Source organism: Sturnus vulgaris, chromosome 12 (genome assembly GCF_052056855.1).
Source record: "Sturnus vulgaris isolate bStuVul1 chromosome 12, bStuVul1.hap1, whole genome shotgun sequence".
Lineage (NCBI taxonomy): Eukaryota > Metazoa > Chordata > Aves > Passeriformes > Sturnidae > Sturnus > Sturnus vulgaris.
In genome coordinates this window covers 12,246,929-12,319,017 of record NC_142254.1, presented here as the reverse complement: position 1 = coordinate 12,319,017, position 72,089 = coordinate 12,246,929, and the positions used below count along the sequence as shown (strand labels likewise).

At 39.1% G+C, this 72,089-nt stretch overlaps 1 protein-coding gene across 1 annotated transcript; it reads right to left on the bottom strand.

Moving 5' to 3' along the window:
* Nucleotides 1-13,231: 13,231 nt before the first annotated feature.
* Nucleotides 13,232-70,463, bottom strand: SLC6A2 (solute carrier family 6 member 2). Its single transcript, XM_014893855.2, has 14 exons — nucleotides 70,060-70,463; nucleotides 49,767-49,898; nucleotides 45,783-46,020; nucleotides 38,152-38,290; nucleotides 37,289-37,423; nucleotides 35,217-35,320; nucleotides 34,402-34,526; nucleotides 33,553-33,665; nucleotides 31,543-31,671; nucleotides 28,691-28,790; nucleotides 25,213-25,313; nucleotides 23,064-23,231; nucleotides 21,279-21,350; nucleotides 13,232-19,700 (listed from the first exon to the last, which is right to left on the bottom strand). Exons 1-14 carry the CDS (start codon nucleotides 70,367-70,369, stop codon nucleotides 19,677-19,679), a joined length of 1,890 nt encoding a protein of 629 aa, XP_014749341.2. The 5' UTR covers nucleotides 70,370-70,463; the 3' UTR covers nucleotides 13,232-19,676.
* Between the last annotated feature and the right edge of the window lie 1,626 nt (nucleotides 70,464-72,089).

The following is a 72,089-nucleotide window of genomic DNA, read 5'->3' as shown; positions in this document are numbered from 1 at the left end:
GGGCACCAACATCCCATCTTCTTCAGAGGAGACTGTTGGGAAGATCTGTGTGAGCATTAGATGAGAGGCAGTGACTCTGATTTGGCCAGCTGGATGTGCAGGGTAGAATATACACTGAAGGGGAGTCACCTCCCCGAGTGAAATCAGTGCAAGGCATCAGAAACAAATTGTAGCATCCATCCTTTAATTTCTGCAGAAGAGAAGGGAAGCAGGGTTTGTACCTTCCCTACCCTTCCATGCAGCTATAAACACTGTGGCCTCTGGCTCTAAAATAATCTTAAAAGTCTTTAGATACATTCTCGTGCCATGTCATAATTCTAGTTCTGTTTGAAATGGTATGTAACTGGCCATAATATCCCTGAAGGGAAAGCTGAGTAACTTTTGTGAGTCTTTCTGGCAAGCTCTATTAGTCTGCCTCTTTCTTAAAGGAAAAGAAGAGCTTGTGGCATGGCCCCTGCACGCACCTCAGGGGGAAGAGGAGCTGGCAGAGACACTCAGGGCTGAGCAAAGGGCTGTCTCTGTGTTCACAGTGTCAGGAGAGGAAGGTCATTCACAACCGTGTCCCAAGGAAAAAGCTGTAACTGAACCTATTCATTCTGTTCCTCCCTTGGTGATTCTATCCCTCACCTTTCCAAACCCCTGGGAAGCCAGTGCAGTTGTACTGTAGGTGTGAGCATATGGTTCTAAAGGGAACAGATAGAGATGGAGTTGAATAACTTCTATGGAACATGGTTTTGCACACAGTGATTAATTGTGCTGTGTCAGTGGCCTTGAAATGCTGCTGGAGACGCTGTGGTGCCTGCAGGTTTTCCCAGCAGCTTCAGTCTGTGTCACGGAAAGATTAATGCTCTGAGACTCATGACATCAGGGTATAAGCTGGCCTCAAGTGCCCTGTGATGAGTCTTGGAATTGGTAGATAAGCTTGCTCTCCAGCTTCCCTGTTTTTAATGAGCAATTATCTTCCTGCAGGATCCTGCAAATAGTGCAGTGACTTCTCAGCAATGCAGAGGGGCTAAAATGGTGTCCTTTTATGGCCATGTCTTCGATGTCAGGCAGATTTCAGTAGAGACTTAGTGTTGGAAGATTATTGCTACTGCTACAGTGGATCACACAGGCAAGGCTCCTTTTTGTCTTTGGTTATAAAATCTAGAAGGAGAGCAAAAAGGCCTTCTTGAAGCAAAGTTCCTGGTGACATTAACACCTACATGACCTACTGAAGCTGCAATGGACTCTTCTTACATTTTCAAAAAACCTGAATCAGACTAAACCCCCTAGAGCCAAAGTTCTGCTTATGAAGACTCATAGAACTGAGGAGATTTTGGTATGAGGGGACTGAATGTTGAAAGGGCATTTTAATTTTCAACACATTTCTGTCTTCTTAAAAGCCATATATTTTTGTATTATTAGTTTTTTTTTACTTCAGTTTGAATATAATCAGCCTGAAGTAGGAAGCTTCTTGCTTGGTTTTATCTGCATTTTTATAGCCATCTTATTTGTTTGGTGTAAAAATGCTTATCTCCACATTAAATTAGTCTTATTTGTTTTAAAATCTTTTCTTCATTCAGGAAAATATTACAAAACATTTGAAGGATACAGACTGTTTCCATTTAAAAACATCATGTGTCTGCAAATATTATAATATCACTTGATTAGATTTTGTCTGCCTTTATGGATATAAAGTTCTTTTCAAAACTAAATATTGTATTTTTGTGACTGGTGCTGTGGCATCTTTTCTTGATAACCATAACGTATGAGAATTTGTCTGCTGTATAAAATACATATTTAGTTGTGAAGGCTTCAAAATCTTGGGAGATGGGAGGAAATTCCTGTAGCAAGATCTCAGAAATCTAAAGAGATTTCCTTGCTTGCTGATGCCCTCTCACAACTGTCTCCTGCTGAGCACACTGCTGGGTGTCTGCTCTTTGTCTGAGCACCCTTTGTCCTGGTGGTGGGCACGTAGTTGTGTGGACGATTGTGATCTGTTTGGCAATAAGTACAACTTTGTTTTGAAGTCACGTTTGTTTAAAGAATCATTTCACCTGGAGCCTCCAGGAATACCTATGGTTCTTGCTTTTACAAAATGTACCTTTTGCTCTAATAGTTTTAAAATAGACTGAACTGGAAACTTTCCTACCTGACTGAGCTCTTGTCTTGGTTGTCAGTGCATCCCTTCCTTAAATATGAAGAACTTAACTGGTCTAAACCCAGTCATATTAAACTTTTGAGATGATGCTGAAGTGGCTTCCTGGTGCTTTGGGCTTTTATATTTTGTATTATTAGAGGTGTCAAGTTGAACCTTGAAGAGAATGATCCTGGTCTAGTCTGATTTTCCTGATTTTTCTGTTTCCAGCTTATTAAGGATGTCAGCAATGCTGGGTAGAGGAGGGTTTTGGAATAATCCACCAAGGGAAAGGCACTGATAAGATATGGGAATAATCTTGCAAAAACTGATGTATAGGTGACCATCAGGTTTGGCAGAAAAGGCATAGTGAAGAACTGGAAAGTAGGAATTAAAGCTTGTAAAAAACTTTGTATGTTCGAACACAAAATTATCTGCTGAATTGCAAGGGGTATTTAAAATGTCAGAATTCCTGGGAACTCTGACACCCACTTATTTTTTAGCAGCTCTGACAGTGAGGTTTGTGGGGATGTGTTCTGAGCCCCTGTTAAGGCCAGGAGAGTTGTTACCATAGTTTGAGTTGGGAGATAAATTCTTATTGACCCAGTCCTCCTGTTCAGCTCCACGCTGGAAGATAAGTTTTACCAGGGAGTGAGAACCTCAGTATAACTGAGAAGCAAATTCATCCATGAGGTGACTTCACTGAAGTCAGTGAGTTACAACAGCCCACAGGAACACTCAGCACAAAATTAATTTCTGTGTAACTAATGAGTTTTATTAAAGAGCTAGATTAACATGACTCTAGTTTTAAATCCAATGGTCTATTATCTTCTTGTCTTCTCAGCTCTGTTTACTTCAACAGGATCTGTCATTCTGGCCAACAGTAAGCTGTGTGTCTCTATGGCAACTTTCAAAAAAAGAATTATTTATTTGTGCACACACGCATGCACACACACACGTACACACTTTTTTAACCTAATTTATACCTTAAATGAGATATCTGAATCACTGGGGAAAACTATTTATAGTTCTATCTTTTAAATGAATTAAACTCTCCCCTGTTTCAGGCCCACCAAAGGATCATGCTAAGCAATTGTAGCTTGTGCACACAAGAGGAAGCTGTGCTGTAGAAATGTTAGGTCTGGGTGGGTGATAAACACTGATTCTGTACTAAACACCTCTAAGGTCAGAGACATCAAGTGTGTGCATCCTTTTCCTTTTCAATCTTTGGAATTTGAAGGACCTTAACAAACTTATTATAGGTTAATATATTTGCAAATGTATGGAAAATATTAAGTTTATCACCTTCAATTTTATGGGAGAGAAGAGCAGTGTTACCCAAATAGAAGGCTGCAATTGAAATGAATCAAAAATAGCAGATGTGTACAGCATATTAATCAGAAAATCTGAGAAGCTGTATTAAATTCACGGTTTTTTCTTTGGAGGTTTCATAGAACTTCTATGAGTATGCTGATTTCTGTTAGGGAATTAATACCACAGCATTTGCTTTATACGTGAAAAATAAGACATGGCAGGATTACCTAAAGCTATACTATGAGCATGAATGTTCCTTCTAGTAACATTTTGGTCTGTGCTGATGTGGACTAAAAATTGCATAACACTTACACCATGTTAAAAAAAAATAATTAAAAAATCTTTGTATTTTTAGGTATTTCAGAGTTTTATTTACCACCAAATTTTGGTATGGCTGGGATATGTTAGAAAGGAGTAGTTCCTGAGAGGAAAAGCACTTATTTTTTTATTGCTCGAGAACTCATTGCCTCTAGATATTGTTGTCTAAATCGTTTTTGTAATAAAAAGCCCCAGTAGGTCATGTCAGGCTTGTTTATTATCATTACTCCTAAAATTTCTTTGGTGTTATTTTCATGAAGGCCAGCCAGTTTCAAAAAAAGCTGTGGAGCCCTATGGTGCTTAGGAACCTTGAAAATGAGTCAGCCTTAAATAATCTGTAACAGAAAACCAATGCTCTATTTTCCAAATATGTGAAAACTATTAGCAGTTGCTGCACAAGTTGATTTGACATTTAATTGCATGGTATTTGTCTGTGAGCCAGAAAATATATAGAGCAGGCTTTGTTTGTTGTCATGTTATGCTCCAAAATCATGTGCCTAACAGCTTTTCCTGAGCATAAACACCAAATTTCCTGCAATGATTTTTCTTTTGGGAATCCTACTTGTTGCCTGGAAAGGCTGACCTGGAACAGAGAACTAGACAGAGCAAAAGGAATAAAATAGGAATTTATTGAAAGGGCACACTTTGGGCAGTGCAAGAGCCTGGTTGGGGCTACACCTCAATTAAATCTAAGATAGATTTTGGTCATGAATTTTTACACTTATAAGTTTTGGTTCATCTACACATTGGGGTCAATTCTCCAACCACAGCCCCAGGCTATGAAGTCTCAGCCCCTGCCTTGCCCCCTTTCCCTCGCTGTTGTTTTTGCTTTTTGGCTACTGGGTGTCCTTGATTCTCCAGCTGGGAAGGGATTGTTTTGTCTAACTACCCTGTGAAGAAACCTTACTAACACCTAATAAAGATTCAGGGTTACACACTAAGCAGCAGAGATTCTGAAAAATAGAAAAGCTCAAACCCAAGGCATCATACTCTGTGATGCAGCTGTAACTTTTAAAAATAAATACTGGCAAAACATGGAGAAAAAGATGGATGAGCTCAAGTGAAGGTGTCTCTGGTGTTATTTTTGCCACGTGAAAATGTTTCTTCCACAGCTGTGATGCTGTGTCTTAGGAGGCAGAAGTCACAAGGTTTGTGTACCCTGCCCATCAGCATAAAGTGATAAAGAGGTGTTGTGAGACTGGTTTTGGTAGCAGCCCTAAGTCTCTGCTTTTCTTCCTTCTTGCCATGCCAGCTGTGCCCCACAGGAGCTTGTGACAACATCTGATTTCAAGGACAGGGTTACTGCCAGTGCTGCTTTTTGGGGCAGTAAAACCATCCTGCAGCTCAGTGCAGCCCTTAGCAGTTCAGTTGCCTTTGTGTCTGCATACAAGTTTTATTTATCCAGAAGGGATTTTACAGGTTTTCGTTGTTCTGTGCTTCAGATTTGCTTGCCAGGTCAGAGGCTTGAAATTCTTTGCCCATGTATAGCAGGAGTACATTTTCCTTCTGTATTCCTAAACCCTTTAAACATTTTAATCTGTTGACTTGGTAACAATTAGTAATGTCTTGGTAATAAATTTTGATACATATTTGACAAGAAAAACACTCTTTGTAGAACATATATTGCATTGTCCATCGTAAACCTTATTTATAAATGTTTGAGGTTTTTTTCTTAGAGAATGAAGTCTAATATTACTAAGATAGGGAAAGGAAAGCTTTTAGAATTCTAATAGTGCTGTTCCAGATTAAAGAAAAAACGGAAAAAAAAAACCCACACAAAAAATCACTCTAGCAAAAACTAATAAAAAACTTTCATCTGCTTGTTACCACAATTACATGTCAATAACCTCATGCTTGTGTAGACCAGGAGACATTTTCTGGGAGTTTATACGTGCTTTTTCTTTGGTGGCCCTAAATTATCCTGCAGGGCTGTAACATATGCCATTGGTAGAAAGGAAATTTTCCCCTCAGGACCTTTTTCCAGTCTTTGAGCCAAGAACTCCCAACTTTCATGTTTGCAGAGGTTTGTAAGTCCAAAATTTCATGTTGAATTCCAATGAATATTCATGCAAGACTTTTCCCTGCATTTCCTCTGCCCTCATTTTATTTGTCTGTGTGACCACTTCAGGGGAGATTGGCTGTTTGGGGAATGGCCAAACTGAGAATTTTCTGCAGATCCTCTGAATGCCTTCACTAGACAAATCCAGGTATGCTCATACAGTTGAATCTGGGTGGATAATAACTGAAATTATTGCTGCTGTGGAGACTGTTGGAAATGATGGAAGTGCCCTCTTAGGGATTATGCAAACTATGATCAATGGATTTGAGTTTGTAGTTTATTACAGCCAGGTTTAATCCAAGAGTTTTCCCTTGGCAAAAACATACATCAATCTAGTTGGCACTGGTTTGGCAAAGAAAGTAAATAAACAAGAACTAAGATGCATGCATTACTCGACACACTTGAATCACAGTAGAGGCAGAATTGGAATAAAATGTCTTCTGAGAGCTGGAGATAGCTGGAGCAGCTGCTGAGAGTTACTCACAAAGTTATTTTTTATGGAAGTCTTCTTGTAAAAAAAAAATCCTATAAATCAGCACATCAGGCTACTCTTGGTTTTTTTTGTATGTTGTATGCATATCTAAAAGCTCTATTAAGAATTATTTATAGGAAAAACACAGTAGGAACTTTAGCATCAAGAATTACTTTTCTTGCTTGAATATTTCCCAATTGCCTTAAATTTGGTGTGGTATTTAATATTTAATGTTCATAAATCATGTAAAGGACTTGTACAAGGATCAAAATTGTACTTTTTCCTGCTGGAAGATGTTTGGCATGTTTTTATACATCTTGAAAACATTCAAACAAGAGCAGATGGAAGTTTTTGAGAATGGTAGCTTTTAGATCAGGAACCAGACAGATTAATGTTTTGTGAATTAGATTAGAGTCCAAATTGTCTGAATGAGTTTGTTACCAGACATCCAACCAAAGTGTGTTTTTTTTCTCTTGAATTGGATTAAACTGTCATAGTCACAGCAATTATGCTGTGTTTTATGGGAAGTTTACTGACTTTCATTATTGAAATAAATTTTAAGGAATTTTGTAAGTTTGCCCTTTTGTCACACCAGATAGCAGCAGGTGTTTGGAAGGAAATCAGCTGGGTAACAAACTGTTGAAAAGCCAGATTTGCTCAAGTATATGAACATTTTTGAGAATGGATTATACTAAAACACCAGAAGACCTTTGAAACCTCTTGAATAATTCTAAGGGATATTTTTCTAATTTTTAGTGTTTAGTTCACATCAGATTTTTTTAATGTCTGTGTTGGAAATGAAGTCTTGGAAATTAAGAAATACTGGGTGGTATTTGTTACCACCCTGATGCATTTATTCTTGCCAGGTAATAATGGTTTATTCTGCTTGAATACAAAAAATTAAATCTTAGAAATAAAGGAGAGAATATGCCATAAGTAAAGTAAGAAAATCCCTGGGAATGTCTGTCAATCTCTGTGACACTCTTATCTAGGATTTTGTCTCAAAATGGAAGTATAGCAGGTAGAGATTTAAATGAGGATTATGCAAACCTATATTGTGAGCACAAAGTTGTTTTAAGCCCAATATAAGTAGCAGAAAAATCAATGAAGGTAATAACTTTCTACTGATGTTGTGCATGGAACAGTGTTTTGTACGTGCAATCTAATAAACATCCTTATGGATGGGTCATAATTTTGTATTTGGTCCATAAGGGGAGTATAGCATGAGCTAAAGGAACTCAGGATGCAGTCAAAAATGTCTAACTTCCTCTATCTTCTGTATTTATTCTGTAAAATATATTTTGGTCTTAACAAATAGCTGAGCAAAAGTTAGCTATTCAACAGACATAAAAGGATTATTTTTTCTGAAATAGTAGCAAAATGTTATGAAGAACTAAGCAGTAAATTATATCTCCCCTGCTTTGTAAAAGTAAATTTTCTGAAACAAAATATTGGAAGAGTTAGCTTAGGTTTTTTGACAGAAGTTCTAACTTCTTGTCTAAAAATACAGTCTCTTACAAAATATTTATCTCATTAGCTTTCTGCTAGATTGAGATCCTCATTTGGTCAATTCTAAAATTAATCTTATGGATACTGAAGTTGCTAACAAAGTAGTCAAAAAAGTCTATTCTAGTGTAGCCATGGCACGTGTGAGGGGGATGAAGATATTCCTGGAAATCAGGCTGGTGCTGCTGATAGGTGTTAATGATGGCAAGTGAAAAATCACAGTGATCACTCGTTTGTCATGGACTAGAACATAATTCACAGGAAAATTAACTATGTCTCCTGAATAGAGGAAACTGAAATGTCTCAGAATTGTTTAGGTCAGGTCCTGCATAGTGCCTAAAAAGGTCTTTCAAGGGCTGTGACTTAGATCAAAACATCCACAAGAAGTGGTGAAGTATCCTGTTGTTGAAGTTTTGTCATACATGGGACTTCTGTGTCTGAATCAAATCCCCTAAAAAGCCCCAAATAAAAGAACGACCCAGAGCATGAAGCCCAAACTGAATTCCTCCTGGCCCGAACTTTCCTGCTGCCTTTGTTTGTGTTGTGAGGAATGTCAGAGCTGATGTGTCTCCAAGTGGGCTCTGCATGGAAAGGGTGAATGGGAGCAGAAATGGTTGATAATTTTCCTTTTTCTTCTTTTTAGTTGCTTAATTGTATCTTAGCTTTGTATACCGTGACTTTTCTGTGCTACCTCTTTCTTGATGACAACAGCCTCATGGAGGTAATGTCATGGTAATAAAGGGTAATGTCATTTTGGCTTCAGAAAGCATTGAAAAGTCAATGGAAAATGTGAACTACTGAACTGACATATTACAAGGACAAAAAACATCAAATCAGATGAGTAGAAAACAAGTCCTTTTGTTCTTGAATAACAGAGAATATTCTATATGCCTAGGAGGGAGATTAATATTTCAGGTTTAATTTTTAAATAAAACAGATTTAAAAACAAAGAACAAATTAGTTCAGGGGTTTCAGGGTCAGTTCAGTGGGTAAATGCAACATGCTTAAGAAATAGCAAAAGAGCAAAATAGTAATTTAAAAATAGATTTTGAAATTCCTAGGATGCCTAAGTAGCTCAAACCAGAGCAAGGCTGATACAGGTTTCTATCCTTTCTGGGTGGTTGCACTGGCACTCAATCAGCACCCAAGCTTTTCTTGTCATTATTTTGGATGAGACAACTATAAATTGAAAGCCAGTTTGTTCTTTTCCAAAAATGGGAAATCAAAGTTCTTACACAGTTAATTCTCAGCCTTATTTACTATCCCAATAGGAACAGGACCATTGAAGTAGAGTGAAACAGGAAGCAAAATGTAGTATTTTCAAAATAAATAATATAAAATCAGCTCTTTCTAATATTAAAATTTCATAGTCTTCAGCTGCAGACTCTTATCTATGTGTTCTTAGATTATAGAATGTTTTATGGAAAACTTGGTTCTTCATTCTGTTCTTTTAAAAGGATTGCAGGTTTCCTATTTCTTGTACAACTCCCATATTTCTATTACTTGGCCTACACCAAATGAGCAGCAGATGGTTTCAGTGCCATAGCTGACTTGAATTGTGTTGGGTGAAGAGGACCAGGAAACCCATGCACAGGTTGCATAGGTGGCAAAGCTGAGGCAAGGCAGAAAGCTGGAAAGTGGAGCATTGCAGCTTGGGGACAGCATTAGAGTCACCTGGCAGAGCTGATGCCAGTCCATGTGTGCATCAATGCTGAGGGTTCCTTTACAGGGCTCTTCTTTTACTTTGTGAAACTCCTGGTGGCCTCTGCTGTTCACCACACAGCCCTGCAATGCCCTTGTCCCCTTCAGATTCCTCATTACTGATGGTGGAAGTTCAGTCTATGTACTCTTTACAGTCAGGCTTAATTAACTCTGAAGTTTGGAAGCAGAAGCTTAAGGGAAGCTATCAGTGACCTCAGCAGAACATGGAAGACTGAATGTTGTTCAACTCAGGACCAGAGTTCTAATGGAGATAGTAGGTGGCAGAAAAATAAATCAGTTCTAGGAACTAAAACCAGGACAAGATCCATTATCTGGCAGTCAGTGTCTGTTTCACCTCAGGCTCAGAATTCTGCTCTGTGGTTCCTTTAATGTGTGTTCTGGAAAGAAGTCAGGAAATAGTTTAGATAAATGTGCATTTGGTTGCAAGCAAATCACCCATATTCACCTTAAAACGTGATTTAGGATAAACTTCCCTTCTTGGGGAGGGAGGAATTAGTTTTGGTTGTTTTAGGGGGTGACTGAGGGGAACTCCTCCATGTCTGTCAGTGCCTGCAGGAGCTGTCAGAGGATGGAGCAGCCTCTGCTCAGTGGGGCCAAGCAAGAGGACAAGAAGAAATGGGCAGAAAGTGAGGGACAGGAAATTCCACCTGAACATGACTGGATGAGCCCCTGTGGTCCCTTTCCACCAGCCATTCTGAGTCAGCAGAATGTTTCCCCTCTATGGATTTTTTTTCACTTTTTTAAATTAAAGAAATGGGTAAAACCACGGAATATCAATTATGATACTTTGAATTTTGCAATTGAATAGCTGTAACTGTGATAATTTCTGGTCATACTCAATATCAAAATATCAAATAATATCAAATTTCTTGAAAGATTTGCTTTCACAAGCACCTCTGAATGAAGCATCAAGCATCTCTTCTTTGAAAGGTGATGGAACTTTTTCTCTGCCAGAAATGACAACTTCTTTTTTTTTTTTTTTTTTTCTACCTACATGTGCTTTATTTTTGCTTTAGTGGTTTATGAAGGTTTTGTTAAAAGTGAAACCACTTGACCATTTTGTTCTCTGTTTGTGATCTGTCATGCTCACATTGGTTAATACTGTTGGAAAATGCTGCTTGCAGAAATTCATCTAGAAACAATAATGTTCATGCTGATATTTGTGGGAAGCAAGTGTTTTTTTTGATAAAATTGAATGCACAATTCTGAGCATTAATCTCTTGTATTAATCAGAAATCGTACTGTGTGTCAATTAGTTAAAACAACTTGAACTTCAAGTGTTTCCCAAGCCCGTCTTTGGAAAATTTGTGATCAGGGATTTAGAAGAACAGTATTGACCAACAGTATTCCCTGCTTGATTGTTTTCTGGCTTTGGCAGAGAGAAAGGAAATTAAAAAATGGATTTTCATTCTAAAATGTTTTGGTGGTATGTAAGTATCTTAAATTATGTTGTTTTTTTCTGAGTCTCAGTGACTGAAAGTAATAAACCCCGGACACCAGTGCCTTCTGAAAATGTATGCAGTGTCATATATTTTGGTTAAAGTCGATTTCTGTCTGTGTAAGTTGAGAACTAAATCTTTGCTGAAAGAGGAATCAATGGTTTGATCATACATTTTTGCTTGAAATGACAGTAAATTTCACAATTTGATTTTAACATGACCCTGCAGAAAAATAATTAATGGGTGGCTGAACTTTGAGTCTGCTTGTGTGCATAAGGAGGAATTAAGACCAGTAGAGGTTGAACTTTCCAGTTGGGTTCAATGTGGATTTGTGTGGTGTGGAACATCTTTCATTAAAATGTGTAAATGTTTCCACACACACTTTGTAGACATTTAGGAAGAAAATTATTGACTTATTTTAGTTCTTTTTTTGCAAACCACAGGAAGGGGAGAAGCTGTTTTAGTATGTGCTTTGAAGAGTTATAATAATTGTAAGAGTGAAGGGTTCTAAAATCTGGCTTGTGTAATGCCATTGCTCTGGCTTGTCCCAGATACTTTAAAACTGCATGAAGATTAGCAGTATTATCACTGTTTTTACAGCTGAGGAAGGAGAGGGCCTTTCTGTTCTCTAGGAATTGCTTTTGATTTATTGCTGGAATTACACATTGATGGATTATGCAAGCAGGCATTCCTGGATCTCTTTCAATTCTACCAGTTCGCTCTTAGTTTTTAAAATTGGTTTCTGGTGGAACTCTTGAAAAAGGTCATTTTTACTTCAGTTACTACTTTTAAACACTTCATATCAGTTTTCTCTTCATTCTCTTAGTTGTACAAGAATGTAATGTTTCAGCTTTTTGGCAGCATAACTGATTTGTCTTATAATGAAAAGAGAACCAGATGTTTTCTGGCTTTTCCAAGCCTCCAATTTTCTTTTTAAAGATAGTTTTTGTTGTGCTTCTGCATTTTAAATTATCTTAGGTTATAAATATTAGCTTAGGTAAGAAAGCAAATTGAAATTCCATGTTTACTTGTACGAATCTGAGATGCTGACACCGTTGTTGTTTCTACTGGTAGCATCCAGTACCTCATCTGCCTCTTCTGCCTTGGGTGTTGAAATATGGTGCTACTTAAATTCCTGCTTTTCCAGTAAATTTGGGAGATATCAGAAGAATATCCAAAAACATAGAAAACTTGGTTTCAAAAATACTTCCAGGAAAAGAGAATGATTCCCTTATTTTAAGTAATCCCTGTCTAGTTTTACTTCCATAATACTCTGTTAATGCTGAGTCTCAAAGATTTGCCAATTTGCTGAAGCTTGGTTAAGCTCTTGTTGAGGGAATGAAGAGGAGTGGTAAAATGATAATTTTGTAATCAGGCTGTTGTTGAACAGTAAAATAAATTCGGTGTTTCACAGAAATTTGTTTTGAAGCATCTGAAATTATTCAACTTTTAATTGCTTTAATACTAATTTGTGGGTGTGAGTGTTTGACATGATTAAAAACTGGCATACAAAAATTTTGTTATTCAGTCTTTCAGATGTAATAAAATAATTTAAACTATGCATCTCTTACTTGAAGGCAGTAAAGAAATATAAACAATTGAAGGCTGTACCTTCATAATATTGAGATCTGCTTAAAGAAAAAAGCACTAAGGAAGGTCATTAGGTTCTGTATGTTCCAAGTATAAAATTTGTATGGAGACAAGTGAGATAGTCTAACAAAATATACCTCTAACAAAATACACCTCTGAAAATAGTGCTTTTCATTGCTGATGTGGAAATACAGGAAAATGGTTTTAGTTATAGTAAAAAAAGTTAAATAAAATCATTGGTACCTATTCTTCATTTATGTTGGGTTAAGAGTCTCCTTTTCCTGGCTGATCTGTAAACTAAGAATAATGTGCTTATGGCTATTACTACTTATGGCACAATTAACCAGGCAAAAGGAATTTCTTGTAAAAGGGAGACCAATGTAGCCTTGGAGGATTAGGGTATCTGTGCTATGCATCTTGATTCATGTTCCTAGAAGGTCTTGATTATTTCCTTTCACTGTGTGGTTGTGAAAGCTTCGTTGCATTACTGTAATTATTTTCCTGAAAGGAATTCAAATGTAAAAATTAATCTGCTCACTGCATCCACTGGACACCAAAAGGATGTGAACAATCTCCTGAAGGTTGAGAGCTATGTAGGTTTCCAGCTTTTGGGATTTTGTTTTCAGCTGTCTGCCAAGCCAAGGACCAGCTGCTCTGCAAAGCTTTATCTCGAATAGTATTGACAAAACCCAAACATTTCATTTCAGATTTTAATTGACAGAAGTAAATTCTTGGTACATAATCCTTTTCTTTATATTCTTTTTTTATGTGCATATTTGTAGGATTTTATTTAAATAATTTTATACACAATATTGGGATAATCTGTTACATTAATGCACAGCTTAAAACAGTTCTTATTTACACTGATCACAGAAAGACAGAGGTAATGAGGACAAATACTTTACATTCACCATCTTTATCAGCATTTTAAGTATAGTTAACCAGCACACACCACACACATCCATATCCATATTTATAAGAAATGTAAATTGTTTCTAATTATACACATGGGCATGTAAGTGTCTCCCTTTGAAAAAAACAAAAATTAATGAAAAAATTTGAAATGCCATTTTCCCCAGATAACCAAAAACTTTAAAAAGAAAAACAAAACAAAAGAAAAGGCAAAATTGACCTGCAGATTGCACAATTAATGGAATCAGGCATGGAAACATGGTGGCTGTGTTTGGACACTTTTGGTCACTGGGGCACTTTGAAGAGTATTTTTACTAGTGGCAAGTTTTGAGCTCTTATGAAGATTTATTCCTGAAAACTGCAATGTGTTCTCTTGCTTTGGAAGTAGATCTACTGGACACTAACACATTTGGTTTAATGTTAAGTCATCTAACAACACAAAATTGCAGCCAAAGGATACTCTGGAGTTTTTTGGTTTTTTTCAGAATATAAATTAAAAACACATGACTTCATTCTATGAGATTAAGGCAGCAATGGAGAATATTGTGCTACAATGTGCATTAGCTGTAGGTAATGTTCTATTCTCCTGTATCACATTTTTACATTTATAATCAAAGGCCAACATATTATTGAACTAGACTGGCTGACTACAAAATCTTATAATGGAGAGATAGGTCTTGTGTGATAACCTTGTTACATTAAAGTTGAATTTCTCGCCTTACAATATACATATATTCTATGAAAATTAAAAAAACTGGTAAAAATATTAAAATATTTCCTATACAGAGGTACCCTTATCTAAGTTAAATTCTAGTCACTGCTATAAAAAGGCATTAAAAATTAAGTAAAACACTGGTGTAAACCAAGTAAATGCTCACTGTAAAGCTTTTATTTGTAAGGCAAATCTTCATCAGACCTATTAGGATTTATTTTCAAAATGTACTGTTTGGAGTTTCTCCCTTTGTAACTGATATTGCCCATAGCAAAGGAGAGCTAAGTCTTGCAGAAAGGTTCACAGAGAGTGCAAGGTAAATTACAAATGCAGGTCACCTGCAAGCTTGATGCCTCTTGGCAGTGACCAAGAAACAACAGGACACCTTCAACAGAAAGCCAGCTTAAGGCTTAGTAATTCTCTTAATTCACTGAATTTATTCTGTTTCCTGGTAATGAAATTAGGCAACTCATGTTTATTACAGCAGCTAAAGAAACACCTTAAGAAAGGAGGAAAGCAAAGCCCACGGGTGATTCAATCTGGCTGTCAGTGCTAGGGCAGGAGAGGCCCCTGCTCTAATGGGAATTGATGCAGCCATGGTTCCTGCACACGAGGGTTGCACGGCTGGGCTGAGGCTTAAACCTCTCCACTCATCCCCTGCTCTTCCCAGCCACTCAGATCTAGAGAGCTCCACGTCCTTCTGAGAGCACATTTTCACTGAGCACAATCATCTCTGTGTCATTTCTGTTCTTCTGGTGTCTTCAGGTCCTTGGCCTGCCTCTGCTCCTCAGTCACACAGTGACTGCAATCTGTCTGAGCACATTCTGCTTTTTCATGGTGGAGGAAAGCCAGTCAAAAGCTGTACTTAAAAGTGACTGTACTACCCTGTTATGTTCTTTTACTGATTGAATGTTTTTATTGCCCATGTAGCTCTCCCTAGTAGTCTCTGATGAATTTAGATGCACCTAAATTTGGTCTAAATTTGACCACTGTACAAATTAATCACTTTCCACTGATTAGCTAGGCAAGCCCACAGTCACCAACAGGAACATGGATGTGAGTCAGAGGAAGGTAGCTGAGAAAGTCTCCCAAGTTGTTCAGGGTCTCATCTGAAACTTCATGTTAGCCTCTACATTATGAAAATCAGGTTCTTATGTGATCTGTGGACCCAATTATTCCTAGTACTGAGAAAATGAAGTATCTTAGAGCAAAAAGGTCCTAGTTGACTGCTCCAAGAGGCTCAGAGTTCACACAATTTCTGCAGGTAGGGCTATATATTGTCATTTGTTGAACTGTGATAGCTTTCTAATATCTGAGTCCTTCAGGCTCATTTTAAAATGTTTAACATGGCACTGCAAATAAAATATTTTGAAGTCTCACCTTTTTTGAAATTGTTGAGCTACAGTTTTAATTTCGTTCTTAAGAGAGAAAGAAATTCTTAAACATTTGCCAATTCCTCATGAAATTTAGTGAAGCAGTCCAGGATATGAATGAAAGCTATCTACTCCCATAAAAGCAAGTGTCTGCTAATTAATGCTGTATGAATTGGAAGAACTGCAAAAGAGACATTAACAGCAAAAGAACTTTGATGTGGCCTCCTACAACCTAACAGTACAAAATAAACTTAATTCATGTCAAAACAATAGCATAAGAAGTAAATGTATATACAAAAATTTTGGGCTTGACCCTTTTAAATAATAACACTTAAATGGTATTTTGTTGAGAAGAAATGACCAAGTACAGGAAATTTCCTCTGGGAAAAGTACATACAACACACATTGCACGTGCAGTTAGGGAACATGCACAGTAGTGACAGCCAAGTAATTCTCCTACATTCTAAATTTAAAATATCACGTTTGATCCTGGATATCCTGCAGAATGCCTAACTATGGTAAGATGTCTTTCAAGTGTTGCCAGGGTGTATGCCTCAGGACATGATTGAACACAAGAAGGACTGATAAAAAAGATGGAGGTCAAACAGGGGCCCAATAATAAATAGCACTAGTGCTTTTTGGACTATTGCCTTGAAAGGCCCACTGTTTCTTCCTGAAATCTAAATCTGTGGAGTTTTAGTAATGTAGCTGTAGAATAATTCCAAGGTTGTGAAGAATTATCTGGCTGAGTGATGGCAGAGGGGGTTCAAAGAGAGAATGGAGGCTTTCTTTCCTTAGTGCTAGCTAACTTTGTGTGGATTGATGAAACGTTATGGATCACAGGCCAGTCTTTTTCACTGGTTAAAAGAAAGGTCAGAAAAGAGATACTGATATATGACAGCTGCTTCCTAAATCAGATTAAGAAAAGGCTTTCAAGGAAATATTTTCTAGAACTGTCAAATGAGCTCTTTAATTGCTTCACTGAACTCTTCCCACGGGCTTGTTACCCAAACAGCCAACATAATTAGCAAGCAGATGATTCTGCAGCTTGTATCAAAAAATTTCATCTTTAAAAAGTGGCCTGCCTACTCAGTCAGCATTTATATGCAATTCCACAGGGATATCTGGGAGAGTGGCATTCCCAGAGAGGGTCTGCTCTCAAAACAGGTGCAGCTGAGGGAAAGGGTGAGCTGCTATGCTAAAAGTCAGGAGAGTTGGGGGAAGACTTGCAGTTAAGTGACATGGATGATAAAGACCTGACTGGAAGCTTTGGTCTTTTGTTTTTTAACTACAAGTATTTTAACTGAAGGGAGATGAGCATCTTTGTGGCATTTGATATTTTCCATATTGAAAATGTATTTGGGAACCCAGAGCAGGTGTGTCAGAGGAGTTGGGTGCCCATGCTATGGCTTCTTATTGGACTGTCTGTACCACATCTGAATGGAGGAAATGAACATAACCTGGCCTTCACAGAAGTATTTGTCATTTGTATAGATGCTAGTTTGTCTAATGGCATCTTTCATCATCCAAGAGGCATGAGGTAGTTCATCATCTTATTCTGTGAAGTATTGAAGACATTTGTCTCTAGGACAGAAGTCATATTATTTGGGTGGAGATGTTCTTTGGGCAACATCTTGAATTTAAACTCTATGCACTGTGTACTGTCTTTTTCATTCAGGCTAATTCTGGTACTAAGATCTCTACTTTCTTTGATAAGACTTTCATCTTCTGTATAGATTGCAAGTTCTTCACCTAGAAAACCTCAGAACAAGGTGGCAATAGTGCAATGTAATCCTGAGCTATAAATACTGCACTAAACCCAAGAAGTTATACAGTAACAGAAATAAAAATAATGCAGTAGGTAATTGGGAGTTGGTGTTAAAAATGCAATCAAACCCGAACACACTGGCTAAAGCTGATTTCACTCCCATGTCTGGTAGCTTTGCTCCTGTGTCAGAGCAGAGTGGTGAGGAAATGTAACTTTTCCTGTGTGGGTTGTGCTGCAGGGATGGTGCTGATGGACTGAGTCAAGAGTGAATGTTGGTGGAGGTTTTTAGCATTTCCATTCATGAGCCAACCAAGCAGTGTGTAAAGTGACAACCTATTAAAGCTCCACCTTAAACAGCCCCTAGAACTTTCAAAACTTGGTAATTACATCTATGCTAAGAAGCTTTTGAGCCATGCCAAGACAGTGACTGAAGCAGCTGTATTGTTGAAAAGTAGGTTTTAAAACAATGGAAAGATTCTCATGTAGTTTGGCAAACAATAAAAATGAGATTAACTGGGAAGTTGGTGGGATGACTTTTTTGAAGCCTTCAACTTATTTTCACTATTTAGCCTCTTGTGTAATTACAGCATTAGAACTGCAACATTTGGAATTCCTTTATTATTGAAATATATTTAATAACAGGGTTTAAGCAGCTGTTGGCCATCAGCTGGGCCAGAAAATAAGACTTCCTTTATAATTAGAAGAAAGTATTCTTTGGGTTTAAATCCCTGTTTAAATAAAACTACTGTTTGTCACAGAGACTGTTCAAGAGAAGGACAACACTTGATTCGTTCTGAAGTATTGAATATGTTGGAGGAAAAGAAAGAATAAGGAGAGAAATTTCCCTTTCATTATTTGAACAGAAATCAATGTTAAATAGAAAAAGCTCAAAAGCACTTGGCACTTTAAAACTTGGCTATTTAAAAAAAGAGAACAACTCAACAAAAATTGTTTTATAAATAAAAAAGGCCCATCCATTTAAAGGTCTTTTTTTAAAAAAAGAGGAAGCACTACATACATTTAAAAGACAAGCTCAGTTGAATGTATAGAGACAAAAAAACATCAGAGGTAATGTCTAGAGGTAAACTCTGGGTTGGATCCAGCTGAGAAGCTACTGCCTCTGAAAATTACTGTAGACCTAGTGCCAAATAATTACAAGAACTAACTCAAAGCTACTGAATGTAGTGATCACTTGAAAGCTCCTACAGTGACAAGTGACCACAGAATAAGAAGAGCACCCAAATGCAGAGTTTGTTCTGTATTTTCTACTTTGCATAATACTACTAGAGAACAGAGCTGGAATACATTTAGAGAGCTGGCATTGCCTAAAATATACTTAAATTATTCAGCAAAATCTTACTACGTTTTGGTAGATGAATCCTGGTTAAATTTTAATAATAACATGTTCACAGCAAGGGAATAAAGTCAGTTTGGTTTTTTTGTGCCACTTGGTAATTTTATAATTCTAAAAATTATCTCCTCTTATGTATTTTACATTCTTTATTTGGAACAAAATTCAAGAAAAGGATGGGAGTCTGTCTATTTGGATGTAACTGTTATGCCTAGCTGGAGAAGTCTGCAGAGTGTGGATCATATGATAAAGCCATTTCAATTGTTGATATAAGGGGATTTCTCTTTCATGAAGTACACTGTGATATTAAGCTGTGTTCTGCACTAGTAACTGTAACAGGAATTTGTTCCTGCTGCTCTTCAGCTTCAGTGTAATGGAACTGGTGAGAAAATGGCACAGACGTGTACAGCAAAGACAATGTTCTTCACCAAGTGAAGGAACTAATAAAAACCACTGAAAATGAAGCACTGAGTCTTCATTTCAGAAGGATGCAAACTCACATTCCAAAGGACAGTATGGCAAGGAAGCTAATGAATGACATGAGTAGTTAAAATTGCTCTTTTGTCATAACTGAGGTGTACTCTTTCCTTAGCTCTAAGAGCGCTCAGGTGGTGTTGGTTTAAAATAGGTTGTGGCATGAATATCTGAAGAAGTTATTACTGTCAGAAAAGTTTAATTCACTTCTTCACAGTAAAAAAAGCACTTAACTTATCCTGATTGCTCTTTTCCTCTGCTCCCCCCTCCTCCACTTCTGGCTATAGCAAAACTCACAAGTTTTGGTCATGTAGGGATCTCATGGCACCAAAGGATGCAAGAAAAATTAAATGGAGTCTTTAAAGATCATTTGAAGCCAAGTAATAGAAGGGAGGCATTGACAACAGAGAGCAGATTTTTCCCTCAAAGAGTCAGTAGATAAGCTCTGGGCCAGCCTGGTCCAAGCATAAGTGAGGGAGCTTTGAACTTGACTTTTCTGTATTCTCAGTTTAGCTGAACGTGGGCTTTTTCCTTGATCTGTTGGTTGTCATATTGTTAGCCAGTGTTGGAGCTGTAAGGAAACAGAAGTGGTTGTTAAATTACATCTTTGATTCAAATGATGATGCTGACAGATACGTTTTTTGACAAATCTAGAGTTACAAAGAAATTTCAAAAAAATGGCTAGATTATCCACTCAGTAACTAAGCTTCTGTAGTCCAGTTTGCAGTGAGAAATGCACTGAAAGTAAAGGCTACTTAGTCAGATCTCAATTCAGTTTTAAAATTCAGAACTTCCAGACATATATGGGAATAAAATATTTGTGTTTGTTTGGTTACAATAGGCAGTGTTTTGTTTACAATCTTAAACATTGTGAACAAAAACACTAAATATGCTTTAGCACTAACAAAGCCATTCCTTGCTGTTCATTGAAGATGGCAGCAAATTAAAATGCTCTCATGTTTTGAGGTCACTTTGTCGTTTACTTCTGAGGACAAGGTTTTCTAATTTATGTGAAATTAATTTGCTAACTTTTTGTCATAGATTTGTGTTCAGAAGACCAGCTCTGTGGAATGGCTGTTGTTAGCTCTTTCACACAGGAACATCTGCCCCTGGAAATCCTGAGTTACAGCAGGAACAGTGAATTGTCTGACAACTGAGGGCAGAAACAGAAGAAAGAGAAGGCAGGAGGAGGTGCTGTGCTATTTCATATTCTTGGCCACATCAAATAAATTGTGGTCATGAAACAGGAAGCCTATTTGTTCTTTCATTCTGCATCTCATAAATCTACACAGATTATTTCCTTTAAAAGCCAAAATTTACTTCAAACAATATCTTTCAGAATAAGCAAAAGCCAGATTTATTTTTTCAGTATCAACATACAAACCACCACTATAAAATCTGGGTCACGTTTTGTGGAGGTGTGCATAATTCTAGTTGCTTTCAACTTTGAAGACAGAAAGTGGTCCAGAATGAATGCTGATAAGTGTAACAAGCTTCACATTTGCATCCTTTTTATCTTCTACATAAAGGAGTTTATTTCAATAAGCTCATTTTATTTGCTAAAAGGAAAGCAGTATTTGGAAACCTATAGCATATTTTTCATGGCTTATGAAGTCTCCAGCAGTGTTTTCAATCAACTCTAGTCCTGTGGGGAAAGCCAATTCCACATAACCTGGTCCATCATTTCATGACATTATAGGTAAGCTCTGACGCTGGATATTTTTTTACTGTTTGTCATGTGTTGTGGGACATAATTGCGGTTTTGGAGACAGGACTTGAGGTTGCTGTGCAGTAACTCAGTGAGAGGCCATGACCTCTTCAAATGCACAAGATAGTTTGGAAATACCTTTGTTTCTTGGTGAGATATCACTGTATTCAAACATAACCTAAAATACCAGATTCGGGTGATCTGTAAATCTGAGAAAATTGAGAAAATCTGCCTCTTCTTAGTCAGAGAAGGAAGGTCCCAAAAGCCTTCCAAATGGGTTGATGAGTGTGGCACTGAGCCTCCTGTGTCTGTCATGCTGGCAGAAATGAAGAACTACAGACCTGCAGAGGCATTCACCAAGTTTGGTGCAAACCTGTAGTTATTGCTAAAGACAGGAAAGGGTTGGTATCAGGAGAAGAAGCAGGTGAAAGGTGTACAAACCTTAAACTGCCTGACATTTCCTTGGGCCACGAGTTGGTGCTCATTTTCAGGTGTGATGCAGTAAGCTAGCCTCTAAACCAGACAGGAAGAAGAGGAAAAAGTCAGCCATATGAAGTGGGATTATGTATATAATCCCCAATCTATAGTGGGGAAGTAGCATGAACTTTATTTAAAATGGTAACTTAAATCTTTAATATCACTGTATCATGTGCCTTTACTCAGTCACTGAGAGAATAAGCCTATTATAAGCCCTTGGGTGTTAGCCTTTAATATAAGAAACAACAGTAGAAAGTTTATGCAAATACTAAGTCCAAATATTTAACAAGTGCATATAGAAAAGAACATCAGGAACAAGTTGATATCACAGGCCTCAGATCCCCTAAATTCATGTTTTTCTGTTAGTGCTGTAAGAGGGTTGGCCAGCCCCAGAGTGGGAGAGGAAGGGGGTTCTGGTATTTCCTAGCTCATCTCCCTCATCTACCCTGTGCTGTGCCCTTTGAGATGACATGTAGGTTTTGGTTTATTAGGAACTTTCAACCAACTTAAGGAGTTTCCATTAGATTAGGTTCATACCTTTCCCCATCCTTTTAAGAGCCTCAATTTGGGGCATCATATCTTGAGCCAGTTACTTGGATGTCATATATCAGCCTTTTGCCATGATGCTCGTGGGGAAATTGGGGAGTTGCTCTTTGCAGGAGCAGTAACAGACAACCCAGAATTTGCTAAAAATACAGATGAATGAGAGAATGTGGTTTTGGTCAAAGGCTTCTGCCTTTTGTAAAACTGAGCAAGAGGGCGAAAGCCTGATGGGCCAATTATTCTTTGATACTTAAATGCTCCTAGAAAATGTATTTGTAACCCACCCAGGATGGAACAAAACAAAAGGCTTACACAACTGCTGCAAATGAGATCTAGAAACTGTGCACAACATGGAGATGTGGAAGCTGATGAAAGCAGGGCAGCTGAGGAGGTCCAACTCTGGGGTGCCTTTCTGAGGTTAACATTATGTGAGATCACTGTAATGTTTCAGAAACAAGACCTTTGTTCCTGTGGATTTGCTGGGCAGTGTGAGGAGGATGTGATCAATCTATGTAAAGGTTGAGATCCTATTTTCTGCTTAGTTCTGTGTGTGTTGTTGGTTCAGTGATTTGCCTAAGAGCATCAAAATCTTGTTACACCATTGTGTAAGTGTAGCTGTGGGAGAGCAGTAGAACTAAGTGCAAGTCAGTGGGTTTAAATAAGGTTATAAAATTATGATGTGATGGCAAAAAAAATGGTGCTGTATAATGGTGAGGAGGCTTCTGAGAAACCTTAGAAGTTTTAAGACTAGAGATAATAGTGAGGGTATATAGACAGTGAAGATAAAGTTAATAAGATGGTAAAAATGATCTGGTTAGTGAACCTTAATCATGTGCCATTTTGAACTGATAATTAAAGAAAAGTACAGAACAGTTAGAAGACCATACCTCATAGCTGAATATGAAGATACCATCATTTGTACATTCTTTGTTAATAACAAAAATCTAATCTCACCAATTGGATCAATTACATGCATAAAAAATAATTTTTCACAATTATTATGGTGCTGTCTGGAAAGCTAATTTCTGTCTAGAAACTCGAACAGAATGCAGTAATCCTACCTCAAACCACTGATCCACCTGACAGATGAATTCAAAAGGTCACTCATAAGTAATAAGTTTTGGGAGAGAAATAAACTGCCAACTTAGACCCAGCCATTTCATTTCACAGCAACATTTCATGACATTTGATTAGTGTTCCACTTACTTCCTTAAAGGTCCCACGCACATTCATAAATTTATAGATGATGTAGGCAGGCACAAGGATCATTGAGGATAATGCTATTCCCCAGCCAATGCGGTTTGCCCACAGAGGGAAGGTGTAGTCATCATAGGTCAGAGGCTTGAAATTTATTATGCTGACTATCACAACAAACTAGAGAAGAAAGGATAAAATGAACCACAGTTTTTAGATAAAGGATCTTACTGGAACTGATTCCAGGTGTTCTATTAGGCAGCCACCCTAAAGTATATTTGAAGCCAGCTTTCTGATTTACTTTCAGCCTGTTTACTTTGGGCCTTACTCCTTAAGCTGTTGGAGTTCTTGATGTGTTTACTAGTATTGACTAGTAAACTAGTATTTTAGCTACTGTGGACACAGATTATCTGAAATTTTGATAGGAAGATCAGGTGATTGTCCACCACTGCCTTATTTAAACTAGTGTTTCAGATGTAGAAAAGGGATTCTGTAGTCAAGAAAAAACTCTGCAAGATCTATTGTTTTTACTTTCTTTGTTTTCCAGGAATATTAGACTTCCTTTAGAAGCTTGGAACACACTTTTCAATGAGAGACATAATGCAAACTCCAGCATGATATATGTACTGAGGAAAGGTAGAGCAGCCTTATGGCCTGGAAAACAAAGTTGTTTTTTTCTTACTGTGCTTTCCTGTCCAGTGCTAGATGCAAGAAGGAAAAGAGTGGGGTACCACCCTGCTTCTGTCCTGTTGAGTCCATATGGGTTGTATAACAGGCAGGTGTCCTTGATTTGGTTCTTTGGGGCTATATGTTCTGCTCCATATTTCAATTTCCAATTAAAATATTTTGAGCCTAGGGTTTCAAAGACTACACCAGGATAGTGTAGAATCTGGTTAGAAAAATACTAATTCTGTTTCGTGATTTTTCTTGGGATTAAGTACATAGCTGCAGTCAATATGGAGAAAGAGCTTCCAGATGGAAAAAAAGAAGTGTGCATTCTGATGGCTGAGTGATGCATTATCTACAGATTTATTCTGACCCTTATGTTTTCATGCTCTTCTAGGAAGGATTGAGGCTCTTTCACCAAGACTTAAACTACCTGAAGGTTAAACTGACGGGCTCTCCACCTTTAGCTAGATTGTCACAATGCTCATGATAAAATGTAGATTTTCAACTGTCTCCTTGTATGCAAAACTTGAGGATGCTTGTTCCAGCATTTTCCCATTCTGCTTGAGTCAGCCTTCTGGAAGTGCTGCAGGATAGAGTTCCATGCAAGTTCCTTTATAGAACTGTGCTTAAAAGGATAATTAATGCAGGTTTGGTAGGTGCTTATGGATGAATTGGGGTCATAGCTTTTGTATTTAAAAAAATGTGGGCCTCTCCTAAAAGCCTATCCAGTGTGTATTTGCAATACCAGTACTGCTTTAAGACTGCACAGCTTTAATGCAAATTATTGTCTCCTAAAATCATAGCGAGGTCAAATTTCTGTATTGTTATCCTGACCTTTTGATTTACAAATATGCATAGGAAGAGATTCCCATATAAACTCTAGGCTAGTACTGAACCTAATCTTTACACAAAGCAAACAAATCCAAACTTTGGGATTTTTTTTTTTCCCTAATGCAATGGAATTCTTGTTTTTTCCAACAGGCAGCTTGCAAGGTATATTTTATACAATTCTCCAGTGTTGCACACAGCTAGTTACAGGTTTAGTTGTATATTAATTTTTCTAAGGTGTGATTCCACAATTTGGGGATCTTGGTATCCTCCAATTAAAAATACATTCTTGCTAACACAATCTCTTATCCCTGGCTACCTTATTTTTCCAAGGTTTGTTTGATATGCAGAGGTGCTGCAGAGGCAGGGAGGACACTGCCTGAGTGCTCCCTGAGAAAATCTGCCTTCTTAAAATCATGCTAGAATGAAGGAACAGAAGAAGACCACAGCCACCATTAGCTTGTCTTTCACAACTGAAATGTATTATACAAAATATAACCAGCATATATTTTCAAGGAGAAAAAAGAATTAAATTGGAGTGTCTTCTATTCATCCCAAAAATATCTGGCACAGCAATAGGTATCTTGCTCTTGGTATCTATTTTATATTCTGGGAAGCAATGCACTAATATTCTTTCCATGATGGAATAATTATCAACACTTACCAATAAAAAAGCAGGACTAACAAATTTCCAGCACAGTCTCCAGTAGAGGCCTGGTTTGAAGCCCATCATTTGTTGGATGTCTTCACTGAATCTGTCCACACCTAGAATGGATGTAAGCATGACACTGATAAACTGATCAGATGCTGGCATACCCAAAATATCTTTTTCAGAAACCAGACACGAATTACTTCCAAATCAGAAGACATAAGAAATAACCCCATTAATCTCCTTTCACTGTCTAGATGTCTTTGACATCACTGTATCTGACAAATGCCTGAGAGCACTCATGGCCTGTTGCAGACAGCAGCATTGCCACTGAAAAGAGGCATGTCACAAATATCTAGAATTTAAGTTGTAAATAGGATGCAGTTTTAAAAATAGTTATGGATTATTGTAACCTAATTCCTCCATGTTATTATGAGTACACTGCAGGAAAATGTAAACCCTTATTCACACAAACTGCTTGCTAACAATGAGGTAGATTCATATAATTCTTAATTTATCAAAGGAGAGTTCTTTGTTCCACTTAGAGGCATATTTACCTTTCAGTGTTTCATTGAACACCATAGAATGTTCTTTATATCTATTACAAATATAATTTCATATTTATTACTTTTCCAAAAAACTTGGGCAATTCTTCTGTTTATTGTAAATAAATACAAAACTACATCACTTTAGAATAAGATGAATAACACTGATATAAAAAGGGGAAAAAAGTATCCTCTGTTTTCTGCAAAAAGGAAAAACTTTTGACTTTACACCTTAGAGACATGGGCTCTGTGCATTCTGTCATGTCAGACTATTTGTTTATAATTTATTTTGCTTTATGTGTTCAGGAAGTTTACTTTTAATCATGAACTCATTAGGTAACCAGCAGAAATGCAGCTTTTTACCATGAATATAGGTTTATTAGAGAGAATGTATAGTTTTCCATAAAGATTATTTTTCTTTATGTGAATCAATTTAGTACAATTTATTTAATTTATTTAATGTAAGTAATTGGGACAGCTTGAGTTAATCCATTGTATGTAATAGGATGCAAAATATTTTCAGGGTGTGGATATAGGAGTATAAATGTCTCAAAAAAAATTCCGGGCCCCAATATTATGTCCAGGTGAAGAGAAATAGCCAAGAAGGATCTGCAAATGCTCTTTAAACTTAATCTGATTCTATTTGCAGTGCTTTCTGTGAACTTTAAAGTGACTGAATTTTAACTGCTATGAACACTGACTGAAATTTATCATTGTGTAGAAGGTCAAAGACAAGGTCTAGTTATATCAGAATTTTATTCATATGTTTCCAGACAGATGCACTTGGAGCTCAGACAGTGCTTGGTGGTCAATTTCTGCTGTAAATGGGGGATGAGCAGGCCATGCTCTCAGACTGCACTTTTCCACAATGTGGTTTTTCAGTACTGCATGTCTTCAAATAAATGTTCTAAGAATCAACTTTTAAGCAGAACACAGCTATAGCTATAGATGATGGCACCTGTAGGGCTTGGTTTCAGAGATATTTAAAATTTATTATCAGGAGCTGGTTAAATACCCCAAAATAGGATATTAATCAGAAAGATGATATCAGGGTTGCACAAGAGGAAAATTGGTAACAACTTAGCAGTCATGACTAAGGTGCATCTGCACAGTAAAGCAAACTAGCCCTCCCTTACATATACAGTTGGCCTTTGCAAGAAGAAACTTCACAGTAAATTGTCATAGGTATAATTTGAACAAAATTTCCATGCTTTTAGTCTGTGCCAAAATGTCAATGCTTGCCTTCAGGCTGGCTTAATATTCAGCTAGGTCATTAAGGCAAGAGGGGTCTATCAGAAAAAAGAGGCAGACAAGATCATGCCAGATTTAATAAGATTAAATAGCACCTGGGGCTGTAATAAGTTCTTTATAAAGCAACAGGTCATGGTGTGTCAGTAGAAACATCTGTCAGCTGCTCCAGAAAAATGAATAGACATTTTCCCAATTATTGGGGGGGGGCTGCAGAAAGAAAAGAAAAAATTATAAAAGACAGAGGGTGTAAAATAAAATTTTGCTAAATTTGGCCTGGTTTGTGAACCACACACAAAGCTTAGCTACTGTAAAGTGCAGTAAATCCTGTTTTAATAGGACCAGAAAGTAACTTGCCCTTAGAAACTGAAGAAGCCTCTGCTTCCAAGCTAAGCTGTGATCACTCATCCACATTCAGCTCTCTTACAGGGATTAAAGACATCTGTGTATGAAATAAAGTGCCTCCATTATTTTGAGAGAAAGCAGCCTATGTGCTGCTTGCTCCATGCTGATGTTGGGTGACAGAATTAGTGCATTAAAGCTACAAGCTATTCCTTTAGTAGATTGATCAGCTTTGTGCATGAATGGCATTCTTTCACTTCACTCACCCTTCAACAGTTTTTTTAACTTCAAGATAAAGTTTGTTTGATTAGAAGAACATGGTAAGGCAGAATGGATAGATAAATAAGTGACTGAGGCAAATAGCAATAAGAATCATAATGTCGAAGAACCCTCTGAATCCTACATTAACTATAAACACCACGTCTGAATAAAAATGAAGATACTTTAGAGGGGAAGAACAATTTTATTGGGAATCAGGGCAACTAATTCAATACAGACTTAAAGGGAAGAGGATTTTCAGGCTGCTATGACATTGAAACCTGGTAATAGTGAAAATAGTTGTGATCAGCCAGGAACTAAAGCATGAGAATGCAGAGGAGATTAGGAAGAAAAAGAAGAGGTCATATTTTTTAGGTGGCTGTAGCACATCACTACACTCTGATTGGCATAAAGTGATTCCAGTCTAGTGCCAGAGATAACTAAATACTCCTAAAGCTTGCCATATTTGTGATAAAGTAAATCACTACTTCCTTTTTGTGGCATAAATTAGTATCAAATACTAGAAATAGAATTTCTGGTATCTAGTATGTTGGGTATTTTATACCATTCTATGAAATAAAATAAATAAATCGCTAGTGTTTTACAATGAAGTAGATTATTGTCTCAAACAAGAGGGATTAATGTAGGAATTATTATAACTCTCTAAACACTACCTTTATTTGTATTGTGTGGGGTGTGCTTGAGACTGGCCCTGAGGCAATAATGAAAAGTGGGAACAAGTGAGTCTATGTATAATCTTCTTGCTTTGAAAGTACCAAGTCTAACCCTGCTACTGCAAGTCATCAGCAATACTGAGAGCTGTAAAATACTGGCAAAAGTAGAAACTTTTCCATCCCATCACAGTCCCTTTCACAAGGCTGTTTGCTTTGGCTTTGTGCAGGGTTTCAAAGCTTGGCCCAATGAATGTCTGCATTCCTGTCACTGCTCATAAATCAGGTGAAAATCACTCTATGAAACCTGACTTGTCATGGTTTCGTGTATACAAGGCTATGCTGTTTTCCCTTAAAATGATGTGTAAGCCTATCATGAGCACATGGAATTTCAGAAAAGCTTTTGCTCATGCACAAGGAAGTGCTTACCATAAAACCAGGAAACTCCAATTGCCTCCATTAGAACAGCAAACAATATTGAAGTCCCAGCTGCAAATGTGTCCAGAAGTGTGAGCACATAAATTCCACCCTGCAACAGGGAGTTAAAAGATGCAAGAGAGTGAAGTTACAAATAGAATAATCTCAGTAGTTTAGTAGCCACTTAGCAAGAATCTGCTTTACTTGAAGCATTATCTTAACCCAAGTATTTTAATATTTATCTGATGCTGCAGACACAGGTTCATATTTGCAATACAAAATATTGGAATCAGACTTGCAACTCTCCTTTTCACCCATGTCCTCACTTCACTGGGAATCAGAAACCTCAGATTAATGACTTCTCTTGGCACTCCTGTTCAGTGGAAGTTTGGGGAAATGATCAGCAGCTTGTAGGGCATGGCCTGTCTGCAGCAGTTAATGAAGAACTTCCTAAATTAAAGGCGGGAATGGAGCACTCCAAGAGATTCCATAGGCCATGATCAGTCAGTTTGTTCTGCAGGCCAGTGGATCTGCACTGTTGGTCTGATTTCCCTTTTCCCTGACTGCCTGCATCTCTTGCCCCCAGTTCCTCCTTAGGCAGAAGATGATGTTAATTCTATCCCCAGCACAGCAAGAAGCTGCTGTGCCCTGTTCAGTCTCTGGGCTGTGGTATTTGCAAACCTTTGCACAGTGGAGACAGCAAACCTTGTCTTCCTTCCAACAGCACATTTTGTGCTTGAGTGGCTCACGACTGAGAACTGGAAATGCATTTACTCAAGTCTTGTTTCACTGATTTTTTTTTTTTTTTTAGCTGCAATTTGACTACTTTCTGTCTTGTTTTACAATGTGGTGTGTATTTGTGTAAATTACTGCTCATTTTATTGAGTTTGGGCTAAAGAGGAATGGAAAACCATTAGATCCAGATTTGTTTCAAAATGAATAAAGTGTGTCAGGAGACTGTCACATGTAAACTACTGAAATGTTTGCAGTTGCAGTAGATTTTTGTTAAAATATCTTTTTACAACCAAACTTAATCTGATTATGCCTGTTCAGAAGGGGAGGAACAAAGGAATTATTTTCTGTGTTTTTACCACCAGTGGTATAAATAGCACTTGTATTGTTTAAATCTGTAGGTGATTTCAGTCTCTGTAATCAGCTTCCCTTTTTTTATTTTTTTTAAGATGTTTTTTCTGAAACAGCTGTGCATATTTACAAAAATAGGGAGACCAGTACTTAGGCCTCGTGTAGGTTTTTTATTCTGTGGGGACTTGTCCGGAAATGAGATGAACTTTGGTTGTTGTGTTAGAAAATGTTGCTTATTGAATGACATTTGAGTTTGACCTCTTGTTTTTGCTCTACACCTGCTCCAAATATGAATGCCTTTGCAATCAAGCTTAGCAAAGTGAATTACTAATATGATTTTGTAAGAAACATGTTTGTTTCAGAAACAGCTACTTTTGAAAATACAGCCTTAAAATTCAAGAGGCAAAATCAAACAATCATGTGATGTTCTCACAAGGGTTTTAGTTTTTATTTTTCATACATCAGAAATGTTGTTCTTTAGTTACATGAATACATACATACAATCCAATACATTTGGACTATTCTGAACAGTTTTGTGATTTCCAGCTGGAGGGGTGAGCTTAAGTCTAAGCAGGTGCCACTACTTAAAAGCTAGAGTTAGGTCATTATCTTGAATCTTTAGCTCACTAGGAGGCAGTGGAATTGCACTGGCAGCTGTTCAGGTTCTTAACACTGAGTTTCTTCTGCTATTGTACTTCAGGAAGTTTTATTCCAGTTGAAACTTTGAATAAAGAGGAGCATGTTCAGTTTTTAGTAGCCATAGAAATAGTATGTTATTAAAAGTATAGGTATTTTAAATGATATATCTATTTTTAGAGTCGCAAATGTTTCTCACCTTGAGGAAACTGGAGCAAAAATGTTGAGATATTTTAATGTAAAAAGGATTTAGTTATTTATAAAGTTATGCCATTTGAGTAATCTTAATAATAGATGTGGAAACCATTTCTAGGGATGGAGAGAGATTCAGCACATATGCTTTCATGGTGGTTTCCTCAAGTTTCAGTTGTTTTCTTACAGTTTTGGCATCTTTGTTAACAGGTGTCTCTGCTTTTTTTATGGTCAAAAAAGGAGAATATTCTCTCCAGCCTAGAACACTGTGATTCTCATTCCTTAATTAGTTGTAAAAAGCCAGATGAAGCAAAACATTCAGTCTGATAGTAGTGAGAAATATGGGTTACTAAATGTTCGGGATAAGTTTTCTGTGCGCTTTTTATGATGCAAAAAGTAAAAGATGTCAAGATCTAGGTACAGGAAGGACCATTAGGAAACAAGGTGGGGAGAGAAGATCATTATTCTACACTCCTTCCATGAGAAGGAGCCTCTTGATTTCTTCAAGAAGAGAACAGCCAGACGGTCACTTGAAATTCTTAGTTCCTCACAGAGGAATAAGCACTCCACACAGTTCCATTTAATGTGACAAAAACAATCCAAAACCAAATGAAAAACAAAACAAAAAACGCACAAACCCAAAATAACAAACAAAAAACAACAAAAACCAAAACCCAAACAAACACAGAAGAAAGCTCACAGAAGCCAATAAATCCAGCACTAGTGCAGACACTTCTTTGGACCAAAGACTCATAGGCTTGGTTGATAGCAAATGATCTTGTACCAAAACCCAGAGAAACTTCATATAGGTAAGATTAAAAGTGATGTTCTGAACAGAAGTTCTTTAAGAACTAAAATTTATAATAAAAATAGTCATCTGGACCTTTCCATATCTGACAAGGCTAATGGCATTTTTAAGGTAACATTATGATGGAAGCTTTTGTTGTACTTACATTGGTAATGCAAAAAAGGGCAAGCAGGAAAGTGCCAAAAGAAACACCAAAGGTGAAAAGTTTTCTGTGCTGTTTCAGAAGGTGGAAATCATCTGCCAAGCCAGTGATGACAGCCTCCATCCCACCCATCTGAGGAAGGGAAGGCAAAAACTCTGGTTAAACGCCACTGACAGCTGGAAATACAGGCTGAAGAATGCAAAGCAGTTTGTGTAATTAATACCCAACCACGCTGTGATTTCTGACATTTCAGCTGTAAGTCACTGGTGGCATGAGGCTTTGTTTTCTTCTGGTAAAGGACTGGGTCAGGAAACTGGACATCAAGAAGGGTGGTTGTTGCCTCCATAGCCATCTCCTCTGAGGAGTCTTTGCTGACTCAACAGAACAATAAGTAGACAGTACTTTGGGGAAAACATAAATTTTAATATACTCTGGGGAAAAAACTGCTAGCTTAAGTAACAAGGCTCCTTATGATATTTCTTAAATAAAGACAGCCACGACAACTGCCTAAAGGAAATATACCAAACAAAGATTCACTTTAGCCATTGATTAATGAAATCCAGTTTGAGAAAAATCTTTAAAGACTTGGAAGAATTACTGCAAAGGAAGCTTGCTGTAATTTTTTTTGTTGACAACATGAAAGAATTTTGCTTTGCTTCCTAGAAGTTAATGAGGAACATTAACTATTGTTTTGAAACACAGAAAAAGATACTTCCCAAATTTTCATTTAAATTGTTGGATTATGTAGGCAGTTATGAATTTTAATTCCTTTCTATTAATGAAAACATTCTGCCCCAACTCCAACAAAAAGCTATGACAACTAATTTCCATCTTTTATCATAGTAAACGGATTTATTTAATATTTTGGAAAGCTTAATTCTATGCTTTTTGTGATGCTAAAAGACCATGGCAAGACCTGAAGTGCTTGGTGCAATACAATGTCTGGTTAGCAGGTGCTGACACAGCCTTTCCCCTTCCTAGAAGCCTTTGATTAAAATATTCCTGGTTGAAATCAGTAACAGAGAATTATCACCATAAAAAGTACTGCAAGACCTGAGTTTTCTTTGGGAAATTATGACAAATCTCGAACCAGTAAATCCTTCCCCTTTTAGAAGGAAAGAACTAAACTTGACCATAGTTCACTAGTTCACTGTATTTTAATTAGCTCCAGAAGAAAGACTTTTATCCATTTGTAGGAAAATTGTGTTCTGCAATCTAAAGCCTCATGTCTTTGTCACTTCTATGTTTCTTTACACTGCCCTACATTTACTGCTGTTGCAAAGTTAACTATTTTGGATCTAGACACTTCTGATCATGAATTTTCTTCTTCTTCTTCATTCACGCCCTTTCACCGTGCTAAACCCTTCATTTCAATCCTTTATATTTGCTTACAGTTGAAAAGTGGCCCAACTACAATCCCAGATATAATCTTCCCTCAAACTTTTGTCTAAGGATCTAGATCTTAGTCTATATAGTCTCATTGGACCTCAGCTGGAATCCAAAAATCCAAACACTTTGGAAATATTTAGACCTGAATCTGACCTTCACAGTTCAGACCTCGCTTCACAAGATCTCATTCAGCTATTTGCCAATGATTATTAAAAATTTTCTGCTGCAATCCCATATTTATTTCAGTTTTGCTCTTTTCCACATCAATTCATTCTTTCCCTTTCTTGTCCTTGAAAAGGAACGAATTTTCTTGAAGTTCTAAGCAATGGAAAGACTGTATCTACCATTTCTACCATTACTGTTGATGAACAGCCCCTCTATAAAGTCATAAAAAAGTAGCAGGGAGTAAATATTTACTGGCTTGTCAAAGATTTAATCTTTTCCTAAACCTCTTAATGATGGAGAGTCTCTATAATACAGCAAGTAAACAGAAACTGTGAAAACAGATTTAGGAAGTGTACAGAATATTTACTTGAAATGTAACCCCCTGCTCAAGGTGATGCCTCTTTAACAGAATATGACAGGAAAAGAACAATGTCAAGCCTAGAAGGAAAAAATACTCACAGAACTGTCGATGCCGAGAGTAAGGAGCATGATGAAGAACACCACAGCCCAAAAAGTAGATCCTGAAAGAGTTGAAATTGCCTCTGGGTACAGGATGAAAACTAAACCAGCTCCTGGAATAGAAAAGGGGAAAAAAAGGTGTCACTACATGATGTTTCTTATCTTCACAAAAGTGTTCATTTTAATTAGATAAATCATGACTAAGTTGACTTTAATTTCAGTATTTGTCATGCTCTGAGTACTGTTAAAACAAAATTTGCATTATACCAAAATATATCTAAAATGCTTTATTTATTTACTTGTGATGGTTCAGTATTAAAAAAACCCTATCCCATTGTTTTCCACTTTGAATAATATTTTATGGGATTTGCAACCTTACTAGTTATTTCTCAGCTATGTAGTGGAGAAGGAATTATGTGTATATGGACTCCTCTGGCAAGGGAACTCTGGGATGTGATGAGAGCTGCAGGAGCTGAGACTCCCAGTGAAAGAACTACAGAGCTGAGCTTAGCAGAGCCATCAAAACCAGTCACCTGTGGCACTGAACAGCAATACTTCTGTAAGATACTGTCCAATGGTTAATACTTGTTTGTTCAATGGGCAAAACCTGTGGGGGAAAGGTGCTGGGGAGCCTCAATTCAATAGAGGTGAAATGAATCAATTCCATTTAGAGTCCACATTTCAACAAGAGATTTAAACACAGAATTCTAGTTCCAAGTAAGTTAAGTCACTTCCAAGTAAGTTCACTTCCATGAGATTTTCACACACTTGTTGGAAACAAATATAAATACGTTTGCAAAGAAATGGTGGGGGAAAAGGGTTAAAATTAATATAGAATTAACTTCCTACCTTCAGTAGCTACATCCTCAATTTTAACTTTGTGTTCATGAGCCATGTAGCCCAATATGGAGAAAATGGCAAATCCTGAGATGAAGCTTGTGACACAGTTAATGGTGCTAGTCAGCAAAGCATCCCTAAATATGGAGAGAAAGCCCAGTGAGAAAAAACTTTAAGAACTAGATAGGGATTTTCTTTAAAATTTTCCCCCCCATCCTTCTGTTCACAATGCATTTTTAATACATGTACTTTCTGAACTTATATTTAATTGGAAAAGTGATGCTTGTTTTTATTCTAAAATGGAATGTTAACAAAACATCCATGTTGGAGTTTCTCAGAAAGTGAAGAGCAATTCTGGTTGAATTTCCATGGTGGTGATTCAGCAAAACACTTACAAACTGACTTGATTTAAAGTGCATTCCTAAACTGGAGCACAATGTAAAATATCAGAAATATAATCCCAAAGCACAGAAACCCTTCTGGAAGCTGGAATCTTTCTGCTTTTAGTTCCTGCACCAATAAGATTTCATCTTGTGCTCACTGTTGCACTTAATGGTACTTTTGAAAGGCAAACACCAGCACAGTTTACACAGCTGTCTAAAGCCCAAACCTAATCCCATTCTGCTTTGGAGAGCAGCAAATATCTTGGCAGGTTCCTGTTACTAAAATTTCAGTGTTTCAAGATTTGGGTTGGTTACTATGTCTACGCAAAACTCACCATCATTAATATATGACTGAAGAGAAAAAGATAGCTTAAAACCTATTTCAGCTGCAGTCAGACTAAAATAGTACAATTTTGCAGCAGTAATGGAAGAACAGGCTCTTACCTGTAGCAGTTGTTGTCAAACTTATTGTAACTGGCAAATGCAATTAAAACGCCAAACCCAGCTCCTAAGGAGTAAAATATCTGAGTAGCTGCATCAATCCATACCTGCACAATGACACCAACATTGCCAGTGTCAGTTCAGTCCACAAGGATACAGCAGGAGAAAAGCAAGACAAGCAGCTTTTGGAGAACAGTTGGCATTCATGCCACCAGGAGTGTGTCACATGGAGCCTGGCCCTGGTCTGGAATGGCCTGGCCTGAGGTGGTGAGGCTGGAAAAGGGACAAGTCCCCAGAGCACACACACACACTGCTGCCCTGCTGGGCTCTGCAGTGCCACAGGTACTGCTGGGCTTTCACCAGCACTGAAATTATTGCAGGCTTTTCCTCCTGCATGACAGAAATACACTTCCAACTGTTCTTGTTCCAAGTTAGTTTGGAATGTACAACAAGAAAACTAAAAATAGTTAATAGGTCAAGTGTTATAGGACATTTTCTTTCCCATACTAGAGCTTCCTTTGTGTGACTGTTAGTGCACTCTACACGATACTTTCTTGATTCAGGAGCTGAAGCATGACTGATGTGCTGGTGAACAGAACCATGCAGATTTAGCTCTCAGCTTTCTTGCTTAGTTGGAGAAAGAGTTCTTTCTGTGATAGTAATTAAATTTCAGTGTAGATGCAGCTTGATCATTTTAAGGATTGTCCACTAGGGAAAGCATCTTAAAAGCTATAATATTTTCTAAAGTCTCCATCCTACCAATATCCATTCATCCAGTCAGGAGCAATGCCAAAGTCCTGGTTCCCTGAACCAGAAACCTGAAAATAACCTTGGTTGATGAGGGTTTCCCCTTCCCTGTTGTTACACAGAGATTTTTAAACAAGCATCTTCAACAGAAGTAGCTAAGCCAGTGATGTGAATAATACCCAACATTTCTCAAAATGAGATCTGCAATGTTTGATTAAATCTGCCAAGAACTCTGAAAGAACTATGGAAAGCACTGGATTTCATCATTCATCCATCTCTACAAAATCAGATCTAATGTATCTATTCAGCAGCGACTTTCTAACAGATCTAAGCAGCTTATGAGCTCCATCTGCATTGGGATCTTAGTGCTACATTTTATATTTGGTCTAGTGGAAAGGAAGAGAGTGCCTTGTCCCATGCTGACATGATATATAAAAGCACTTAGGCTGGTGATCTCTTTTTTTCTCAATGTAGATGATAGATGCTTTCAGCTGCTGCCTGCTGGACACCATGAACCACTTATGGTACTCTGGGTTGGTAGAAAAACTTAATTTTATGAACTGTGTAGAGTTGATTACTTGAAAGATAATATGAAGAGCAGTCTCTGGAGAGTTTATTGCTAGCCAGTGGATGGGATGATTTGATTTTCTCAAATTGTAGTTCATACAGTTTTTAGGTATCATGGATTTCTTTCAATGAATAATAAAACAATTCTGTAACCTTATTCCTTACTCATCCTTTTATATACCAGTTACACCTTAATGTTCTGTTTTCACACAAAGGTTGAGACCATACAGGGCTGTACTCACTGAAAAGCATTTATATGGATAGGAATGCAGAAGGAGAAGTGCAAAGTCTCCTATGTTTGTTCTTGTTTTATGAAAAAATCAGGTAACTTTTGTTAACAAAATTCCTGAAAATTTTTAACATCAATTTTTTTAAGCTCTAGTCAGATCTGCATACTGCCACCATAAGACACTTACTTTTAGTGGTTCTGTGTCTCTTTTGTATCTTGCTAGTGCAGTTCCACTCAATATTATTGCAGTTTACTGAGTGCACAGTAAAAGCAAGGACTTTTTTAGGGGTCTGCCATGCCTGTAAGTGCCTTCACACAGGTGTTTTGTGATCTGAATGGTTTGGGTTCAGCATGAGATAGGCTTGTTTTAGAGATTATTGGAAAGTCAAACTGTCAGAGAAAAGGGACCAGTGCTTAGGAAGAAGCAGAAGCATGGCTATTTAATTTCAGAAGTTAGCTGTAATATTTCAGTTTCAATAACAAGGGCAACAGGTTTGATAATTAGGAAGTGAGGACAAAAGAGTACACTTACTGTGGCTTCTTTTAATCTTCTGAAATCTATATGCAGGTATGCATTTATTCCATTGTATGCACCAGGCAGGGTTATTCCATGTATTAATAAGACAAATAATACAACATAAGGCAAAGTGGCTGTTATCCAAACAACCTGCAGACAACAGACATCCCAAAGGTTAATCAGTGGTTGCAGAAGATTTAAGGATATGTACAGCTGGCATCTTCTTGGTTTAGTCCATTCAGTTTGATGGAGAAGCTCTTTTTAGGACATGAGGGAAAATGCTGTTACATGTCACGAGTCTTTTCATTTTTAAGTTTACAGGTACCAGTAGGAGACAGCTTTGACAAACAGAAGACAGTGTCAGTGTGTGTTAGACTGCTGATTACTCCTTGCCTCTATGTTGTTTACTAAAAAGTGCAGTCATTCCCTGATGTTAAACGATACTTTCATGAAAATGTACAAAAAGCTCTCAGATCTATCCAACTCTAGAATTTCTGTTGTGATATTTTCTGAGGCATGTCAAAGACTGATTTCCAATGACTTTCATCAGATATTTCTCTTGAGATGGCGTTTTTTATAATAAAACCAAAACCTCTTATACCATTGAAGTATTAGTACATTTGGCTAAGAAGAAGAAGATGCATATTTAAGACAATTTTGAGTATTTAAAAATATTTTCTGGATGAAACCCCCCATGCTGAATTGAAAATAATACATTAGTAAAATTTCCAGTTGGAATATCACACAAAAAAATGTGATATTTTAGTCTCTGAGGATGCCTCAAAATCTATGATTTATTTTCTTGCTTTCTAAAATTAGGAGACTTCTTAAAGTAGGCAAAGAATGTAGTTAAGACAGAAGGACAATATTAGCTCTACCTTTCCTGAAGTCTTCACGCCTTTCCACAGACTAAAGAAAAGAATGATTACCACCACCAAGAGGCAGAGGGAAAGTTGCCAGCGGGGCAAGCCAAGGTCGTGGATTCCACGGCTTTCGTGCAGGTGCAGAACTCCTCGCCTGCATACCAAATATACAGAAACAAAGCCAAGTCACTGGGGGAAAAAGGCTTTTGCACTTCTCATGCTGTGGGCAGCAGGAATGGGTGCTTCACTGCAGCAGTAGAAGCCTTACAGGCATCACTGGCAGTCAGTGAAGGTGCTTTGTGAAGCCTCTGTTCCCTGTCAACCCCTTCACATTATGGCCACAGCGTGTCTTAAACATGTCATAAGTAAAAGTTTCTGAAAGCAATTCTTGCTTCATAAGTAGAGAGATGTTTGTCCAATTCTGCTAACAAAATAAACTCTCAGAATTCAAATGAGTCAGAAAGAAAGGAAAAAACATTGGTAGTAAGACAACTAGAATTAGTGTTTTGCTTGTAGATTGTTATTGTTGAGAAAGGAATGAAAGTGGATGAGAAATACATGCAAAAATGAGAAGAGAATGTTATGGGGAGAAAGACTGAGAATAAACATTAACAGATGGAGCTGACAGTAGAACAGGGATCTATTTTATTATGCTGGACAATAGGCAAGAGAAACAAATAAATTGTTTAAGCTTTCTTATATTCTAGTCAGAGCTCTAGAAATGTTTAATTAAAACAGTGCCAAGATTCAAACTACATGCACTAGAAATCAGGGATTTGTGCAAAGGAGCTTGGCTTGTGCTAAGACTGCAATCCATGTAAGGGTGTGTAAATCACATTTGTAATGACTTTGAGATTGTACATCCAGGTTCCAAGAGTCTGTGCACCTATCTGCAGGAGGGGCAGGAATGTGAAGGGCTCTCTGTTTCAAGCTGCACTCACACATTGTGGTTCCTCTCAAGAGAAATTTCTTCTCATTCTCTCCTGCCCTGTGCTCTCTGCTAGGAAGATTCTCCTAGTCACCCAAGAGCTCTGGCACCAGTTCCTGACTAATTTCCACCCTGCATTCAGCTAAAGGGAAATAGTTCACCTCCACTGAAATCTGCAAACAGCGATTTGTTTGTTAGCACCACTGACTTTGTTTAGTCTTTGTCAAGCACTTGGGTCCCCTTTAACTTGGCATCAGACCCTGAACAGCCAACAGGCAGCTCAGCTGCTTGGTACTCACACATAAACCCTACTAAAAACAAATTGTTGAGGAGGTAGTGGGGCAGCTGCTCAGTAGGACTCGGTAAATGAAGGACCCAGTCACAGTTTTAATAACAGGAAATGTTGGAACCAATAAATTCTTCTCTGTGTCTTGGTTTTCCCATCTGTAAAATTAGGATTATTACAAATGTGTGCTTTTTCTCTACTCAGAGCAATTCAGAACATATTTGTTACGGAAGTGGTGAATATTTGCTCATAAACAGAGAACCAAACCAGGAAAAAAGAAATGCCAAGGGTTGTGATCTGAAAATTACTGTGCATCATTTTCACTTCAACACATTTAAGCTATAGCCAGAAAACAGAATTTAAGAGTTTTAGGTGTAGAATCTCTGGGATGTTTTTGTCAGGCTAGCGCTTTCTGGGGAGCTTTATGTATTATTCATCCCTGGACAGATTTATGTGATTGTCTTTTAGAAATTTAGAAAATTTTACATAAATAGATCAAGTTTAAGGTCTTGGAGTAGACCTCAATATTTCAATCCAAAATCAATCATAATTTTCATTTTTGATCCAAATATGTTTACACAGCTCTATAGGCTCATTCTTTCTCATTTTATTAGAGGCAAAAGTTACTTGCCTAAATTTGATGTGCTCAATAGAAGGGTGTCATTTATCTAAATTCTAGATGCCTTGCATCAGATTGATTTAGATTTCAAAAATGTCATCACTTGTGAGTAAATTAGTATATTAACTAACAATGTATTGGTTAGTTAATATATTAAGTACTTCTAGGAACATCTAAGTACTTCTAAAAGTTAGTAGTCATATTTATGAGATCAAACACAAATGGTTTGTATAAACTAAGAATCAGCAAAATGGATGAGGTATAAATAGACATAGTCCTGGTCCAAGCTATATTTCCTATTCTGGTAGTTAGACTATGTTTTTATGATTTAAAACTTAATGCAAATTGTAGATTGAAGATGCTAAAAGAACTGTCAGTGTATACAATGTGCAATCTATAGAAAGTAAATTGCACACTCAATTTAGAAGGCAATTCGAAGCATGATAATTGTGCTCAATTAGAAAGCTCTTCTACATGCATCTTCTGTGTTATATATTTGGGCAACCATAGTTCAGTCATCATTGCTGCCAGTTCCCTTCAGAGCATGAAATGTGGTTTTCCTTCACCTGTGGAAGTTTAGGCTGTCTGCATCAAGCTGGTGTGGACAGAGCCCTCTTCACAGAGTTTGCCAAGCTCCAGGAGTTTTAATTTCAGAAATAGCACTTATACATAGCAGCTTGCATTCAGCTGTAGTTTTGGTGGCAGTTTGTGTCCACACAGCAGTGTGAGGCAGAGCCTGTGGGACAGAACCTGTAGCTGTAGCTGAGCTGGCTCCATGCAGGCTGGACACCAGGCTCTCCTCACTGGAACCCCGGGCTGGGGGTGCAGGGCAGGGAGAGCAGAGTGGCTCCATGTGAAGGCTCTGGCCCAGCTCTGCCATACCCAGGGCTGTGTAAAGAGCTCAGAGTAGGCACAGCTGCAATGCTGAAGGAAATCCTGGCTCTGGGACAGTGCTGTCCTGCAGCCCAGAGCGCAGGGGAGCAGCTGAGCCATCTGAGGTGCAGTGTTTGTGCCCTGCAGTGCTGGGCAAAATCCAGGGGGATGCCAGGGGGATGCAGCAGCATCTGGGTTTTTCTCTAGATATTTCAGCTCCCTCTTGTGTTGGAGAATGGAGCTGTGTAATGGACTGCAAACTAGATTTTGGGAATTGCATCATTTGCCAGTGGCACCCTGGCTGGCACATAATAAGTTATTATTTGTACTTAATCACAGAATATACTGAGTTGGAAGGGACCCCCAAGGATCATTGAGTACAAGTGTTACATCTGCATAGGGCATCTCTAAGACATGTCCACATCTCCCATGCCTGAGAGCATTATCCAAACACTTGCAGGCTTGGGGCTGTGACCAGTGCCTTGGGGAGCCTGTTCCAGAGGCCAGCTACCCTCTGGGTGAAGAGCCTTTTCCTGATAATTGACATAAACCTCCTCTGACACAACTTCAGGCCACTCAGGTCCTGTCACTGTCACCACAATGAAGAGATCAATTTCTGCCCCTCCTCAACCCATCATGAGGAAGTTGTGACTGCAATGAGGTCTCCCCTCAGTCTCCTCCTTCCAGGCTGAACAGACCAAGTGACCTCAGCTGTTCACAGAGCTTCCCTCGGGGCCCTTCACCATCTTCACAGCCTTCCTTTCGATGCTTTATAACATCTTAATAACTTTTTTATATTATGGTGCCCAGAACTGCCCCCAGCATTTGAGGTGAGGCCACCCCAGTGCAGAGCAGAGCAGAGCAGAGGACAATCCCCTTCCATGCCCAGCTGGCTCCCCGATGGTGTGATGCCCCCAGGACAGGGACATCCCTGCTGGCTGCCAGGGCTCAGCTGACTCATCTTCAACTTGCCATTGACCAGGAGCCCCAGGTCCCTTTCCACAGTGCTGCTTTCCAGCATCTCATTCCCTGTCTGTACATCCAGGGTTGCTCCATTGCAGGTGAAATTTCTTTCTGAATCACAATAATAGAGAGAATGTTATCTCAATGCACTGAAAACTTTATTCTCCCACTAACTTAGCAATTCTGACCTCCTTTGCTACTGTGCCCCACTTCAGCATAATCCTGACTTTCCCAAATCTACTGTTTCAGAAGAGCTGAATGGAAAGACCGGATGTGATTAGCAGAATATCCATTCTCATTAGTTCTTGTTGCCTGATTCAGTCTTTATACACATTTATAGGCAGAATTGCTTATGCTGACTTTTGAAGTGATGTTTTCTCTTCTGGGAGAAGTTGCTTCACAATTGTTTAATGGAGATGGGTTCCTGCATCTTTGGGGTCCACAGCATTGATCATTTCTGTGATACTGAACTATGTGGACTCTTTGCCTGGGGTGGCATTTCCAGTGAAGATTTGTACCCTAAAGCACAAACCTATTGGTCTATAAAAGTAACTTTTTTTTATATAGGGCGAGGTTTTTTTTTCAGGAATTTATTGGATCACACACTTCTCATAAATTTCATCAACATGATGTTCATAAATATGACAAATGTAGACTGCTGTGACTGAATCTTGGTTTCATTCCTTTTATTAAGTAGGTTTTTGCAATTGCTCACAGCTGGGCAGACTCGTGAATTCTGTGAATTTCCTTTACTGAATCTGGCATGAAAATTTCCCTGTAAAATTTCTCATGCAGAAAGAATGGATTACAGCCCTGAGAAAAAGTACTGTCAGAGGGAAATAGCTGTAGCCCCATGTTTTTGACATTTTCAGTTTTTTCTAAAAAAATTCCAAGATTTGTTTCTACAAAAGATTGTGGTTTTTTGCAGGCACAGTACCTTGTAAGAAGAATAGTGATTTTCTTCCTCCAAACTGGTATTTTTTAATTGTCAGCCTAAATGAAAGCAAGATGGCAACAGACTTTTCCCTGGCACAAGAATGGAGAGAACAAATATAAAGTATGCCTGTGTTCAGATAAAGTATTTAAATAGGAGCAATATGGAGTAGACAGGGGAACTTTATTTGTGATGTACTTTTGTTCTTCCAAAGGAAAAAAGTTTATATTGAATTATTTTAACATGTGTGGAAAGGGTAGAAGGTTCCTCTCATTTTCTGTGTTCAATTCCAAACCACTGAAGAGGGAAGGAATTAAAGTAATGTGTGTCCCTAAAGAAATGAGGAGTTGGCATTTTATTCCTAACTGGATTTCTTTTATGTCTGGCTATTACTTAGGAGAAAAGCCCCAGTTATTATTAGATTTTAGCTTGGTTTGCCAAATTTACAGTGTACAAATACTTTATAGTTGATTTTAAGCATCTCTAATGAAGTATTGTAGAGTTCCTTCCTGTTGTAAGAAGCCATCCCCATGCCATCAGTGGCACCTTGGCCTGAATTAGGCCTCGACAACTGAAACCAGACTTAGTAAAATGAAACTCTACAAGGCCTCAGTGTAGAAACACTTCAACCTTAAGGTCTGCCCAGCTCTTGAGGCTTGAAAAAAAAAAAGCCAAACATGTTCTCCAAGGTTCTCCTGTCATTGCCTTGGCATGGAGTTTGCAGCTTGGAATGACTTCTTCCAAGCCTGAGGCTTAGAGGTTTTTCTCTGCTTTTCCTCCCAGCCAGATTCTGGACAACTGATAGATTTGGCCTAGATTGCAAGTTTTCCCTTTTTTCACTCAATATAAGTAGTGACAACCAGCATATTTCTGCTGAATTTGAGGTACCTTTCTTGTAGTATTTGATGAACTGTCACATCACAATACTCCCACTTCCTCCTACACTTTATTCCTGTGCTGGTGGAGATAGAGACAGTCAGCTCTGGCAGCTACAGTGCTTTAGGAAAAAATAAATTCTAAATTCATGGTCAGGCCAGCTTAGTGTGAAGGAATTATGTCCCAAAAGGAAATGTCTGTGTCTTTTCAGAATAATCACCAGCTCTCTGCTTGAGACCTGTCTGGGAAGTACCTTTTTCAGTCACTCTCCAACTGCAAAATAAATGTTTGGTGTTTCTGGTCTCCCTGCCCACCAGAGGCCAAAAGTTTGTGTGTGAGTGTTCTGATGTAAATACACAACCTGGGGAACCAAGGTGAAGCTGTATCACTTCCCATTTTCTTCATATTGTGACTCTGGCACAATATGAAACTTTATAATCAAAAGATTCGACTCTCCTTGTTGTAGGAAGACCATGAGCATGAATTAGGTTATTTGATATAAGAAAGAAACTGTTTTCTGATTTCATTTATTAGGTTGGATCTGAATACACTAAGACTTTGTACAAGCTCGTGTTGACACCTGAGCTGTACAGCTGGACCTGATGAGCTCATCCAAATACTGGATAAGTGAATATAATGCCCCTTGTGATTCCCTGTTTTTACAGCTGGGAAAACAGATGTTATAGAGTGTTTTAGTTAAGTGGTTACCCTTCTCATTTTTGCAATGTGATCTAGTCATTAATAAGTACAGGGCCTAGTGACCTAATTGCAGCCCCAAAATTCAGGGATCAAATCATAATGAAATGTCAAATTCCATTTTTATTCTTACCTTCTGAACACTTCACCTTGAGTCTACCTCATGATGAGGAAAGAACCAAAATATTTCAAGTTTCAGTGTACAGACAAGCATTAATTGAGCTCTTCCCCAGATCAGTGGAACTAAATCAAAACATCAGGAATTGATTCTACCACAACCTCACCCACTACAAAGTCAAAATCATTACCCAAGCATGGTGTGACAGCAGAATTTGCACAGAACCATTTTAAACAATAAAAAGGCAAAGCAGGAATTTAGAGACTGCATTTTACTTTACCAAGGCTTAAGCCTTTTATTGTAAGGGCAATAGATTTCACAGCTGTCATTATTTGCCATTTTAGTGAGCTCCTTTGAACTCAAGCCCCCATCTTGTTTTCAAAGCACTGAGTTTCATTTACCCAAACCCCTGCCAGCAGTTTGTGTATCACTACTGATCTTTCACTGTGCTGTCTTCAGAGAAGAAACAGCGGCCACAAATGTTAAAGAGCTATAAACAGAGACCCCGAGATCCCTGCTGGTTATTTATAGTAACAGGGTTTGTTCCTTCAGGGTTGGACTAAGTGTTTAGCAGGTGTGTGCCCTGATATCCTTCTATTCCCAACACAAAAATATTAATTAATTCATTATTCATATTAATTCAACAGCTGATTCAATAGCTTGATGCTCATCTCCTTTCTTTCTCCTCATCAAATCCCATTTTCCACTGTTAAGTCCATAATGAAAATATTTACACAGAGATTGGTGTCTTTGTTTTATAGTTCAATTGTTAATTTTTATACCTTTAAGGATTAATTCCAGCTGTTTGATTTGAGTGTGCCTTTGCCTGCCTCAGCCCGTGTTGTAGAACACTCTTTTGCTTAGGCATTGGTAAAAGTCTGTCTTTCTATAACCTGGCTCTTTCCTCCTGCTCAGTGTTTCATCTCACTTCACTGAACTATTGAAGCAGTGGAACAGAGGTCTGCTGTTGCTCTGAAACAGTCCAAATCTGTGAACAAATGGTTATTTTCAAGCCTTAAACTCAGCACAGTTTGGCATGAAGTCACCTCTGTCAGAATATTGCTGTGTTTTTTTCTCTAGCAAAGCTGGTGCTAACAAAAGTGGCACATAGAGAAGATTTGTGTGTTGTCCAATTCCATTTTTCTCAGTAGCAAGCACTGCATTACTACAGGAGAAACCAAAGATCACAGAGACAAAAGTCTTAGTCATCCTGGAAGAGAGACCAACATTACAGCTCCATTTTAACCTTAGTCTTCTGATTCTAGAGACTGGATACAAATTATTTTACCTTCAAGAGGAAGCTCCCTTAGACATAAAATTTTGAATAAAGAGCAAAGTCAGGTCAACACTTACTCATAAAATTCAGCTGCAGGAGTGAGCTTGTACTTTGAGTATTTAGTACCATTGCCAAGCACTGATGCATTGAAGAGTTTGGGATCTGTACAGTTTGGGCTGTTCCAGCTGTTGTGGCAGTTTGTCCAGGGAAGCTCAAATGTGAATGATGAAAACAGATAATACAGAGACCAAGCTATGATAACGTTGTAGTAGAAACCCACGTAAAGAGCTATGAGTATCACTGCATAGCCTACACCTAAAGACAAAGGAAAACTAGATTATACATTGCATTTGACATGCAACAGTATACACAAACACTGGAGTTAAACTCAACCATACATGATTGCAAATTCATTTTAGGTCTTCACACCAATAAAAAGGAATTTTTGACATTTGCATATACATATGAGGACACAATGTACTTGACCTCTAAACAAAAAAATTACAGAAATGGTTCTGGAAAATGACTGGCTTTTATCAAATCCTGTTGTTTGTCAGAAAAAGAAATTAAGCAGTGCAATGTCAAAATCTGTCCTTGTACAACTCCATTGCTGATTTGCTTCCAATACAGAAGATTGCAAGCCCATGTTAGGAGTGAAACTCACTTCATCTTCATGACGTCAGGGACCTTGGCAACTTCTCTTGGAAAAGTAAAGCTCGACACTTAAATGAAGTTTCCCTATTCCTCATGTTCCCACCCTGAACTAGTTTAGAACAAGCACTGATCCCTCTCCTGTTTCTTTCCCATTACTACTCTCTAGATTGGCTTCCATCAGTAACTGGCTCCAAATCATGCATGAAACAATCTGTGCTGTTCCACTGAGCTCTCCAGGTGGTTTTTGGGCATGCCAGTGAAACTTGGTGAATATCAGTCTGGGGCAAAACTGTGTGTGACGTTCAACCCTTTTAACTATCTCTCCAGGATTACAGAATTCAGACTGTAAACATTCTCTTTTGACTTTAATCATTCGCTTTGTGTTTTTGCGTATCATAAAGTGTGGCTGGAGGGTCTCTTTAGCAAGAGCATCCCAGAAAGTGCACGTTCTCATGAAAAGGGACATTTTCCAATAGTTTGGGAGGAAGCTTTGATAGTAATGTTGGACCCCAATAAAAGTTACTTGGCAGAATTGCTCAGGAATCTTGCTTTGCCTTGACTTCAATCATTCTCTCTTTACCGTGTGTGCAGCTTTGTTCTCTGAGTTCTCCCTCAAAGTCGTATGTATTTACTGCATATAAAAGTAGGGACTACAGTTATTTTATGAATGTCATTCCTGTCACACTGGATACTGTCACAGCAACTAGATGCAAACCTTTACTTCTAGTTTTCTTCAGTTAAATTTTTTGTACTGGAGACCTAGCAGTTGGAGATTATTACACTTTCTTATTTCTTTATAAAGAAAGGAAGTAGCAAACACTGTGAGTATTAATCCTGGTTTAAAATTTGCATAAAGAACAGATGCTGACCCTGAAGGAGTTGGCAGTTCAAAGACTGCTGTGTGCACAAAAGTTACTCTTTTCTCTGCAGGAGGCTTTTAATCCATAAAGCAGTTTGCTCATCCCTAACAATGGGGAAATAATTTTGAAAGTAAAAATGAAACAGTATTTTCAAATCCTTGGTGCTTAAATGAATCTAGTACTTGAACATTCAAACTCTAGTGATACACCATGATCAATAGAATGGAGAGGAGGGAGGAATCCCCCAAAAGAATAATTCTTTAAGTATTAGGTGAATGTTAAAACACTAAGTATGGAAAATACACGAAATACTAAAATTAGACGATTGTTGTTTAAAAAAGTGTTCCTGAAATTCCTCCAATCCAGGAGGGCAATGAGAGATGTTTAGTATCAAGATTTAAAAATACTGGATCAAATGTGTTTTAAATAGCTCTTCTCTTTGATCTTAAGAATGTTCAGGAATGAATTTGCTCTTATGTTTCTAGGTTTTCTTAAAAGTAATGTTGCACCACCCACAGTCTAAAATAGACCCTGGAAAAAAATGCAGGGATGAAAACAGACTATGTTACAAAGGTTACAGGGTATATTTGTAATTGCATGTGTTATGATAGCATCTCATTAGAAGTAGAGTGCTTAGAGTTCATGGCAATAATATTCATAGCTAAAATTAGAACTATAGTGCTGTTCATTTAGAGAAACTGTTATAAATTTGTGTAGACTGTGTACTTTTCTTTTGAGTGAGAGATTTGAGTTGTCCCAGAAACAACTGCAAAGCATTACCAATAAAACGTGTTTGCATGTTATCAGAGGTTTTAGTCAAATCTTTAAAAGTACTGAGTTTATACTGAGGTGCAACTATGTCTCAGTGCTTATTACTTTTTGAGAATCAAATAACTTATGCTATTCTATATTCTTGTAATAAGAAACATGAAAAATCAACAGTAATGTATGTTTAGTCCACCTTGAAAATGTCAGCTTAAAAACACAGCTGGAATGTCAACAAGAATATACATGAAATAAGTTCTATTTTCCTTTCTCATAATCTTTTCAATCCTGAAGTCAACACAGAATACCTCTGAGCACAGTGGTATTTGGCTCAAATGCTTTGAGATTCTGAAGGTCTAATTTTTGCATTTAGGTTTTCAAAATCCTCATTGTCATCCAAAGGTATATAAATAATGCCAACAGGAATTTTTATTGAGCAAGGGTATTCAGGTTCCTGGGTGCTGGGATGAATTTTGTCTCCCATGATGGGATTATAGAAGGGCAAGGTAAATCTATATGAATTAATTTTAAAATTTGGGGGCACATTATTTTATTAGCTCGCTTACTTATTTTTTGTTATATCACTGATTTTGCAGTGAGTTTGGGGTTTGAGTGGTGAGAAAAACCCCCTTCACTTTTCTTGTTTTGTGGCATTAGAGTGCTTGAAGAGGAAAGCTGTATTTTGAGAAAGAAGACTAACATTTACTCAGTGTAACCTATATCCAAGCAGCAGATCCATCAAGTTTGGATTGCTATTGTTAAGCTCCTCAGCTTTTGTCAGTCCCAGGATGAACATGATCTGAATTTTAAGGTTCTAAGGTCAGCTGAGCTTGCCTGGTTTAATTTCAGATATCTCTGTGTTGAAAAGGCTTTTGCATAAGATTTTAGATACAGTCTGGTATACATACAAAGGAACTTATGTTTTTTGCTGGCAAGCAATGCTTAAAAAAATTCTTGGGGTTCCTTAACAAATACCTTTTTCATGTACAGAGCACATATGGCTTCTTTCACACATTGATCATTTCCTGATCAAAGCCAAACACCCTGAAGAACCTAACCTGTTTTTTCCTTGCAGAATTATACAGTGCACAAACAACACTCCACAGCCTATTATTCAGTGATGCTGGAGAGTTAATCCTAGTGGAAAACACTCAATAGTAATAATGTTCAGATTTTAGTAAGTGTTTTTCATTGCTAAATCTGAAAGACACTTTACAAAGACTATCAGAATCATTGCTCCCACTTCACAGGCAGGAAAACTGAGGTGCAGAGATACCACAGACTCCTGTGATGTTACAATTCTAGTAGAACCTGCAGTCTCCATTTTAGCGTTGTAGCCACTGTGCTATGTTGGCTTCTGCAAAGAAAGCTGCATGCCCTGAATGGAGTAGTGGTTACCTTAGTCAGTGGGGAGGAGAGGGCTGAACTAAGCTGGATGGGATTTTGAATTTCCAATGTTTGGATTGGCAAACCCCTCCCTCCCCCTAGAGACCCCCAGTCTCTCCCACTCCCCGGGACACAGGGGAAAGGGAGGGCAGGGCTGAAATGCTCCTGCTCATTGCCCTCTGTTACACTCAGCCAGCAATCACCCTGAAGATGATTTCTGTGGCTTTTCCCATTTTGTGCTTCACCTTTGATAACATAAAGGCTTCAGACTTCACGGGCTGGGGAAAGGTCACCAAATACCACATTGTCTGTGAAAGATGAGAGATCTTTACATTGTTTGTGATCACACGTGTATGGCACCCTCGGGGCTGTTCAAGGGAGCAGGGGAACACTCACCTTTGAAAACGGGACAGATTTTCCACACAGTGGCAGCCCCTTCTCTGTTATATTGTCCCAGTGCTAATTCCATATAGAACAGGGGCATTCCAGCAATGATTAAGAAGAGGATGTAGGGAATAAGAAAAGCACCTGAAAAGACAGTAAAGAGACATTGTAGTCTTTGTATTGGTTGCGTTTTTCTTTCTCTGCTGCTTGCTTTGCTAAAGACAAAACCTCTGCTTTTGGGAAATAGAAAGGAAATATCAGGAAGGAAGAACCCATGTGTTCTCATCCCTTTTCTGTATTTTTTAAAGGTCTCAGAGACAGAATCTCTGAATAAAGCTATAGGCCTTAACTCCTATTTCCCCTTAATGCTTCCCTTCTGCTTTTTGACTTTAAAGAGAAAAAAAATGTGTCCCTGAAAATTAATCCCTAACTGAAGAAGAAAAAAAAAAATCTGAACACACTTGCATAGCTGAAAGGGAAAGGGACTATGAAAAATTTTGTTAAGTTTTTTTTTAGAGTAGTATTTTCAGAAGGGAACATGGAACCAGCAACAGAAGAGAAAACTGAAATCCTGTAAGGGCAGCTTAAACCACTGTGTGAAGTGTCTGCAAGAACTTCTGGCTTGAAAATTAATTACTATTGGTTAATTATATAGAATTTGTGCTTCCATGAAATATTTTGGATTTAGCTATAATAAATTCCCCTTTTCTTATGAAATGGGTTAAACAACACACCCCTTTCCAACCTGATGCTCATGGCCATTACTGTGGAGGATGTGGAGGTTCCTGCTAGGCCCCCTAGAGCATCTTGATATTGCAGCAGCACAGTGCTGGGGCTGCTGGCACCTTCCTGGAACACTTCACAAGGCTGAGCATTCTCATGTGAGTTTGTCCTGCCATTGAGTAACTGTCACCTTTGGAAAAATCCTGGTGTGGCAGCTATTGTAGCATAAAAAGTACTGCCAGCTGAAATACAAAAATAATGTAGAAACTACCTGAAAAATTCTTGGCTATTTTATATGATCCAGGTGACAGAGAAAAGATTAGCCTAGTGCATGGCTACCTGTGATACTATAAATCAGTTTATAGCTGGTGTCATGTTTAATAAATGTGGCTCTGACTGTTCTCTGCTTTGTGGTACATGCAAAGGGAAGCTTTTATTATATTGCACAGCTTGCTTGGTCAAGAAGAGTTCAATTAATATTAAACTTGCCTGTATTAAAAATGTTATTGGATTGCTTTAATAACTAGAGAGCTGACAGAGTAATTACATACACTGAATAACTGACTAATGTCCTTAGGAGTTGCCTATGAAAAGGAAACTAGATTGTGAATATCATGGTTCAGTTTTTCAGCAAAAGGGAAAACAACAGTAGCCTGAATATTTATCCTAACAGCAAGTAGTACAAACGTTTGCAAACCTTTAAAATCTGTTGTGCTGGTTTAGTAATTTGAAAACTTCCTTTGAAAAAGGAAGTAAGTTTGTATTGCTCCTAAATTTACTTAGAGACGGTAAAAAGCTGCAAGCATGACTGTAGTTTTTTTAAAACTTGCCAGTAAGCAGAATGAATTACATGTTTAAAAAATATGTTTGAAACTATTGTTATGCTTTTAAAATCTGAATAGTTGCTTCTTTACATTTTGAGCTTGCTTTTCACAGATATTACTGGTGTAAGCTGCCTTGCATGACTGCTCAGAAAGGGAATTTTGACTATATACTGGAGAATAGAATGGAAAAACAAGCTGCTCTCTTAGTCATACCACCAATCTACTTCTAAAAGTAACGTGCTGTAACATAATGGTAAGGACAATGTATTCAGCATTCAGTCATAAGTTTAGTCATTTGAAAGTTGAAACCTTGCAATGAAACAGAGACAAGGTATATCAACAAAAAGAAAAAATAGCTTAAGCCTTTGAGAATGCATATTAAAAATTGAAATATATTGGTTGTATCACTTTGGAGGCAAGAATCTTCTTCATGATGCAGTGTAATGTAAATGAAACTTGCATTTGCATAAGCTACTACAGTATCAGTGATGCATGTTTTGGTAATATTTTAGTGTTGTTTGTAATCTGTTTTCTATGATTGCCATGGTGAACTGTTGTATGTTTGAATACTGTACAGAAAAAAATTTCTATTCAACAGATACTTAATACCCTGCAGTTCTGAGCTCTGTTCAATGTTGAAACATACTCAGCAAAATCTGTCTGGGATACTAAATATTGCTTTCACTATATCTAGTATTTGGAAAAATTATTTTAGGTGGTTTTACTGTCAGATTTCCTGCAAGTGAGCTTTTGAAGTGCCATCCTTGTCTTGCTTTGATCGTATTACAGTGTGTGGAGCTGACTCACAAACCTGGCTTGTATTTGGGAGGTATGGAGTTTGCAGGGAGTGACGTTTGATTAATGTCATGAAACTGGAAAACATGATGCCTATTCAGGGAAATTTGTATTTGAGAAGATTAATCCTGGAGCTGTGTAGTGGACATACGTATGAAATGCTAGTTTAAAACATGCAGTTTTCAAGTATGACTAATACCAAGATGAACTGTGAAGTGTACTGTACTTAGGCATACTTGCTGAAGTGTCATCTGTTTGGCTGCGAGTCATTCCAGGCTTTAGCTAAAGGAGGTTTCTTTCTTTTTTTTTTTTTTTCTTCCCCCGCCCTGCCCCCGCAAGGGATTAATAAGGTGTGGTGTAATTTTCATCAAAGAGCAGTTACACAGTATGGCAGGGTTTCGTAGCTGGGTTACTTTTCAGGTGCTAAGTGATTGAAGTATTTTGAAATTGAGATAAATACCAAAGTAAGGGTGCTTAGTCATATTAGTTTGACTTAATGTTTTGGAGTCTTCTGGAAACTTTTTGTTTAGCAGCTTCTGGTTAGGTAAAAAATAACAAAAAGTCAGGTACTTTTTGTAAGTATCTTTATATTTGCTCTTATTTTCCTCACCAATATCCAGAATCAATTTTCATGGTGTTCGCTCAACCCTTTCTGGGATCAAGACCCCTTTGAAGAAAAATAAATGGTGGTCAAAGTATCCACATGAAATAGATACAGGATAGAATGGTCTGGAAAGGCTTGTAAACAGCCTGTGTGTGAGAGCTGACCAGTGTCACTCAGGGCTTGCACAGGGGCTCTGTCTTAGGGTGTTTAGGAGCAGTGTCCTACGAACAAGAGATGTTGTTTGGAAGATTTCTTTCAGTCCTGTTTGTGTGAACATCCTGTGGGCTGGGGAAGAGGCAAAGCAGTCCTGGTGGGCCCCTTGCTTTAGCTGCACTGGTGTGAATGGAAGCATCAGCCCAGACCTGTCTGCAGGAGCCCTTGCTGTGAATGCCTACCCTGCGGGGAAGTCACAGTGGGCCAGGCAGGGTGGCCCCATGTGTCACTCCTGCCCCACCACTGGCCACAGAAAGGACAGTGCTTTAATTGCATGGATGCAGTGTCACATTGGGATAGGCCAGACAGCTGAACTCTTATGAAGCAGAGCTTGGCTAACACTTCAGCCAGGCTTGCCAAGCCCTACCTTCCCCAGCTCGCTGGGGAGCTGCTTTGGCACCAACGCGCCGAGAGCGCTCCGGGGATTCCGCTGCCCTCGGTGAGAGCACACAGCTGCATCCCGCAAGGCAACACTGCTGTCAGCAATCCCTGATGGCTCCCAATTCCCCTCTACAGCTAAAAACATGAAGTCATTAACATCTGTAATGCAGCTCTGGCACAAGGGCCACACTGGACTCGACTGAGTCATATGAAGCTCGAAAGCCACAGGTTGGCTTGGACTGCTGTGAACGGCTCCATCTCTCTCCTGACACATTTCACAAGATCCATACACGTCCCTTTAAAATACCAGTGCAAATATGGGGTTAACACAGCCTTATGCCTTATGCAAAACTAGGTTAGATCAAACCCTCAGCTTCTACAAAAACCATCTATGTGAAACTTCAAGTGGAGACTTACTTAGATTTTTTTAAAAAACTATTACATTTAATGAAGGACAAAATACAAGACAGGCTTTGCATTCCTGTGTTCAGTGCCAGAACAACTTCTTAATTTTGGTATACCAGAATCCACACAGAGTGTTTCCTCCCTTCATCGGCATTCCCAGCATCCTAAGGAGTGGGAAGCAAAAGCTCTAAATATTCTTCTCAGTCATACCAGGAGGTCTCATCTCACTTTTAAATCCCAGAAAGAAAGAAGAATTAATTTACTAATGGCTGAAAAAAGATAATTTAAACAGCTTTTGCTATCCTAAAAGGATTTTTGATGCTCATGCAAGAAGTAGGCCAAGACAGGGGTAGTTCAAATAATTTTGAACTCTTTGTGCTTGTTAGCCTTCTGCATTTGTTACCATGGTTATTTCTAGTCAAAATGTTATACTGGCAGGGGTGTCTGCTAAGACAACAAACTTTGAGCAAATGTTGCTGTATATTTTCCAATAGGAGTGTTTCCAGTATTTGCTCAGGAAAAGTCTAAAAGCAGAGATCTCCCAGTTGGTGAACTGAAATACAAGTTAATATTTCTATTAACATTGATCAACACTGTTTTTTTTCATTCAGAATAAATAGTACTCCAAACAATATCAACAAACAGTTGATAGAATGTACTACATTTGCTTGGAGAACAAGGAAAATGGGTGGAAACTGTGATCTGTACAGACTCTTGTGAATGAAAAACGAAGTCACTGATGCAGAGTTCTTGAAATCGACATTGTACAAGATCACCATGGGTAGAAAACCAGGTGATTGGAAAGGCAGGTGTTCCTAGCACATGGATGTTGTGTGGCTCTTGAGCAGGCAGCCCAGCAAGCCTGCACAGCCTCCAAGGGCACCTCTGAAGGAGCTGCTGACAGCTGGGAAGAAGGGGTGGAACACTAAGACCTTACTGACCTGAGATGGAAAGCAATGAGGGTCTGTATGGTACAGCAAAGTGAAGTCAGAGCTGCAAAGGAGCATGATGGCAGCTCGGGTCAAAGATAAGATGATGATAACAGCAGCTGTATGATGATGTTGACAGCAGCTAGCAAGAGATTCTAGTTGTAAAAAACAACATTTTTCTGCAAAACAGATTGCATGACATACTATTAAAGCTTCAGCAGCACTTTGCACATGTAAAATTCTCCAAGTATACAATAAAATCTTCCAAGTATGCAACCTTTTTTAATGGAAAGTATTTCTGAATCATAAAAGCAGTGGATCTATACCATGGTGAGTGGCATGTTTCTCTTGAAGCCTTTACCTTTTAGCAACTCCGTCTAATAAATCGTTGCTGGATTTGAACTTATTTATATTATTACTCTCAGTTTGGGCTCAGAGCCTCCAGTTTTTTCAGAATTGCAGTTTTAACAGCATTCTTTCACTCAAAAGAAAGTGAAAACAAATAGTTTCCAGAAATGGTTCAGTGCTGTTGGCTGAGGCCAACTGAAGCCTGCATTTTCTGTCTTGAGCTGTTAACCTGCTACTGCCTTAAAATCACTTGAAGTCACTTGAAGTGCAGTGTATTTAGAAGATGGTCACTGATCAGTAGCAGAAAGGGTTACCTAGGCCCTCCCCACGCAAATCCAATCATCCTTTTGCCATTTATTACAAGAGTCATGAGCTAAAGAAACCCATTAGTAGCTATTTTGAACAAATTAATGAGAGTTAAATATATCCAGCCACTCAGAGCAGCATGATTCATTCACAAATAACAGCCAAGTCATTGGCCAAGGTCCTATTTACATAAATTAATGAAAGGATCACATTTACAACAATGTGTAGTTTAAAGATAATTGCAGGCACATACAAGATCAGGACTCTGGCTTGTGATGTTGGGTAGGAAATAAAAGAATAAATGAAGAGACATGGTAGGTATGAGAGAATATAAATCAGGTGGATCCAAGGTGGGCAGTGTGGGAGTGGGAGCTCTGGAGACTTGTGGTGGCTTTCTACTGCTGACCTTCACAACACTCACTGTGGCTGGCTTAGGAAAAGAACAATTCCCATCATTTGCCATGAGTGTGACCATAGAAAATCCAAAGATCTGCTTTATGGGCTGCAGTGATAGCTTCTAACATTGTGCCTCTATAGCAGAGGTACTGTTGGGGTTGGATCTTTTGTTGCTAGATCAATGCAATAAGGTGAGTTTTATCTGTAGTTTGGTAAGTAAATACTTGGAGTTTGTAACAACATGAAAGCCTAGCTACTAACATTCCTGCCCAAACCCACCATCTTGATTTTGTGCCTTTTTCTTTTTTAACTACCTGTCTGGTTTAAAGAAGAAATGAGAGAGTAAGTGAGCTGGACTGTGGAACCAGCTTGTAGATTGTTCTGTTATTTATGCCATCCCTATTGCTAATGGTCAATAGGACAGTAGGAGTGGTAGTATCCTTTCTTGGACAGAAAACACTGTTGGGAACAAACCAGCAAACTTTATAGTTCACAGACTCTTCAGAAGGTCCTAGTCAGGGGAGATGTGTAGTACTGGACTACTGGCTCAGCATGCCATGCAGAACACTGCTGCTTCACAGCAGACATGACTGGAAGCTTAAAAGATATTAAATTAAGGGGGAAAAATACTATTCTAGCATTTAATAGTAGGAATGTTCTATTCGTTTTTTTTCTCCAACCTTGCAATTATTAGGGGTGACATGAGGATATATTCACCTGCAATTGCCTATCAACAAAACCACCCAGGTAAGGTGTAGGCTGCACTTCAGATGTACAAGAGCAAGGTGCCTGTCAAAATGTACTCTGATTTACTGGTGGCAGAACATCCATGGCTAAAAATATTTTTGAATGAAGATATCAGAAGGTATTTTCTGTGAGCTTGTGGATCAAGATAAGCAGGTTTTCCTAGATTCCAGCACTAGATCCATAACAGCATAACCTCGTGTGATAAGTTTTCCTTGAACTGTTAAGTACTGAAAATATATTTTCTGTGATATGTGGAACACTATCATGTACACAAAAGGAAATACTACTTCATCAGCTTAGCTATCTTTTAAATGTAGGGAAAGTGGGAGCCAGGGAGATTTTGGCAACTACAGTTCTACTTTGGTTCAGATATAGACTGTTAGTCATAGTTTTCTCATCTTCTCAGAGAACTTGTACGTTCTTTTGTGCTGGGTTTTTTTTTCCTCAGACAGCTGTAAACTAAAATGAATGTTTTCAAAATTCAGGGAGTAATCTGACTTTGATGTCAGAATGTCTTGTGAGATAATTTGATCTAACTTGCTGTCTAGCATAGACCAGAGTTTCAGACAGAAAATCCTACAAACCTGATTGGAAGATACTAGAGAGATCCTTTGCTCTTTGGTTGTTTTGCTTTGGGGTTTTTTGTTTGTTTTGTTTGTGTTTTGTTTTTGAATCAAGAGTTCCAGCCTTCTTGTTATAGTCTATAGAGACTGTGTGAACTACACTAATTAATTACAGTGCAATAGTGATACATGCTTTTGTGTCTGAAATTGCCACCCTACAGGTGTTTCTTGGTGTGGCATGTTCATGCATTGGCAGGTTGAAGAGCTGTGTAGACAGTTTTGGTACCTACATTAAGTTATGATACCCATTTTCTGAGCTGTGCTTTGAACACATCAGGACTGCCAAGTTTATATCCCTGAAATGTTTTTCTACTTAATAAAAAAGAGCCTGGGATGAGTCCTCTGGAGCTGAGCCCCTCATTTGGGCAGTATTGGTCCTTGCTTTCTACTCTGTCTAACATTCTCAGGATTGCCCTTGTGGGAGCTGCTCACTTGTGCATTGCACCACTGTACAGGAGGAGATTCCCCTGCCAGCCATGCCCCTGTGCTGGGGGTGGCAGGGCTGATCTGAGCCTCAGCAGGAGCCACAAAGCAAGGCAAGGTGTGTGAAATGCAGCAGGGCAATTCCTGGTTCTCAGCAATCTGGGATGGAGGGTGTTGCTCTTAAAGACTGCTTTTCTTTTGCACGTTGTCAAAATAAAAACCAGCCTGCAGCCTCCAAGTTAAGCACCCTCTGGAGAGGATGCAGTACCCATTTTAGGCAGCATGAGATTCATAACTATGCCAGGGTAAAACAAAGTGCCCAAGACATCTTAAATCAGCTCCAGACAAGTGCCAAACAGCTTTCAAGAGGATTAATGTACAAACCAATAGGAGGTAAATGCCTTGAAATTCTGCTAAAGAAGAATCAAGCACAACACTCTGTGGTACTCTTAAAAACTTTCCTTATACCATTTAGTGATTAATCCAAATTTAAGTTGTAACTTCAATTTTTGGACTCAAAGACTAAAGCAAAACATTCTTTTTCCTTCCAGTCTTTATTAGAGATTTATTTTGATTAGTGTAATACTTTCTATGCTATCTTAACCTTTACAAACAGAATCCACTAATTTCTTCCTCTCAGTAAAGGGTTATTTCTGTTATCAAAGTGTGAGGCAGTCAATGTTCCTATCTATAAGAACTCTAGTAAACTAACCTTTAGTCTTGGTCATTAGAAATGAAGCCTTCAGGATGAATGTTCTTTCCCATGCCACTAAAGGAAGCAGAGTGACTATACTGTAAACTACATATAATGCAGGCTTCAACAGGGCTTTAAAGCTGCATACCCTATAAAACCATTCTCCATGTTTTCTTAAAACCCACTGTGTGCAGTTTTCTGATATTTCTTAGACATGCTTTCTAAATTATGAAGTAGAGATATCAGACAGTCCTGAAATGAATAGTATGTTACGTAGCCATGAAGAATATTTTCTTATAGGAGACAAATGCTGCATCATTTTAATTTATTTGATAACTTTAATGGCTGTGTGTGATGCTGTTGCCAATGATATTGGCAAATTTACCATTGCAGTCATGGCTACTATTTGCATAATTGCCTGGAAAAATAGAAAATCCTGTGCTCTTATCAAAGATTATAGTTACTTAGTTACTATAGTTACTACAGTTATATAGTTGTGCTAATATTTTGGAAGGCCTGGGCAATGGTTATTTCCAAGTGGGTGTGGCTTCTTTACTTTGTACCTTTCTGTTAGCACTGAACACAGGAATTTCACAAAAACTGTCACAGCGTTCTTCTGAGAAAACTTTTCCTTTCGGGAAAAACCTGTATTTGGCACAGGGTAGTGCTGGTAATCCTGTGTGCCAATCATTGGGTGGGGTGTCTGAGAATTTGGACACTGTGAGCACAAAGTGAAACTTCTCAGTATCATCCCTCCTGCAGCAGGCCTGTAAGAACTTCTCTTGACATCAGTTTGCTTGAAAGGGTAAACTGAGTCTTATTTAGACCAGTTTGAAATCACAACGATGCTGCACAAATCTACCTGTACTGGCTAGCAACACCCTTCTTTCAGTTTCCATCCTCCAGCTACTCAGCTTCTTCAGTGGGAATTAATAAGACAAAAGTTTTTCTTGAAGTTTGCAACTTGAGCCTTATTTTTGTTCTTAGTGGACTGTTTTCCTAATAGGCTTCAAGCAATGTAATTTTCCCTTCAGTCCAAGCTGTCCAGTACATGCTTTGTCACTGCCATTCTGCAGGGCCTCCTAGCTTGAAATGCCATGGAAGAATGTGAAAATTACCCCAGGGCCCATCATAGCTCCCTGCCAAGATGAAGCAGAGGCCTATTAACAGTTTGAAGTAAAATCCTTCTTGTTTCATCACAGTGCAAACTTTTTCTTGGGCAGATTGCAGGGCAGTTTTGTTCCCTGATTGCTCAGCCCTTATGATAAATCAGTGGCTGAGTCTGGTGTTTTCAACTTGTCACACAGCGGGGTGAGTTTTATTTGTTTTGTTTTGTATTTCTAAACAGCTTTAAACACATAATGCATCACGACTGTAAAACAGCATTTAGAAAGAAAAATGTAGGTGATCTTGAAGATCTCAAAATCTCTTAATTTAGGGTCAGACACAGAGATTTTGTCATCAGCTTCTGTATAAGTCAACAGAGGATTAACTGGCTGTTTAGGAAGCGCCTGGTAACTGGTTTCTGCCTCTTTCTTTTAGGGTAGAGTCAAGAGAATAACTTATGCCAGAGACTAACTGTGTTCTTATAGCCACCAATTTCAAAAGTTCAAAAACCATGAAGTAGGCCCCAGAATATTTTAAAATGTATGATCTTCTATTACAGTCCTTTTATTTGCTTGCTTTTAGTTTTGAATTTACTTTGTACTTTCCCAGCTTTTCTTTTCAGCCTTGAAAGCTAGAAAGAGATTCTTGCCTAATCATTTGTCCCTATGAAACTGTGAGAGTAAAAGGCACTTCTTAAAATAGTTCTTTTTTTTAGCCCAACATAGGAGAATGCTGAGGTCATAGTCTAACTCTCTCAGAGTAAATCTATTTTGTGTAATAATCACCATCATCTATGTAATCCTGACAGTTTGCTTTTTAGGTAAAGTACTGAGCTATTGTACTGAGTGAAGATCAGTTACTACTCGGTGGGAGTCTTCTGTATCAGTTTAGTCTGAATAGTTTTTTATTACTTTACTCTGTTTTTCTTCTCACATAATTCTTAGTCTGGAAATTCTGTCTACTTAGGAGTCCTTAAGAGAGAGACGTCTGTTATTTGGGTTTAGATCCTGGCTCTGGTGACGTCAATGGAAAAAAATCACCCATTGACTTCAGCTGGGTCAGGATTTCTCCCATGTGGTTTACGAATCTATTGATTTTAACTGAGGCTGTAGAGCCATATACACATGAGAAACAAACTGCAGAAAAGAAGCCAATGATCAAACTCTTCCCCAAAACAAAGTCTTGGACCGTCTTTGATCTCACCAACACCTGTTTCATAATCTTATTTACACATCTGAATTTCTCTTCTGAAAGGACACAAAGCACTGCATGGCACAAACTATTCCTTAATTCTGTGATAAATTGTAGAATTAAAATGCCTGTGTACAGCTCTAATCTGCCCCCAGTTTGAGGGTATGAGCTTGGGAGCTTTCTTCAAGCATCAGCCTTACTGCACATCAGGAGGCAGCACACCCTGCATGCTGATGAACAGTCATGTACCAAACATACTTTTGAGAGTGGCTTCTAATGCCTGTAACTTGATGTTTTGGTAACATTTGGCCTTGACCTTTCAAATGTCATAGTAAGCCCAATATACTTAATTGTGAAATTACTGTGTTGTGAAATAATGAAATCTCTGCCAAGAAGGAAAGATGCTGAGACGTCCTGAAATGTGGGAGGTCTATGTCTATGTCCATTAACACAGAAGAAGAAAAAAGGAATCTTTCAATTGTAGAATGTAGACCCCTGAAAGTCTATGTGGAGTTTGGTTTTTTTCCCAAAGGCAAATGTTTTGAGGGTATTTGGATCACCTTCTAAATTTAGGATTTAAGAAATTGTATCCTCCTGTATCAATCCTTGGGGGGAAGAGAGTGTACCTCCATTTTATTCTTGCACTCTCTTTAAAAAAGGTTCAGGGTTAATCTCGTGTTATCAATGGATTGTGTCCTTGCTGTCATTGTGGCCATGCTGACAAGTGAGGTCCTACATGTGAATTAGGCACTGCTAAAAGCTGCCACTCCTATAATATCCTAATAAATAAAATTAAGCGGGAAATCCAAGAATGGTCAGCTTGGGAACGATCTTTGTTATTACTGGGCAGCTCTGTATTTACAAATAATGAGCCACCATGAAATTCTCTTTTCCTATAAATGTTGTGACATTAATTATCAGGTTGGGATCTCCTAAGACCTGTGAGGATCTACTGCTCCACCTTGTGGTCTGAAAAACGCTTCCCGTTATTGTACTGGTGGGCCAGAAAAAGTCCAGCCTTTTCCCCATTTTTTATTTGACTGGAATTTGACTGGAATCGGTATCATACTTTCCCTCGAGAAATGGATCTTAAGGGCAAATAACGTTCTGTCACCTTTGGCATGCTTCAGGATAGACATTGGAAGAGGTCTTTCATTACAGAAGAGAAAAATAGAAACGAAAATATCAGTGAAGAGTGCTGTACACACATATCCACATAGTTCAGGAGGTGCAGAATAAATTAGAAATAGCTGGCAAAAACCAAGATGCACAATATTCATCTGCTTTTTTCATTACACACACTAGGCCCAAGGAAACAATGATTTGGATGGTCAATGAGGCAACTGCAGAGGGTTCATTCTTCCATGCTGCTGTTGGGCCAGAAAATCAGCTCATTCCCACAGTCCTGCAGTCTTCAGTAAAGATGAATGCTGTGCAATTGCCCAGCCACAATCCTTCCCTACATCAATGCCACAAAAGCTGTTTCAGCAAGAGTGCTGTAGCAGGACAGGACAGTGCTTGGAAATCATGCAGTGACTTTCTCCAGCTCTGAAATTGCACAGGAATAATATTCTTCTGCTGTTGAAATCACAATTCCTATGTACTTCAGTGGGGTGGGATCAAACCAGCACTGCTCTTCTGATGCTGAGTTTGTCCTAGGGAAGCAGTTTATAACAAAGCATTCCAAGAAAGACTTTATGTCTGTGTGGTCTAACACCACTAGTCTGGGAGGGTTGGATCTTATTTTGGACACCTAGCATATATTCTTAGACAATTATAATAGCCAAACTGTAGCAGTCAGTTAATACCTACATTAAGAACACAGCTTCTGCAATCACTTGTGCTTTTGGAAGTGAGTGGTTGTGTTCATAAAGCCTTAAGGAGTAGGAGCACTGGAAAAATTACCATCTTCTATAAAAAGACTTATTGTATAATACGGGCAGCTTGTCTTACTACATACCAGCAGTCAGAACGATTGTCATAAAAAAAATTTATGGACTGGCAACACAAAACTGCCTGCCCAATCCTGCTTGAATTTTGATTAGTAATATGTTATCACAGAATTCTGTTCACTGGAAAGTTGGTAGTGTGCTTTAGATGAATATGAGTGTAGAGAAGGACGTGGCTTACACAGCCAGACCTCCCTGCTGACAGTTTCTGCTTCTGAATGGTAGACCTGGTTCCCAAATTCTGTTCTGTGCTGTCACCTTTGTCATGCTTCAGGAAAGATTGCAAAACTTGTTTGAATAGTGAATAGGGGAAAGGAGGAGTGAAAATAAAACAAAGGATAGTTTTGATAAGTAGTTTAGAGGTCTTTTCCTATGGTTTTCTTGAAGAATAAGTCATAAGGCAAGGAAATTAACTGTTTTCCTTCCGTGCCTCTCACCTTCTTTCCCTTCTTTATGGATTAAAGGTTTCAAAAACTCTGTGGCTAAAATTAAGTATGTTGAATCTATACAGAAGTTATGATGCTGAATTATATGACAGTTACCCAGAATTTCCATGAGAACAGGAATTATTCAACAGTACTGAGGATCTAGGCACTTTTGCCCCTGATTTCCTGAAGGACTCAGATATCCATATTTAGGAAATCAAATTTTGAATGTCAATAAAGCTTTGCATTTGAAACTATTCTAATACACAGCAAGAGGTTCAGTAATTTATGGACTGATTTTAATCTGTCATTCCCCTCACAGCATATCTAAACTCTTGCTAAAGCTGTACGTTCCTCCTGATCTTGTGTGTAAGTAGTTGTATTAACATTCTGTTTCATATTGCTCTAAGCATGAGGAAGAAGTATCTGTCTGGAAATAATATAATTATACTGCTGGAACTGTATTCACATATTCACTGAACTGACAGACAGGTTTGTGGTATTTTACCTAAAAATGAAAGTGAAATTCTACCCCAAATCTTGTAGACCATGTCTCAGTCTCTTTAGAGATATTTTGGTTTCTCCAGTAAAGAAGGGCTGTTGGCTCCTACACTCCTATCCTGGCCTTTCTGGCTTCCATTACTCCCAGAGCTTTAGATGATGTGAGTGAAAAGGCAGACACATGAAGATCACTTGCCTGCTATTTCAGCTGGAATGAGTATCCAAACACAGGACCTCATGTCAAACTGTAGGAAAGCCCAGTATTTGCTTCAGTAGGAGTTAATATGAACTTTGAAGGCTCCCTAATGTGACTTCAGAATTTACTTGTGCAGGAATGGTTTACTGGGGATATTTCAGTATTTCCTTGGCAGAATTGAGAAGAGTGTACAGGAAGGAAGAGTGCTTGGAGAGGAGGCAGGGGATGGGAAGACCTTAAGCAGAGATTTTAAATTTTCAAAAACAGAACTAAGTTTACTTCTTGAAGTCTTTTCTGCTTCTTAGTTTAGAACAAAGTACTTCAAGTGGTAATCAAAATGTGCATCCACTACACTTGGAAAGATGTATCTTTGCTTTTGTCAGCTGGTCCACACCAGCTCTTTTATTGTCAGTAAAGCTGGAAAATCAGTTTTGGTAATTGATTGGAGCACCCTTTAGATCAGGTCTCAATACTTGCCCTGCATCAGTCACAGGATGGTCCTCTTAGGGAGTAACATCAAGCTAAATATTACGGATCTCATCTAGAATCTTTCTATGCTGGTGTATCTCTAGACCTTTGTAAATTTGTCAAGCTAAGAGTTGCTAGAATTTTTCAGGGACAAATAGCATCTCTGCACAGACAGGTATTTAGCTGACAGTCTATATAGTGTGCCACTTTTACACTATTTCATGGTATCATACCTCAGAGTCAGAAACAAGTTTACAATTGATGAAAGATTTGGGTGAGAGATTCAGCTCTTCCCTTTCAGCCATTCTTAATACTTCATATGTAGTAGGTGTATGATGCAGTAGCTTATAAGCCTGCAGAAATTCCTGTTCTGAAGATTTATTTTGTGGGCCCAACAAGACATGTAGAGCAGAAGAGGGAATTTCAGAGAAGCAGCTGGCCTGTGAGCTCCAGTGCAGAAGAGCCTGGGTGAATCCATGCCCTGCATGCACCAGGTGATTGATTAGTGGCTGATCAAGGAAGGGAAAGAGAAGAGATGGAACAGGAAAGGGAACAGAGCATCTGTGAGCTGGACACTGACTTTGGATCTGGGAAAACAGGTACTGCCACACCACACAACTGAGCATTGTCCCTAGTGCCACACTATGGCTGAGAACCCAGAGCTCATGACCATAGTGAAGGGATCAGCATAACAGTTTAATCTATCTGAGGTCAGTGGTTTGATGTGCTAATGGGAACTGAAAACCCCTTTTTAGGAAACCAAAATCACTACATTTGCATCTGAGCTTTGATTGACTGATGAGTCAAACTCTTGGCGTAGGCTTTGCAGTGAGATTACTTCAAAGTTGATTTATTATTATCATCATCAATGCTATTTTGAAATATAAACTCTGATATTGTAAGGCAAAGGTCATCCACCTTTGAACTGTAAAGTGCCAGGTTATATTCTTCCCCAAAATAGTGATTAAATTTGGTGGCAGACACTTTGTGAAACGGAGGAGGCAGAGTGTAGTGAAAGACAAGGTGGTGCTGTCAGCAGCAGTTTGCTCTCAGTGCAGTGGTGCAGTGGCCAAGGCTCCCAGCTCCCTGGGAGGTGACAGCTCCATGTGTGACAGCTCTGGGCTCCTGACTCTGCTGGGCCTGCTCAGGGATATTTGGATCTGCTTTATGCTCTCTTTGGTACCTGTGCTGTGGATTTCTCAGTCCTGCATTACAGCTTATGGAACTATGACTAGGACAGGGAGCATTAGGATAAAATATAAGATACTTCTAAAGTGTATTGATTGCTGGCAAACTGTTCGTTGAAGCAAACAATTTCTTCTGGAAAAACTGTGGTCTAAAAACACTTTAAAATAATGCTGCAGGGGAGATTTAAAGTGTGCATGATGATAGCTAGAGTAATGTTAAAATATTTATCTGCCACTATTCTTAAATTCATTAAAAACTTAATCTGATTCTTATGATACAGTAAGTCTCCAGTGACTAATCCAACAATTACATGCTTCCTAATGAGTAGTCTGAACATGACTGACCTTGCAAATACTTTGGCTCACAAAAGAAGTACTATATGTTGGTAAATTCCTTTTCCCCAAATTTTGGTGAGAAATATTAATTAATTAATATGACTATGCAGGAAGAGGAAACAAAAATGAACATTAATACTGAAAGTGTCTTGTACAAAAACTACAATAGCTTGTTAACTAAGACTGAGCATCATCCTCCCCCACTGTGAGCACATCAGTTAATCATAGTAGGCATTACTCAACTTCATTTGGCATCAGTAAAATTTCAGATGTAATCCAAATATCAAGGTAACTCTTTCTCTAATTTGATGAGAGTATAATTCTAATAGTAGCCTTCTTCTTTAATTCAACATAGCCTTTTGTAGGGGTGGGGAGTAATTAAAATGTTGGTTGTATTATAAAGAATTCTTTGGATTACATTAATGTTGACCACTTATAGAGAGAGAGTTATACAGCTAGGGAATCTTTTTATTAAAAATAGTTTTAAAAACTAGTGCTCTTGCCAGAAAGGTTATAATGAGGATATAGCTCTGGTAAGATTAGCCAGTAGAAATGACCATAGTTGATTTCTCCATGATGAGCCCTGCTCCTTTGCAACTCTCACAAATGTACTGCAGAAGAAGTATTCCATCTGCTGCAAATAGTGCTTTTCCTCTGTGCTGTGAGCAGCTGTCAAATACATGTAAGTTGTGGTCTTTTTTGATCAGCTGAACTGGCAAGGTGAGGTTTGAGAATTTCCCCTTTTGGAGTGTTGCCATATGCACTTACTGGGAGCTTGCAGATTTTCCCCATCTGTGCAGAGCCTACCCTATCACCTGATAATTACTTTAGAGCACACAGTGGACATATCCTGCTTCCAAGAAGTCAGTGAGAGCAAGAACTCCTCCAGTCTGTTCATACTAAACTGTTCTGTAATCTTTCTGTGGCACGTTTCATATTACCATATAGCCATTGGATCTGTCTCTGCCCTTGTAAGGCAAGCAAGCCCTATGAAAGTAGGTAACTGATATAGAAAAATAAATGCTCTAGAGTTTTAGATCTTACTAAAGACTGGGGATTTTTTTTTTTTTTAATAGCAGAAGAATGATTCCAAAAATTACAGTTGTTTACAGAAAGGTTACATTCTGCCATCTATCTTTGTGCAGAAGTCCCATTGGGGTCTCTCAGCAGGCTACTCCCAAAACACAGATGTTTCTGGCTATTCATTCAGTGCTTTAGTTCTGCTGGATGCTTCTTACTCTCTAGCTTTTTGTTACTGGGAGCTTGTTAAAATATAAATGTTTCTTTTTGTTACCACCACCAGTGCTGTCTCCGAAGTTACCTAACAAAAAATGTCTGTGTAGCTGCCGCTGGGTGGTGTATGCCTTGTGTAAGTAAAACACACTAAAGTAAACTGTCAGAGTTTTGTATAAATGGAACTTCCACATCTAACCCCAAAGCCTCCATGCCTGTTTTTTTTTTTTTTTTCTAGAAAATTTTCCTGGAGTTTATCAAAGAAAGAAACTCCAGAACTTGGCTAGTAAAAAGAAGGGAGTGTATATACATCCATGTCCTTGTAAAATTCAACTTTGAATGAGGGAATACAGTGTGTGTTTATATTTTCCTTTTCAGTTCTTGTATGTTTCCATGCTTTCTTGAGAGCCACCTACTTTTACAAGCATGGAAAGGCCCTTAGTGTGTCTGCAGGCATCTTGAATTAATCATAGTTAGCTTTAGGACACAGTCCATATGTCAACCACCAGATTTAAAAAAAAAAAAATTAATGTAAAGGAAGATGCCATTTTCTACCACTTCCATGTCCTTGATGTTGTTCTAAGAACATTTGTAGAACCTTTGTGGGTGTAGCTTTTGGTAGGATTGCAGAAATTTTTTTTGTTAGGTAGCACAGGTTATGCTGAGCCAGGACTTATCAATTGGTTGATACCATGTTCATAACCCACACGTTTGACTGTCCAAAGTCAGCTCTAGTTAAGTCACTGAGGCTGAGAAATTGCTGAGGCTTTCAGAATAAAGAGAAACTACAGGAGGAAGAGGAAAGGAAACCTTTTACCTTCCGTTGCTCTACTTTATGCATACCATCCAATTCAAGTTTAATCTGTTCTGTTGGTTTCTTCTTTACCTAGCACCTATTTACTTGTAAACACCAAAAGGCAAACTGTAATACTAGTATGAGCATCCTGTAATTTATTTTTTTATAGGTTAAGTCTGACCATGCTAGGCAAGTATAAAAATGACTTCTGATTTCATCCGTTTAATTTGCTCAGCATTGCAGAAAAACTACTAAGATAGTGAAATTAAGTTTCCCCAAGTCTATATCCATATACTAACTTCTGCATGGGGAAACATAGCAATTATATGAAACCCATTGTGTTGTCCTTTTGAAGCAGCAAAAGTTAAATTAGGGCTAGAAAGGTTCCCTCATGCAATAGGAGTGTGTCTGTGTGTGTGTGTGGGTGATATTTAAGAATATTTATGATTTATGACTGGAAAGATCTCAACAAAATCCAACGATATCCCACAGCTCTGCCTGTTACCTTATGTTTTATGTTTTTTGGTCTTGTAGGAAAATTTAAGCATAAAGCAAACAAACTCCCAAAGACAGTTTGAAAGAAAGAAGGGACTGAGTTGGCTTGAAACTTAGTAAAGTACTTTCAGAGCCTGAAACTCTTACAAGAGTTTCTACTGACTAAAACTGATATGTATGTCCAACATAAGAGGCAATGGATGGAAAAAATTTAGGATACCGGAGTGTTTGGTCTCTCTATCAGTAAACAGTTCTCAGTCATTCTGTAGACTTTGGTAGCAAAGGGCCTCTATACCTTTGCTCTAAAGATCTGATTTTACTTTAATGATATGGAAGAATTGCTACAAACTTTTCACTGAAATGTGCCTCCTGTAGCTGTTGGCTTTCTCTTCATTACCATTTGGAAGTATATAAATCAAAAGATGCTAATGAAGACCCAGTTTTTTTCTAGCTGAACTGACATAAGATAATACATGGTGGCTAAACAAAATGCAAGAGTTGCAGACTGTTACCTTCTGTGCCTGAGCTGGAAGTAAATTATGAAGGAAGCAGGTTAGGAAATTAAGTGACCCAAATTACAATAGAAAAGAGTTCAGGCACTCTGGGTGTCACCTTGTGCAATGTCACATAGGGGAATACATCTCTTTTCCTGAGAATTGCCAGATGAGGCGGAGATGTGGCCATGGTGCAGCTGTCCGGAGTGGTATGAATGATGCTGCTGCCACACCTGCACCTGACACGGCTGGAGCCTGCTGGCTTCCTGATGCATTGTGCTGCTCTAGTGTGAGGGGCTGGGAATATTTTCGGACATAACGAAATAAGGATGGAGGTTACTTTTCAGTACTAACTACTTTCTTCAGTCTGTCTGGGTGGTGAGCAGAGAGGTTTTCTGACTCCTCTCAGAAGTTTCGGAGGAACCAAGCTCAACCAAGTGTTTCATTAGCACCAGTATCCTATGAAGTTCCAAGAAGAGGTACAATTCCATGTCATTTGATAGAGATTTTCCCATTCATCCTGCATTCCTATTTTTACAGGAAGCAATTATTTTATGCTAAAAGTGTGTGAACTGTTAGCCTTTATCACCAAGCAACCACACCATCCTTATATACATACATAATTACCTTTCAGAACGTGCTTTCTCTCTGTCAGTTCTATCTGTGTGGTTCACCGTTCACACACAATTCTCCATCTGCCAGGCAGGGTCTGTTCTTTCTGTGTGTGATTTGAAAGCACCCCAGGCACCTGCCCGGCTTGCAGATGGTGTTACTCCATCACAGCCTGGAGTCATCACTGACAACACAGCGTACTTCAGGGAGATGAAAGAGGATGATGGAGTTAAGGTCTTACTGAAGACATGCCAGACAATCTGAGCCAGCTATAGTTACTGTGTGTAATTTTTTGTTGTTGTCATTGCCAAACTGTGCAGGAGGTGAGGTTTTGTTTGTAACAAGTCTCCTACCTACTTTGGAGGAGGGGAGAACCCCCACAGTGCAGAACCGAGGGCAGAAATCACGATCCTACATTAAAACTGCCCCCACGAAACCTTTCAGTGGTCTGGGGCTAGCTCTTCTGGATGCTGTTTTTCTGCTTGAGCGTTTTTGGTTTGGCCCTTCTTCCCCCCTCCGCCCCCTCCCTTTTGGTGCTATTTTTTGCGAACGAAAAAAAAAAGTGTTAAGCAGCCTGGAGCGGCAGCAGAAGGCAAATACGCCTGTACTCAAAAACTAAGTTAAACTTCGAGGAGCGTGCGAGCAATGGTTCCCGGGAAGGGGCAGAGCGGTGTCCCGGGTGCTGCGGGAGCGGGTCCCCGCTGCCCGGGAGGAGCGCGGAGCGCCGGGCATCGATCGCGGCGGTGCCGCCGCTCCTCCCTTCGCCACCCGGCACCGCGGGGCGAGCTCCGGCTCCCGGCTTTGCCCCAGAAACTCCGCCAAGAGCAGCGGGATGCCACCCTCGCGGCGGTGCGGCTTGGGGGTGCGGGGCCGGGGAAAAACACCTCGCAAGCAGTTCTCTTACCCCCTCCATTTTTGTAGCAGAGGTATGGAAATCGCCAGACGTTGGCCAGGTCCACGGCGAAGCCGATGACGGAGAGGAGGAAGTCGATCTTCTTGCCCCAGGTCTCCCTGTCCTGGGTGCCGTAGCGCGGCGCGGGGGCGGCGGGCAGGAGGCTGCTGCTGGTGTACTGCACCCCGTTGTGCTCCTTCACCAGGATCAGCTCCACGTCCTTCTTCGGCGGCGGCGGCGGCCCCGCGCGGTCCGGCAAGGGGGCCACCACCGACACTTTGCGCTCGGGCTGGACCTGTTTGTTCATCCTCGCCTTAAACATCCAGAGAGAGCGAGCTGAGGAGGGGGCGCGGGCGCGCAGATAACGGAAGTGCGCTTCCCGCTGGAGGCGACTCCGCGCTCAGCCCGGCGGTGTCAGCGCGGCGGGAGCGAGGCACGGCCGTAATAAGAGCCATGCAAATGAGGCGGGAGAGGGGGGACCGCGGCGCCCGCGCCCGCCGGGGCGCCCCCGGGGAGCGGGGCTGCCCGCGCCTTCTTCCGCGGGGAGCGGCCGCACCTGGGCCCGCCGCCCGGCCCCGCCAGCTCCGACCCGCGCCCCGCACCGCTGGGAACCCGCACTGCCCAGAGCCCCGCGCTGCCCGGAACCCCGCGCTGCCCAGAATCCGCACTGCTCAGAGTCCGCACTGCCCAGAGCACCGCACCGCTCAGAGCCCCGCACCGCTGGGAGCCCGCACCGCCCAGAGCCCCGCACTGCCCAGAGCACCGCACTGCTCAGAGCCCCGCACTGCCCAGAGTCCCGCACTGCCCAGAGTCCCGCACTGCTCAGAGCCCCGCACTGCTCAGAGTCCCGCACTGCCCAGAGCCCCGCACTGCCCAGAGACCCGCACCGTCCAGAGTCCGCACTGTTCGGAGCCCCGCAGTGCCCAGAGCACCGCACTGTTCGGAGCCCCGCACTGTTCGGAGTCCGCATTGTTCGGAGCCCCGCACTGGCCCCGGTTCCCCCGAGTTACTCAGGTCGCCTCCGTCCTGCCGCAGACTACGGCGCGCTCGGAGCGGCTGCTTCCCGCCAGGCAAAACACGCGTCCCTAGTCCAGCCAGCTGAAATTGCCGTTAGCAGGCAACAGGTAGAGCCTGCTTGGATTGCCCACTTCCCTTCTTTCTCGGCTGATCTCCCCTGTCCGCTAGTGTGGCTTTAGTTAAACAGCAGAAGTTTTGGCTTTTGACATCAGAACCCAGTGGGATGCAGACTGCGTGGCAGAACTGGACACTGCTAATGCTCCTATGCCACGGCTGATGGATGCCCGACTTCTTTCATGGCAAGCATGAGGCTGGTAGAATTCAGTTGTGAGGTTGAGACATTTGTGGGACATTAGCTGTTTGCTGCTATTCCAAATGGAACCCGAGTCTTTTACATGGGCAAAGAATTATCTGGCAGAACAGTGATTGGTGCCAGAAGTTGTCTAAATACAGCTGCAGAAAGGGGTTTTCAGGGACTCTTCTTGTTACAGCTGTGAATAGTAACTCTACATTCCGTGTCAGTTAAGGGAATAAAATTCGTCCACAAAAGACAGAAAACAGCTCTCCCTTCCCAGTATTAAATAACTTCCCTTCTGCCTGGCATCAGTGAGAGCAGGTCAAGACACAGAGAATTCTCGAAGGTGTTACAGCCTACCATACTTATTTACTCTGATAGGGCTGATAAAACGTTATTACATATATTGTAATACATAAAGAGGCATTAGTCAGAGTTTATAAAGAATACCAGATTTCTCTGCAAACTTGGAATGTGAAAAAGAATATCACCTCAGAGTTAAAGTTCACATATTTGCATCCTCCCCATCTTTCTTTAGGCCACAGACTAAAAGGATGCTAGCAAGACAGCTGGTGATAATATACAGATTTTATGCCTTCACAAAAAACACTTGGTTCAAGCTGCAACATCCAAGCTCTGACTGGAATCCTAAAGCCTTCATTTGGGTGAAGTATTTGAGCAGCAGCTATACTGTTCCAGAACACTTAGGTGCTTAGACTATGCAGCTCAT

Coding starts and splice junctions, on each gene's coding strand:
- SLC6A2 (XM_014893855.2), bottom strand. CDS start 70,369: ATGTTTAAGGCGAGGATGAACAAACAGGTCCAGCCCGAGCGCAAAGTG. Junction 35,321..37,288: donor GAAGATTAAAAGAAGCCACA/GTAAGTGTACTC, acceptor GTCATTGTGCAG/GTATGGATTGATGCAGCTAC. Junction 23,232..25,212: donor TTAGTCCTGCTTTTTTATTG/GTAAGTGTTGAT, acceptor TTTCTTCTCTAG/TTTGTTGTGATAGTCAGCAT.